Source organism: Ceratotherium simum, chromosome 33 (assembly GCF_057802395.1).
Source record: "Ceratotherium simum simum isolate JZ-2026a chromosome 33, ASM5780239v1, whole genome shotgun sequence".
Taxonomy (NCBI): Eukaryota; Metazoa; Chordata; class Mammalia; order Perissodactyla; family Rhinocerotidae; genus Ceratotherium; species Ceratotherium simum.
This window is the reverse complement of record NC_141932.1, coordinates 11,057,870-11,129,958: the sequence shown is the minus strand read 5'-3', so window position 1 is coordinate 11,129,958 and position 72,089 is coordinate 11,057,870. Positions and strand designations below refer to the sequence as shown.

The 72,089-nt window shown below is 45.5% G+C and overlaps 3 pseudogenes across 1 annotated transcript; all 3 read left to right on the top strand.

Moving 5' to 3' along the window:
* Positions 1–13,606: 13,606 nt before the first annotated feature.
* On the top strand, positions 13,607–24,456 carry LOC101408189 (sialic acid-binding Ig-like lectin 8; annotated as a pseudogene). Its single transcript, XR_015549430.1, has 6 exons — positions 13,607–14,078; positions 14,288–14,566; positions 15,637–15,825; positions 16,547–16,643; positions 16,978–17,074; positions 22,897–24,456. The product of XR_015549430.1 is annotated as a sialic acid-binding Ig-like lectin 8 (transcript).
* A 12,124-nt stretch (positions 24,457–36,580) lies between these two features.
* On the top strand, positions 36,581–43,341 carry LOC101398224 (sialic acid-binding Ig-like lectin 8; annotated as a pseudogene).
* Positions 43,342–59,702: 16,361 nt separating this feature from the next.
* Positions 59,703–67,870, top strand: LOC101408075 (sialic acid-binding Ig-like lectin 8; annotated as a pseudogene).
* The last annotated feature ends 4,219 nt before the right edge of the window (positions 67,871–72,089 follow it).

Below are 72,089 nucleotides of genomic sequence, written 5' to 3'. Positions count from 1 at the left end.
TCCCGTTTTTGGCAATTATGAATAAAGCCGCTGTGAATACATTTGTACAAGTTTTTTCCATGCACGTTTTCATTTCTTTCAAGTGTTGGGGGGCAGGGCCATGAGGGAGACAATGATGTCAGAGTCACTTGTTGGAAGCTCAGGGGTCTCTAGGACTTCCCCATGGATACCAGCATGCAGCAGACAGCTGGAGATGGTCTGGAGCTCAGGAGGAATGTAGGGACTGGAAATTGACAGTGGGAATATCAGGGGGCCCAATAATCGTGATAATGAATGCCTGCTGTTGTGGGTTGAATTATGTCCCCGAAAAAGATTTATTCAGGTTCTCACCCCTGATACCTGTGAACGTGATTTTATTTGGACACATTACCAAGTTAGTATGAGGTCAGACTTATTTCGCTGGGTGCAGAGGGTTCGAGGAGCCCTATAACCAGTGACTAGTTTCCTTATACATAGAGCGAAAGTGGACACAGAAATATGTAAGGAAGAAGGCCGTTTGACAATAGAGGCAGAGATTGGAGTTGTGATGCCACAAGGCAAGAAACGCCAAGGATTGCTGGCAACCACCAGAAGCCAGATGAGTCAAGAAAGGATACTTCCCTAGAGCCGTCCGAGGGTGTGTGGCCCTGCTGAAACCTTGATTGTGGTCTTCCAGCCTCCACAACTGTGAAAGAATAAGTTTCTGCTGTTTTAGGCCACGCAGTGTGTGTTACTTTGTCACAGTAGCTCTAGGGAACTAATCCATCTGCTTATCACCTATTGTGCATCAATTCCTCACCTATCCTGTGTTATTCAGTCCTCACAGTGACTCTGAGAGGGTCAGCATTGTCTCTGTCTCACAGAGGAGGCTTGGGTGAGCTGCTCATATCCACGACAGCCAGCAAGTGGAGGCACCAGAAAAATCCAGTTAGACAGCCTCAGTGTTACAGGGGGTCGTTATCAGTGGGCCCCAGGGATTTGCCTTGTGTCCAGGCACTGTCCTAACTGCTTTGTGAGCATTCAAACAGTCAAGTGATTCCTAAGAGCAGTGACGACCACAGCTGCTGGTTGGGCCGTCCACATTTCCACAGATTCAGCCAGGAAGGAGTCTCTCTCTCATCTCTCTCCTCTTTCTTCCACCTCTTGCTCTCCTTCTTTCCTTTCCTTTTTCCTTTTTCTTTCCTTAATTCCCTCCTCCCTCCCTCACTCCCCAGCCTGGTCCTGGAAAGGAAAGGAACAGACTTCCCAGCCTTGTCCTCTCTTTTTATCTGTCTGTGCCCACCTCTGAGACGTTGCCTGGGCAATGTTTCCTCACTGCCCATTCCCAAGGACAAGTCTATGCCTGATCTGTGATACAGGGTGAAGGAATTTTTGTCTATTTTGATCACCAAGACCAATACCTGACACATAATATGCTTTTGATAAGTATTTTAGAGATTAAAAATAAGATGCTGTTGCTTTAAAATCTGTATCCAGCCCAGGACTTTGTTCTAACCCTCGTACTTTCCTAACGGTCCTGATGTTGTCTCTAATGGCATCTTCAATGCTCCGCATCCTGCTAGATGGTGAGCCCATGGGTTTAAGGAGTGGGTCTGTTTTGGCTCCCACAGTTGTTTGGAAAATTTTGTTGATAAGTCCCAGAGAAATCCCTGAGTCAGGTCGATAGATCCCCAGGAGGCAAAGACAAGCAAATTCAGAATCTACCACTCTCAGAGCAAGCAGTAAGCGAGCCTGCTCTTTGTCCTGGAGGGAGACGTGATCTCATCCCTCAAGGTTGCTCTCTGCAAATACATCCATGAGAACTCGGCCAGGTAAGGAGCAGTCAGAGCCTCATGATTTGGGCAGAGCCAGCAAGATGTGTGAGAGTATGAGAGACTCAGGACTATCTTTCCCAACAGGTGGTTTTCCTCTTCTTTAATGATGTGGGAGATCTCAGAATATTCTCATAAAATTCTCCTTTATTAGAATAGACTAATGATTCTGTCGCTTGTGGCCAACATATTAATATAGAAGCCTGCAGCAATGTGACTGGTTCCCCATCAGAAAACTAGGAGGATGTTGTGAATAGAGAAACCCCAATACTGACATTTCACAACTCTGTTTTCTCACTTCAGGCTTTGTTTGAGAAAGTTGAAAAGGAGATGACTGGAAGGAAGTGACACTGTAGGAAAATAAAATCTCTTTTTTGGCCATAAATCCATTGCACTTTCTTCCATCCAAAGGCAGCCAGACTTTGGTTATGTCTTCAACTCCTCCAAGTACCTCAAAGGATCTGGGCTCTGGAGTGTGGGGTTCTTGTGTGAGCTTCATCAGTTTAGGACATTCCGGGGGGAAATTGGCTGAGCAACGCTGTTGTAGAGAAAATGAGTCAGTGGGATCCCAACTGTTCTAATCAGGAGCATGAGCTCTACTTATCTTCACTCTAGAAAGTTTACTCCAGTTACCTGATGAGAAGAACTGCAAAAACTGGTTATTTCCAAAAGCAGTGATGTTATACCACTTTCACTCAAGATAAATGGAAACAAATAACTGCCCAAACTAATTTGAGATGGACAAGGAAGTTGTGGTATATATACGCAATGGACCACTACTCTACAATAAGAAACGATGAAATTCCGCCATTTGTGACAACATGGATGGACCTTGAGGGTATTGTGCTAAGTGAAACAAGACAGAGGGAGAAAGTCAAATACCATAAGATATCACTCATAAGTGGAAGATAAAAACAACAGCAAACAATCACATAGAGACAGAGATTGGATTGCTGGTTACCAGAGGGAAATGGGGGAGGGAGGAGGGTGACGGGGATGATTCGGCACATGTGTGTGGTGATGGATTGTAATTAGCCTTTTAGTGGTGTACATGATGTAACATAAGCAGAAATAGAAATATAATGCTGTACACCTGAAATTTATATGTTCTATTCCAAAGTTACTGCAATAAAATGAAATAAAAATAATATGAGAGATGTATTAGGTATAGCACATCTCCTATTAAAAACAACCAGTAAAAATGAAATTTCGAAGACTAGGTAATTACTCTGCAAAATAAAATAGAACTATATAGCATCATACCTGCAAAAGGATCAAAACGAGAGAACAAAACAAATGTCCTGAAACAAAAGAAGGGAGTATACCAAGATGGTCATCAAACGTTGTTGGCTGTGGTAAGCGGGATCTGCGGTTGATGATGTTATAGACCAGACCAAGGGCGCCACGTAACCTCACCTGTGGGATGGTGCATAGCACAGAGTAGATGTTCAATCAATATTCAAGAATGAGTGAAAGTCAGCTGCTTTCTCCAGGATCTAGATCTAAATATTCGATTTAGTAGGCATAAATTATATGTAGTAAAGTCTTAAGAGAAACCTATTTTTAAAATTTTCCTGAAATATATTAGCCAGTAAACAAGGGTTATGAATACTTCTCAGTAGTATAATGATTACTTTTTGAAACTGATGGCCCCTTCCCCACGATTTTCCTGTCACTCCTATCTCTCAACCTCTCAATATAAAGCCCAATACTCTCCCGGAATCTTTCTCTCTTCAGTTCCTCATTGGTCTCTTTAATCTTAGATCCAATTGTCTTTCGTATAGTCTCACTGTTCTTAGTTCCTGTAGGCAATTAAGGACACGCAGACATGCAGAAGCATCCCCAAGAAGGAAATAGGAAACAGAGAGAGCATAAGAGAAGCCCAGCCCACTGATGAGAGGATTCATGTCCCCTAAACCTTTTCTCTTAGGCAAGCCATATCTTTTCACCACTTCAGGTTATATGGCTGCCTTCCAGGCCTGAATCTTGGATCCCATGCTTGAGGGGTTCAGATCTCTCTTAGAGCTGGGCGATTTTTGAGCTCAGAACTTGGCCCTAGTTCAGAACCACGGAGAGCATCATTCCCTTGCCTGGAGCTCTAGATCTACAAAGAGTATTGGGAGGACAGACGTCCCCTTGTGTGGTGAGCCACCTTCATTGCAGCCCAGAGAAATTAGTTCAAGGTAAGGCTGGAAGCAGGGGAGAGTTCACTACCTCATAGTATATAAGGGCTCTCGATACACACCTCATTTTTAGGTCATCACCCAACAAGCCTAGAAATTTGGCATCAACCACTTTGATGTATAATTTTTCCCGGAGTTTGTGTGATCCTACAAAATCACCCAACGCCATGTCTCCTATGAGTGTGGGGCCAGGACTCCCAGCACCCTGAGTGCAAGAGGGATTCCAAGGAGAGTTAAGGGCTTGGGGTACTCAGCGCCTGGTTCCTGGGTACTCAGTGCCTGAGGAGAGGGACAAGAGGGATTCCAGAATCCACTTATTTCTCTGTTTTAATGGCTTGAGAAGAGGGGGGACCAACACTCATTCCACCCTTCACCACTACAGAGGGAGCTATTATGCTTCTTCCCAGATACTCCATTCCCATGTACATCATTGCCGTTCAATGACATTGTAAATGAAAGAAACAATCTTTTTTCTCTGGGACTCATTGGGAGAGGGGTATCTGCCACCCCATAGAATAGCTGGAGTCCCAAGTTCACGTGATGGAAGGGATGAGGTCACACATGGTATGTCCTCATTTCCCCATAGCCAAGTTCTGCCCATAAGCCTTTCTCATCAAAGCATAATGAGATCAAGAGCTCCACTAACTTTCCCTCAAGTAACACAGGTGAAGCTTGAGGGCCACGGGACAGGAGCATCAGCCCCCAGTATTCACAGGATACAGGACAAATATTTTTATAGCTCAGACCTTCTCTGGGAAAGAGAGACTTCAAACACTGGTTCTAGTGGAGTAAATGTATCTCTAGTCAATGAATTATAAGTAATTTAATGGGAATTCTTTGCAGTAGGGAATAAATATAAGCTTTATAATAAGAGAAATTTGAATTCAATTCTGGTTTCTCCATTTGCGAAGGGGGTGAGATTAGAAATTTAGTCACTCTACTTCTCTGTACCTCAGTGTCCTGCTCTGTAATGTGGGGAGTAATAAGCCCCATCTCACAGGGTTGCTGTGACACACGTAAAGCACTTTATGCAGGTCCTGGTACTAGGTGTGTGTTCATTGTGTGCTGGTTCTTTATCCCTTGAAAATGCAAGCTCCTGCTGGCAACTTAGCCTGATGCTGTGAGTGGCGAGTCCCATCCTGTATTAAGTGAACACAGGACATTTCAGTAAATGGAGCTAAAATTTCACCAGCAAAGTACAAACCAGGAAATGAATAAAACATCAAACCGTATCCTTCTGAATGGGATCAAGTGGAAAGAATCAGAAGTCTGTAGTGTGGCACCGAAAGTTTCCCGATCCTGAATAATTACCTCTTCTCAAGAGCAGGAACATATGCGGGAAAGTAGGGTAGACAGAACTCAGAACTTTCACTGAGGTCTCCCAATTGGCACACATGCTCGCTCATATGAGTGGACTGACCTGGATAAAATCAATGAAAAGACTTCCAGAGAAGAAGCCTCACATATCATAGGGGCTGTCTCTGAGGGTTGCCAGAGCTTAGCATCTTCCCTCACACTGTTCTCAGTTTCATTTAAAGCAGAAACCTCAATGTAGGATACACCTCTAAGTTTATGGAGAGGACCCTAGAGAAGCTTGAAGTGTCAGTAGAGAGAGGGGAGTCCTGGACCTCAGAAGGGGTGTGTCCATTCCCATTTGAGTTCTACTCTCTTTCTCTCCTCGGTGATTCCCTCGACACCAGACACTGGATCTCAGACAAGGTGGTTGAAAGTAACACCTACCCCCTAATCCCTAGCTCTGAGTTAAGGAGAAAGACACACTGTCTGGAGAAACTGCCTGTGTAAAGCATGAGAATATGAAGAGTAATCACATGAACACTATAAAACATACTACAACAGAAAGGGGGGAGAAAGATACAAGGATGTGCAAGCCAAAGAACTCAGTCTGGGAGCACTTACCATGCCAGAAACAGAAGAAGATTCCTTTCAGGTGTTTCAGTACAGTAGAACTTAATAAGAAAAAACAGTGACACTTAATAGAACAGGAGAAAGGTGAATAATTCTTAAATACAGGTGACAGGTTTGTTATTCTATTCTCTCTTTGGTACTTCTTTAACGAAAAAGTTAAGTAAAGATATGATGTTGTTCCAATGACCTTACGGAAGGTTTTAGTTTCAGTTTGGGTGATTTCTATGAATTGATCTTCAAGTTACTGCTTCTTTCCTTGGTTGTTTCAAGTCTACTGAGTCCATCAAGGGCATTCTTCATGTTGTCAAATTTAAAAAATTGCTACCATTTCCATTTATCTCTTTGTATAATTTTCATCTTTCTGTTGAAATTACCCATGTGATCATGCATTTTGCCCACCTTTTCCACTAGAGCATTTAATATCATAATAGGTATGTTATACGTTCCTTTCTGATAGTTCCAACATCTGGTTCATATCCGAGACTTCTTCTGTTGATTGCGTTGACTCTTGAAAGTTGGTTGACACATCTTGCTTTTTGTGCATTTCCAAATGTTTTATTGAATGTTGGACACTGTGTGTAGAAGAGTAGAGACTGAGGTAAACAGTGTTTATGCCTGGAAGCGGGCATGCCTCTTCTGTTGGGATGTTAATGTGGGAATTTGTACCTGTCCTGTCAGAATTGAGCTGGATTTTGGTTTTGTGTTTTCTGTAGTTACCTTCAGTCACCAGAGCTTCAATTCCTCTGGCGTTACTGAGGATAATGACTAGTCTGTAGAAGGGGTTTTCAGTGTTTATTTTCCACCTTTAGCTTTGCTCTTCCCTATGACTCAGTTTCTCAGAGACGATCTCTCTCTGTGTTCTTGCCCAGTAGAAGGAATGCAGAACTAATCATTATCTAGATAGACTTATTTTGTTGGAAAGGACCTAGAAGAGGCAAAAAATCATAAAAAAGAGATAAGTTATAGTATATTCATACCACAAGGTACTAAGACCTCTTATAAAGCCAGAGTAATTAAGGTCACGTGGGGCTGTTACTAGGATAGACGAGTAGAGCAGGATAGAATGTTCAGAATCAAACCTACACATATACAATTACTTGATTTATGACAAGAGCTATGCTTCAATGCAGTGGGAGAAATATGGCCCTTTTGAGAAATAGTGCTGGATCCACTGGATATCCATATGGGTAAAAAGGAATCATAACACCTACATCGCACAAAACAGGAAAGTCCATTGCTAGTGGTTTGGATACATAAATGTAAATAGGGAAACTTTAGATTTTTTTTAGTAAACATAAAAGACAGTGTGTGTATTTGTGCCTATGCAAGCATTTCTTAAACAGGGCAAACATTTACTAACAATGTCAGAAGTGATTGATAAACTTGACTATGGTAGAATTAAGAAACTCTTGATAAAAGATGCCATGAAGAAGATATTTGTAATAAAAATCTCCAAGAGAGAACTTGTATGCAGAATATTTAAGTACCTGTGAAAATTGATAAGAAAAGGATCAACAACCAAATAGGAAAATGTGCAAATGACTTAAAGTCCTTCACAGAGGAAGATGCTCAAATCCCCATGAGAATATGAGAAGTTCCTCAGCCTCAGGAGTCGTCAAGGAAATGCAAAATAAACCCACAATTAATTCCAGTAATCTCCAGCATGATTAAAATGAAAGCAGACCCAAAACTGACGAAGGAAACAATTGGATATATCAAGTATAGTCAGGAACTGAAATTACCAGAACTCTCATATACTCGTTATTGAAATGTAAATATTATAAACACTTTCGAAACTGTTTGGCAATACTTACTAAAACTGAATATGCACATACTCTATTACCAAGAAAGGCCACTCTACAAAATACACCCATCAAAAGTGCACATACATACCTAAAGCACCACTTTTGTGGCACCAATCTTCGTCAGAGATCCAGACTGGAAACAGCCCAAACATCCATCAAAGGTAGACAGATTACAGAGTGTACAGTATATGCACACAATGGAATTGTTTCAGCATTGAGAATGAATTAATTGCTGCTGTGTAGGTAAATCTGACAGCAAAAGACAGAGCAAAGGGGTCAGACAACGATGAATGCAGTCTGGAAGTTCCCAACTATGTAAAAATTAAAAACAAATAAAACTAATCAATGATGATAGAAGTCAACAGTGATTCTTTTTTTCGGGTGGGCGTGACTAACTAGGAATGGACATTGGTGACGCTTCTTAATCTAGATGGTTATTCTGGGAATGTCACCATTAGGAAAATTGATCAAGCATGTCTTTATAATCAGAACAGCTTGCAATATGTATATTTGCTTCAATGTCTTTTACTTTAAAAACAATATATGAGGATACTTCACACAAATATATGCTGATTCATTTTAAAATTTAGATGACACCTAAAAATTATAAAAAAATGTATATTTTACTGAAACCATCTCAGGACAAAGTGAAAAACCCAAATAGCCCCGTGTCCATAAAGGAATTGATTCAGTGGGAAACATTATTTTCCAGGGAAAAAGATCAATGACAAGTTCATCCCAATGTGCAGGGCAGAAAAAGTTCCAACTTTTCATAGCACTTTAGAGTATGAAAGTCACATCAGCCCGTATCACTTTTGGAAGTCTTTTGCTTTCTCTAGACCTATATTGAGTTCTGCAGAGTAAGGAAGTGGTGATAGCTGATCTCCAAGATCTTCCGCATCTCTGGCAGCTGTGGGTCTGAACTTGCACTTATGTGCACAATTACTATCCTGTTCTCATTCACTCACTTCCTGTTGTAGTTTACTCTTATTTTTCCCAAGCCGTTCTTCCCATACTGAGGGACCCTGGTGACCAGACTGTCCCAGGGCAGTGGCTGGCATTTGTGGTTCAAGAGACACTTCTGTTGTTGGTAGTGTGGCTGTAGTCCATGCTGTAGGAAGGTGAGAGGACCAGGAGCCAGAGGGGTCCATGGTGGGGATTGAGGGTGAAGTTGATTCCATTACTCACATTTATTACATGAAAAACAGTTACAAAATGAGAAACTGTTCCTGAATGTGACAGGAAGTGTAAGTCCCAGAAAAGAAGTCTTTTCTCCATCCAAGTTAATGGGAGGCCCACAGCCCCCTGGGAGGCTCCAACACTGAGCGTCCCCCTCCAGAAAAAGACGTCAGCCCCTTTCACTTCCCTAGCCATGACCTAACCAGGTGAGATGCATTTCTCAGGAATGCTGGAATCCAGTTACTATGGAAATCTGACTTGTGAGAAGGAGACCCCACCTTGGAAATTTACTTAGGAACATTTCTCTGGAAATTTGACTTGCACTGCTTTCTCTTCTATTCAGTGCCTCAAAGGATTGGATGGTGCCCACTCCCATTTGGGAGGGAAATCTTTTTTACTGAGGTCACCACGTTAAAAGCCAATGTCATCTGGAAACAGCCTCACAGACACATGCACAAATAATATTTAACCTGGGCATTACACAGCCCAGTCAAGTTGACACATAAAATTAGCCATCATACTGGCCTCAGAGGCTAATGGTTAGCACACACACACAGAAAGACAGACAGACACACAGCTTGGCACTGGGCATTCTGAATACTGAGATGGGCCATTTCCTGCCCTTTGCCCTGGGGAAGATGGGGATCCTATGAGTAGGCAAATGGCCCAGGTTGTCAGGTCAAAGAGATCCTGGGACATGTCTTAGTGGGAAAGAAATACTAGGGATGCTCTTCTCCTGGATCCTTTGCATGTCACTGTAAAAGACTCTCTAGGCCACCTGTGTCCACCTGGGTCACCAATCCATGTACTGAGGCTTGGTGGTCCTTGTCCCCCGAAATCCAGCCAGTGGTTTTCCCCTACCCCTCCCAGCCTCCCAGCAGTTGAGCAGCTGTTACGTCACTCCAGGAGGGTGAGCCAAATATCAGTGATGATGTGCGAGGTCTTCATAGCACCTGCCCCTCCACTGACCCTCAGAGCCCGGTGGCTGCAGCTTCCACTTCTCCCTTCTCTTGTGGCCAACTTTAACCTGCAAGCAAAGAGGGAAGGGGATGCTGGGAAACGTAGTTCCGGCTTGGCAAATTCTCCAAGGGTATGTTCACTGAAGCTTTCAAATAACCGTTTAAAAGTCATCCTTTAAATACAGTAAATGGAAAAATCCATCAGATGAGTAAACTTTCAACTTAACCTTTTCCTTATTAGCTATGATTTGCGTGGCTGCTGTTTAGTTATCTCACCCTGCACATCAAATCAGCCTAAAACACAGTGGCCCAAGCAATTATTTTATTCTATTGTTTATTGTTTATTCTCATTGTTCTGTAAATTGGCCAGAGCCCAGCTGGGCAGTTTCACCCCTAGATTTGCTTTGGGCTCTTTCAGGTAGTAGCATTGGGATGGTGGCAGTGACTGAGGCTAGACATCTTACCCCTCAGCGTTCCTCTATGTAGCATCTCTCCATCAGATCCCCCACGATTGCTTACACCGATGCCCAGAAATCCATGAGGCGGGAGTGGAACCTGCCAGGCAGTCTTAATGTCTGAGCAATATGAGTCTCAGAATATCTTGTTCGCCACATTCTATTGGTCAAAGCAGTCATGGGACCAGTCTAGGTTCAAGAAGAGGAGATAATAATAACCAACTCCGTCTTGTAAGGAGAGGAGGGCCATGTTTGTATAAAGGAGGGTCTGGATTGTTTGGTATTGTCTTTGGTGACTAGTTGCTACAGCTACTCACCTGTCTGAATTTAAGCTGCCTCTTCCACTTGATGAGGGGAACATCCCTCTCTGTTAGGCACGTTGGGAAAATGAAATGGGAACAGATATGCAAAGTTGCAGGACAAAAACCTTCACCTTTTCTGCCCTTGGACCGGTGACAACAGCCTGACACTATTCATAGGACATTCCTGAGGGTGGACAGAAGGAAAAGGAGGAGAAACAGAGGAATTTCCCCCTGTCTACTCCCTCCTCCATGGTAGACCTGAGCCCTCCCCAGCACATCTGATGTCTTGACCCTCCTGACTCCAGATATAAGGTCCCTGTGCTGTGTGATCAGGACCCTCCATAGAGCTGCAGAAATCTCCAAAGTCAACACCCAGCTCTGAATCAGCACCACGGACAGCACCATTGCCCTTTCCTAAGGAATCCCCAGGAGCCAGGTAAGTCCTGGGCAGAAGGAGCGCCCCCTAGTGTGGTGGTCTCAGGTCGGCTGGGGCAAAGGTGTGGTTGGACACATTCAGAAGGCAGACCTTGGTAGCTGGCGGAAGATCTCCAGCACAGTATGGGAGTGAGTGGTATTGAGAAGATAATATCTGAGAGTCCGGCAACTCTCAGGGTACCAGCCTCACCTGCGGAATTCACATCCCTCATGACTCCCTGAGAGTCTCTACCATGTCTACTTGGCCCAGTCCTCCCTGAGACTCACCTTCCAGTCCAGAAGAGAAAGAGCTCCACCCACCCCAGGTCTGCTTCCCCATCACAGCCGCCTATCCTATGGCACTGGATTCATCAGGTAACCTGTCTCCCTACCAGATGGTGCTCTCCTCAAAGGCAAGGGCTAGACCTGTCATATTCACCCCTCTTACTAGAAACCTGAAGGCATGGTTTATATGATTGTTGAATGAATGAAAGAAAGAATGAATGAATGAAATCTACTCCCTCCCCTCTTGGGATGAGTTGAAAATTTTACCTTCAGGATTAACATAAACTTCCTGCCTTCCAACCCAAGGAAACCTGGGCTGACACAGATTGATGAAGTGGGTCCCAGTGCAGAGAATAGTGCATGAGGCACGGCACCTGTGTGATTTGGGCAATTGACTTGCTTCCTCTGTATATCACTGTCTTCTTCTGAAAATTGGAGAAATAAGGCTAGAAGCCTCCTCAGTTCTGATGGCCTGTGAGTCATACTTCCTCTTTTGCACACAGTTCGTTTCTTGTACTTCCCCATGTCTCTCCTTCCAATTCTTCTGCTTTTCTTTGCAAATTGGGAACAATGGGAACAAGATCGGCATGGCCAGGCCCTTCTAACCACAGATACTGCAGCTGCCCCTGCGGGGAGAGAATGAGTGGCCAAGACAGGGGAGCCCAGGAGGAGGATGGGGCTGCAGGATGAGATTCCAACTGAATATGCAGGAAATGGTGATGGTGTGAGAGGTTCTATGCAGGCTCCAACCCCGCACCTTCCTTGTCCATGATCATGGCACTGACACTGCTCTAGGTTTCGGGTGATAGTTCTGGGAAGGGGATAATATGGGATGGACAGATTCATGAAGTTGAATAGAAGAACACAGACTGTAATTTTTCTATGTATATTTCTATGTCTTAAGATAAAGATGTGCAAAGCCATAGTGTTAAAGGCAGCATGTTCAGATGATAAAACCACAGAGAAAAGCAAGGAAACAAATGACATTACAGTGAGGCTGGGGCTCCTTGTGGGTGTGTGGTGTGGGGATAGGGAGGGGGACCACAGGAGAGGTCCTGGGTGTTCCCAAGTTTCTACTTGTTGGAGGATGTTCATTTTTTTGGTGAATCACTGAGCTGTTATTGTGGGGGAACTTCACTGTATGTGTCTTATGTTTCCCCAAAAAATGTTTCAAGAAAACCCACATTGGTCTGATGAGGCACCACCTCACAGGATTCCCACCACTTCCTCTCAGCCCCAACCACATGGTTAAAAATAACCTTCTGTGAATTCAGGCTCATGTCTCCTCTCTTATGAAATCTTCACCATCCTTGAGGGTGGATGCCCCCCAGGCTGGCGTTACTTGCTCTGTGTCTCCCGAACACCTGCATGCTGACAGCAGAACCTGCTCAGGCAACGACTCAGAAGTCGGCAGACCTCACCATGCTCTGGAGCAATGAGGAGAAGCGTGGTCCTGTGAGACACCAGCGATGAAATAATCTGTCCTGGTGCCCAAACAGCCCCCACAAAGGGGAAAGTTTCTATCCCTTTCAAAATCTGCCCCTTCCGTCCTGCACTTTATTCCTTTCCAAACCCATGGTACAGAGAATCACAGCCTCAGTTTCCCAGGCGTCCTGTGGGCTGAGATCCCCTTGACGTATGCGGCTTGCGCTAACACACGGAATCCTGGCCTCTACCGTCTGAGTGTCCCCTCTGCCCGTCCTCCTGAGACACAACCTCCAACCTGCAGGGAGGGCGACACCCCACACTGCCTGTGTGTCCCCCATTGCAACCCCTGTCAGAGGGAGTTCCAGGTGCCCAGACACCTATTGTCTCCCCACTGGGCAGTGACTCAGGGCTGCGTCCAGGGCTGGTGTATGACCTCATGAGCAGAATGGGGATGCCCACTATGTGGATGCTGAGAGAAGGAAGTCAGTTGGTCTCCCTTATACCTTGGTTCCCTGAGTCCCACCCCTGGCTGGAATGACCTCCACAGACAGACTCAGGGGTTCTGTCCAGAAGGCACCAATTTTCACTTGGCAGAAAATGATCAGTGTGGGAAATGGGATCCACAAGGAGGCAAGAGACGGGGATCACGCCCTGGATGGAGTGTGATTTTGGGTGAGGCTCTCATCATTCTGAGCAGGGTCCCAGGAGTGGACGTGGGAGGTCGATGGTTGACTGCAAGGGCTGTCCCTGCCCCAACGGTGTCTGGATGTGAAGTTCCTCCTCTGAGCAGGGTCACTGTTCTGACCTCACTCTCATCTTCCTATTGAGCTTCCTCTAAATCTGCAACTTTTAGTTCCTGAGAAAGAATCTTAAGAAATGGACTTTCTCGGGGAACCTGGCACCGCCAAGCCCAGACATGCTGCTGCTGCTGCTTCTGGCCCTGCTCTGGTGGAGGGAGGGGGCTGAGGGCCAGAAAGAGTTGGAGAAGTATTACTGGCTGCAAGTGCAGGAGTCAATGACGGTGCAGGAGGGCCTGTGTGTGTTTGTGCCCTGCAATTTCTCCGACCACTGGATTGGTTGGACTGACCCTACCCCACCTCACGGCTACTGGTTCCGGGAAGGGGCCAAAACAGACCGAGCTGCATTAGTGGCCACAAACAACCCATATCGAGAAGTGCAGGAGGAGACTCGGGGCCGATTCCGCCTCCTTGGGGACCCCTGGAGATACAACTGCTCCTTGGACATCAGAGACGCCAGGAGGACAGATGATGGAAAATACTATTTTCGAGTGGAGAGAGGAAGTTTTGTGAAATATTCTTACACAAGTAACCAGCTCTCTGTGCATGTGACAGGTAAGACGCTGGCTCCCGGAATCGCCACAGGGAAATGACATGGGAGTCCTGGGGCAGAGCAGGGAGGCGACTCTCTATCCTGTGAGGTGGTTGAGGGTAAAACAGGTTTGCGCTCAGAGGGAGGAGCTGGGTCAAAGCCTAAGTCTTCTCTCAGGGCCGCTCCTCAGACCGTCCCTCCTGATCCCTGTGTCTCCCTCTCTCCTCACCAGCCCTGACCCACACACCAGACATCCTCATCCCGGAGACCCTGGAGTCTGGCCGCCCCAGGAACCTGACCTGCTCTGTGCCCTGGGCTTGTGAGGGGGGCACACCCCCCATCTTCTCCTGGACATCAGCTGCCCTTACCTCCCTGGGCCCCAGGACTATCCTCTCCTCAGTGCTCACCCTCACCCCACAGCCCCAGGACCACGGCACCAGCCTCACCTGTTAGGTGAAGTTCCCTGCAGCTGGTGTGACTATGGAAAGGACCATGCAGCTCAACGTCACCTGTGAGTGCTGGGCCAGGACGCCCGGGTCCCTGATGTGGTCCCGTGGGCAGTGGGGATGGGGGAGTCAGGGTCTCAGACACTGGTGGTAGATTCCAGAGTCCAGGCTGGGAGGGGATCAAGCGGTCGCCCACCTCCACTTTCCCCTTCCGATGAGGCTCCTGGGGCCAGAGGCCTATGTCCACCCAGCCCTCACCACTGATGCGGGGCCACCTTGTCTTTCTGTTCCTGACTTTCCACAGAACTTGACCGTCACTGTCTTCCAAGGAAACAGCGCAGGTAGGAAGGAGCTGTGAGCAGCTGTCCCCATCGCCCCCTCACTCCCCTCAGCCTTGTCCAACCCTCCTCTCAGCTCCACAAGGAGAACAGGGCAACATTCACACAGCAGAGCCCACCTCTTGAGGCCTCTTATCACCCATCTGCTGAGGACTCCTCCAGGTTCATCTTTTTATTTTCTCTGACAATTGCTTAAGCATTTTTGAAGAGGTAATATATTCATATGTCAAAAATTCAAAATACACAGCAGAATCTGTCCTCAGATGCCCAGTCCCCTCCCAGGAAGTGACCTGTGTCCACAGGCTGCTCTGAGCCTTGGTTTGTTCGGCTAAAGGATCTCAGGAGTCCTTTGACATCAGTAGTGTAGACAGTCCTCATCTGCTCCGTGACTGTGCAGTATTCCATGGTCTGGGTGGATCTCATTCTGTACACATCTTCCCCTAGTGGAAAACCATGGCATTCACTTTATTCTACTAACAGAAACACTGCAACAAATACTCTTGTTTCTGCTTTCACAAGTGTGCGTGCGTGTGTGTGTGTGTATGTCTGTGGGATAAGTTCCCAAAGGCAAAAAATAGCTGCTTCATATGTTCTTTCTAATTTTGAGAGATATGGACAAGTTGCTCTTCACGGAGGGTGGACAAGTTTACATTCCACCAGTGAGGGGTCAAAGTGTGCATTTTCCTGCACTTCAAATTATGTCTGCGTGTCTGTCCTTCTCATCAGTTCTGCTTCTGCATCCTTTTTCTTTCTCTTCATTTCTTTGCCTCTCTGACCCTCTGTCTCTTCTTCTCCAGCACCCACAGCCCTGAAGAACGGGTCATCTCTTTCAGTCCTGGAGGGCCAGTCCCTGCATCTGGTCTGTGTTGTCGACATCAACCCCCCAGCCAGGCTGAGCTGGGCCCATGGAAGCCAGACCCTGAGCCCCTCACAGCCCTTCAACCCTGGGGTCCTGGATTTGCCCCGAGTGGAGTCGAGGCATGAAGGTAAATTCACCTGCCAAGCTCAGCACCCTCGGGGCTCCCTGCACGTCTCCCTGAGCCTCTCTCTGCAGAGTGAGTGCACCGGTGGATGGGGGAGGGGCTGGAGGAGGAGGACAGCACCCACCCCACCCCACAGTCCAGCCAGAAGCCCACTGAGCTTCAGAGGGGAGCTCAGCTCTGATTTGTGCTGGGTTGTGAGGCCTGGAAATTCCCTGGGACACAGAGGGTCACTGTTGTCTTCCTGCCAGGCCAGGGCTGTGGGGTGGGGCGAGGGCTGGAGTGGGAGCCAGGGTAGGAAGTGGGTCTTGGAGGAGAGGGGCTGGGGCCTGGAAAGGTGTGTCTGCGGACACAAGACCCTTTCTTTGGGGGTTGGGACGAGTGTCAGTTGAGTGAGTTTCTCCTCTTCACCATAAAACTTAAGGAGAACGGAAAATCCTCAGGAATCAAGAGCAATAATATTGCAATAGAGTATTTAAAAAAGTATTTTAAAAATACAAAATAAACTCCACAAAGAACAAAATGACAACATTTTAATTAAAGACAGGCTGCAACTCAGCTCATGTACGCCTTACTCTCCTCACCCTAACCTGCACCTGCAGCCCCTGAGCCTGTTCTTGCTCATGGCAAAGTGGTCTGAACACAGACGTGTGGGGTCCTACAGGGAGTGGGAGGAGAAGAGACCGAGTTCTCAGAGGGGAATCGCTAATAACCTAATCCTCTGCAGGAAAAGCGTGGCCTTTATCAGGAGTGGTGCTGGGGGCTGTGGGGGGAGCAGGTGCTACAGCCCTGCTCTTCCTGTCCTTCTGCGTCATCGTCATCATGTGAGCAGGGACCTGGGGAGGGAGGGAGAGCCCTGGGGTGGGATGGACAGGCAGGCACGGATCCCTGAAAACAGAACTGGGGGATGGGTGGGTCCAGAGCCTGAATCAAGGGCAGGAAGGAGGTCCCAGCACCTGGGTGAGTCTGACACAAATCCTAGGCCCCACGGTCCAGGAGGGGGGAGCCTGTTCTCAACCATGGGGTGTCTGGGACAGGACCGCCCCTCTCCCACCTCAGTCACCCCTCCAGCCCCTAAGAGAGAACAGAGGAGGGGTCAGTCTGCCCACGGCACCCTGAGCTGGCCAGACTGAAAGGCTCTCTGGTCTCTTCACTCAGAGTGAGGTCCCGAAGGAAGAAAGCGGCTAGACCAGCAGAGGATGTGGGTGACGCGGGCATGGAGTGTGCAAACACTGTCATGGGGTCAGTCTCTCAGGTGAGTTACTTGGACTTCTCTCCATCCAGCATTGTGCCTGGACACCTCTCCCAGGGTGACTCCCTGGATTATCCCGCTCAGTATGGCCAAAGTTCCTCTCCTTATCTCCTCCTCATCATCCCTTCAAGTCGGATCCTCATCTTGCTGACAGCATGACAGCCCCTCCTCTTCCCTTCAGGCCAGGCATGGAGGAGTCACCTTCTCTCTATCCTCCCTTTCTTCTGCTACAGCCAAAAATTCACCACGTCTTGTCTACTTTCCTCCTAGAAACAGCTAGCACCAGTCTCCCTCTCTCCATCTTTTTTTTTTTTTTTTTTTTGTGTGTGAGGAGATCAGCCCTGTGCTAACATCTGCCAATCCTCCTCTTTTTTTTGCTGAGGAAGACGGCCCTGGGCTAACATCTGTGCCAATCTTCCTCCACTTTATATGGGACGCCGCCACAGCATGGCTTGCCAAGCAGTGCGTCGGTGCGCGCCCGGGATCCGAACCAGCGAACCCAGGGCGGCCGCAGCGGAGCGCGCGCACTTAACCGCTTGCCCCACCGGGCCGGCCCCTCCCTCTCTCCATCTTGACCCCCGTCATTGCTCAGGCTTTAGGATATCTTTCCTGGACCCCTCATCTCCCTTCCCCTCATCTCCCTTGCCCTAAACAGAGTGATCATCTAAAAGCCATCATTGTTCAGTTCATCTGAGTTTGAACATCTGTTTGCCCCAATCATCTACAGCAGAGGCCGGCAAAGTTTTTCTATCAAGGGCCAGAGAATAAAGATTTTTGGCTTTTTGGGCCATAGAATCTGTGTTGCAACCACTTAACTCGGCTTTTGCAGCATGAATGCAGCCTTAGACCATAAATAAATGAATGAGCATGACTATGTTCCCATAAAACTTTATGTACAAACACAGGCTGTGGGCTGGATTTGACACAGGGCTGTATGTAGTTTGCTGACCCCTGACCTAGAGAATGAAGATCCAACTCCTCGGCCCACAGCCCTGCGTATTCTGGCCTCTTAGCACCTACATCTCCAGAAGGCCCGGGGTTAGGGTGAGGAGAGTGAGGCACTAGTTTGAGACACAAAACTTAGAAACGTGTCCAAAATCTCAGCAATCGAGGTACTACTTTAATGCAGTAATTTTCAAAAATCAGAATTAATGAAAAAAATCCACGATGAGTGAAATATCAAAAATCTAAATAATGGTAGGATGAGTATAAGGAAGTTAGTTAATAATAATATAAGATCATAACGTGGTCAAGAGACATTGTCACACGTGGCAGCATTCTCAGTTGAAAACGAGAGAGACAGAGAAGGAGATTTTGAAAATATTCTGCCTGTGTTTGCTTCCAGTAAACGCATGAAATTAAAATTGTAATAAATTCTCATTCGGGTCCACATAAAACCTTTGAAACTTACAATAATGTTTTAATACGCATTTTCAGGTTTTCTGTAATATTTCAATCATTTTAATATTTTGAGAAAATTGACCATTAAAATACATAAAATCTCCTATATGGGGGCACACATTTTTTTCCTCTGCCTCAGGCTCCAGTTATTCCAGAAGGGTACCCTTACTAATCCTGGGTTATTTAAAGTATTGAATTTTGTTCTGCATGGGATTTTTTGCATTCATTTTGATTTAAAAAATCTTGTATTCAAATACTGTTAATCTCAATTACTGAGGATTTTGGCTCCCATTTTAATTTTTCATTTTGGGCGAGACCCTCACTTGCCTCACCCTGATCCCAGCCCCACTGTCCAGGCCACTTCATCTACTCCCCCCACCTCCCACTCACACTCCAACCACACTGAACTTTTCATCGTCATCAACCAGAACAAGGTTACTTGTGCCTCTGGGTGTCTGCATGGGCTGTTCCACCTCTAAAGCTCTTCCCTCCCCCTTTCCACTCATTCATTCCTGTTCATCCTCCATGCTCCGATGGACATGTCACACTTTTCACTTATTTATTGCATTTGGAGTGTGACTGGGGGCTTTTGGAAAGTTTTGACAGCAGGGTAACATGCATCTTTTCATTCATTAATTCCTCCAGGAAATGTTATTGAGCACCTACTGAGTGACGAGCACTGTAGGTGGCAGAGACCCATCATGAAAAATATCTAAAATCTTGGCTCAAAGAAGTTGTTTTCTAGACAGAGGGTGATAATCAAACTAGTAAAAAAAAAAAAAAAAACAAGCTGACAACAAATAAGTGAATAGAATGTGCAAGATAGACGTGTGCTTTGGGGAAAATGCAGGGTACAGAGAAGAGACAGTGTTGAGGAGATGGCTTGTGGAGTGCTCTTGGGATTTATTTATTTCTTGTAGTGAAAATTTCATAACAAATTTACCATCATAACGATTCTTAAGTGCACAGTTGTGAAACACATCTCTAGAACATTTCCATCTTGCAAAACTGAAACTCTGTACTTGTTGACTACCAACTTCCCCCACCACCCCAGCCCCTGAAACCACCCTTCTACTTTCTGTCTCCATGGGCTTGACTACTCTAGACACCCCATATTAGTGGAATTATGCAGTATTTGTCTTTCTGTGACTGGTTTATGTCACTTAGCATACTGTCCTCAAGGTTCATCTATGTTGCAGCATGTGACAGGATTTCCTTCATTTTAAATATCCCAATAGATTGAATAATATCCCAATCTATGTATACACCACATTTTCTTTATCCATCCATCCGTCACTGGATATTGGAGTTGCTTCCACTTCTTGGCTACTGTGAATAATGTTGCAGGGAACGTGAGTGTGCAAACATCTCTTGGAGGTTCTGCTTTGAGTTCATTTGGATAATACTCCTAAGTGGAATTGCTGAATCATATGGCAATTTCATTTTTAATATTTTGAGAAACCTCAGTACTGTTTTCCCTAGTGGCTGCACCATTTTACATTTCCAGCAACAGTGCACAAGGGTTCAAATTTCTCCACATCCTCACCAACACATTTTTTTTATAGTTGTCATTCTAATGAGTGTGAGGTGATATCTCATTGTAGTTTTGATTTGCACTTCTCCAATGATTAGTGATGTTGAGTATCTTTCCAAATGCTTATTGGCCATTTGTATATATTCTTTGGGGAAATGTCTAATTCAAGTTCTGCGCTCATTTTTTAACGGGTGTATTTTTGTGGTTGTTGTTGATTTGTGGGAGTTCTTTATATATTCTGGATGTTAACCCCTTATCTGTTACATGATTTGCAGATATTCTCTCCCATTCCGTAGGTTGGCTTGTGGTTTTGTTAGTGATGTTTGCACAAAGGCATTAAGGAGGATCAAGAGTTTGCAATTTGACTGTGTGATCCAAGAGCCCACCAGGCAAAGGGAACAGCAGGTGAAAACAGTCAGACACAGGAGGCTGACCAGTGAGTGAGGAGCAGGAAGGACGTCCATGTGATCAGACAGAGGGAGGCAGGGCCAACAAGAAGGAAATGAGTTTGGGGAGGTCAGCGTGTGTGTACATCACGTCTGCACACACAGGACACTGTGGGCATCTGGAGACTTTTGGGCAGAAGAGGAACCTGATCCCCTTTTCATTTTCACAGGATCCCTCTGGCTGCTGTGCACAGAGAGACTGTGTGTATCAGAGAAGTTAGAAAAGGGACTGGTGAAACATTTCAGGCAGGAGATGATGGTGGCTGCAGCCAGGATGGCATGAGAGTGCGGCTTGATAGGATTCTGGGTGAATTCTGAAGTTACGGCTACTGAGAGTTGCTAATGGATTGGGAGTGTGGTGTGAGCGACAGAAAGGGGTCAAGGATGACTCCTAGATTTCTCACTGAGCAGCCGGAAAAATGCAGGCACCAATCACTGTGGTTGAGATGATTGGAGGAAGAGATTTGGGGGAGAAAAGGAGAAGTTCAGTGTGAATATGTTGAGTTTTCTGTTTGTTTTGACAGGGAATGGGCATTTCAAGTATACCATTGGATCAAATTCTTTCCAGAGAGGAGGAGATGGGGGTACGGATTTGGGAGTCATCAACCTATTAGATGAGATGAAGCCAGTGTAGTGGATGAGATCACGAAACAAAGTTGAAGAAGGAAAGAGTCCGGGGCTGCTCTGATATTTAGGGGCAGGGAGATGGGGAGCATCCAGCAAGGGGGCTTCCAGCGACGTTAATGGACCCAGAAAGTGTGATGTCTTGTAATTAAGTCTAAAGGGGCTTTCCTTTAGGGCAGGTGTGCAGTCAGGTCACCTGCTGCTGCAAAGTCCAGAGAGGTGAGGACTGAAAGATGGATATTTGGATTTCACCAGCAGAGGTCACTGGGGTGCTTGATAACAGCAGTGTCGGGAAGTGGTTGTGTGTGTGTGTGTGTGTGTGTGTGTGTGAATCTTAATTTGAATAATGAAGAGAATGGGAGGGGCAAAAATAATAACTATTCTGGTGAAGTGTTCTCTTATCAAGAGGAGCAGCAAAGAAGGATGCTCCTCAGGCAGCACTTGTCACTCTCCTCCATGTGAGTCTGTGTTACTTTCTTGTTGCTGCTGTCATGAATCACCACAACTTCATTGGCTTCCAAAAACATCAATTTATTGTCTTACAGTTCTGGAGGTCACAAGTCCAAACTGGGTTTCACTGGACTAAAATGAAGGCATTGGCAGGCGGGGCTGAGTTCCTTCTGGAGGCTCTGGGGGAAAATGCCTTTTCTTACCTTTTACAGCCTCTAGAGGGTGCCTGCCTTCCTTGGTTCTTGGCTCCTTCCTCCATCTTCAAGGCCAGAAGCACAGTGTCTTCAAATCTCTCTCTGCCTTCTCCTTTTGCTTGTCAAAGCCCTTGTGGTTATATGGGGCTCTCTCAAATAATTCAGGAGAATCTCCACATCTCAATGTCCGTAATTTAATTCCATCTGCAAAGTCCTTTTTGCCATGTAAGGTAACACATTCAGAGTTTCCTGGGGATTAGGGCTTGGACACATTTAGAGGCTGTTATTCATCCTATCGCAGGGAAATAATTTCTTTGACTGCTTGTCCTCCCACCAAACTGTGAGCTTCCCAATGGCAGGTGTCATGCCTTCATCAAGGCCCTGTAATCCTCTCTCACTTACCCAGTTCCTGTCCATCATATTATAACTCACAATTAGATATTTATTTGCTTAACTCATATTTTGCTGCATCCCTCAATTAAAGAGTAAGCTGCAAGATGTCAGGGTCTGTGTCTGCTATGTCCACCAGAGAACATCCAGCACCCAGCTCAGGGCCTCACACAGAGGGGGCCTCGGGCTTTGAGGTCAGCAGGAACTTGATTGGATCCTCGTTTTCCTCAGGGGCCTTTTTTTTTCTAGTGAGGAAGATCAGCCCTGAGCTAACATCTGATGCCAGTCCTCCTCTTTTTGCTGAGGAAGATTGGCCCTGGGCTAACGTCCGTGCCCATCTTCCTCTACTTTATATGTGGGACGCCAGCCACGGCATGGCTTGTTAAGTGGTGCATAGGTCCGTGCCGGGGATCTGAACCTGCATACCCAGGGGTGCCAAGCAGAGTGCCTGAATTTAACTGCTATGCTACCAGGCTGGTCCCTTCCTCAGGGACTTTGAGCATGCTGCTTACCTTGATCATTGCAGTTTTCATATGTATAAAATGGAGACAATGATAATATCTTCCTTATGGGGTTGTTGTGGGAAGTTCATGAGAACAGCAAGCACCCAATAAGGTGTTCTCTAAAGATTAAATATTCAAGGAAAGCATGAATAAAGGACATGTCAAGAAAAATGCATGTGGGATAAATAGATGAAGGAATACATGGGCTTCCCTCCTGGACACTTGCTGTCTTATCCTGTCCTTATTGTTCTGCTCTGACTCCCTTCTCTCTCCCTCCACTCAGGGTCCCCTGATTGAATCCCAGAAGGGAAGCTTCCCAGATCACCCTCCCCCAGATGTGGCTGCCCCCTGCTCAGGGGAGGACGAAGAGCTCCATTATGCATCTTTCAGCTATTGTGGCATGAAGCCTCGGGACCCACAGGAACAGGAGGCCACTGGTAGTGAGTACTCAGAGATCAAGATCCACAAGTGAGAAACTGCAGAGACTCAGCCCTGGCTTGAGGGATCATGGCTCCTGTGGTTCAAATAAAAGTCCTGGGCTGATTGCTGTAGAGTTAAAAATCCCTCTAAAGAGTGTAAAGAGAACAGACTTTGGAACCAAAGAGTTTTGAGTTTGAGTCCACACTCTGCCTCTTGACTAAGTAAGTGACAGACCAACTCCTACCTCTCTGCCTCAGTTTCCTGCTCTGTGAAACCTGGATGAGAAGCCCCACCTGCAAGTTCATAGTGAGAATTCTGGGAGTCAAATTCTATCACAGCACCTGCCACAAAGTGTATGCTGAACACGTGCTGAACCCTGATGCTTTGAACAGAAAAGTCCTGCTTGGAATTTCTCCTGACTCTGGAGGGGACCAGTGTCAGATCTCAGATCTTGCACACAGGTCCCTTCTCCGGGAATGTCCTCCCACCAGGCCTTCATCTGCCTCTGTCTTTGAAAGCCGAGCTCCGGAGGTGAACTTCCGGGTTGAGATGGGAAAGCCAGGCAGCAGCTCATGGTCTCCCCTATAGAGACAGATCAAATGAGTGAGGAGGTTCCCAAATGCTCACATGACCATCTGATGAATGAAACAACATGATCCCCAAATTCTCCTACAGCACCCAGACGAAGACAGGAATAGATCACAGCAGTCACTTCATGAACTAGCTTCTATGGAAAGAAATCAAAGCATTGGATGAAGCTTTAAAAATTCCCTACAGATGGACCCCTGCCCCTTTATAACAGCAGCAAGAAACATAAGACACCAAGGAACATTTTTAAAATTGAAACAGGCAATACCTCCACACTGAAAAATACAGAATATTGCTGACAGAAATTTAAAAAGATCCACATGAATGAAGAAATATACCATGTTCATGGATGGGAAGACACAATATTGTTGAGAGGTCCATTTTCTCCATATTGATTTCAAGTTACCCAGTCAGCAGACATAAAGCTAGAGTCATCAAGAGAGTGTGGTGTGGACAGAACAGAGTCCATAAACGGACCCACACACTATAGAGAATCCACTGAACTACACCCAGTCTATTCATCTAGGAAAGGAAGGACTTAGCAATTTGGTAGAACAAGTGGATTAAGGTTTGGAAAAAATGAACCTTATCAATGATACATTTGGTTTATATAATTTGAATCATGCAGTTTGTACTCATGTGTTTTTTTTCATTCAGTATTGGTGTTTTTGAGATTCATCCATGCTGTTGTGAGTATGAGTATTTTGTTCCTTTATTGTTGAGTAAGATTCCAGTATATAACACTTGGTTTACCCCTTTTTCTGTTGATGCACATTTGGTTTGCTTCCATTTTTTGACTATTACGTATAAAGCTTCTGTGAATGTATTTGCACAAGACTGAGTCCAGGCTTGTTTTCATTTCTCTCAAGGGTTGGGGGGGGGCCCGAGATGGAGACAATGAGGTCAGAGTCTCATGTTGGGAGCTCGAGGGTCTCTGGGACTCCCCATGGAGACCAGCGTCCAGCAGGCAGCTGGAGAGATGGGTGGTCTGGAGCTCAAGAGGAAGGTAGGGACTGGAGATGGACAGTGGGAACATCAGGGGTACAATAGTGCTGATAACGTTTGCCGTCTGTTGTGGGTTGTATTGTGTCCCCCCAAAAATGATATATTGACGTTCACAAGCTTGGTACCTGTGAGTGTGATTTTATTTTGAGATGGGTCTTTGCAGATGTAATCAAGTTAATATGAGGTCAGACTGCATTGGTGGACCCTAAATCCAGTGACTGTTGTCCTTATACAAAAGGGGAAATTTGGACACAGACACATGTAAGGAAGAAGGTCATGTGACAACAGAGGCAGAGATTGGAGTTATGATGCTCCAAAGCAAGGAAGGCCAAAGTTTGCCAGCAACCACCGGAAGCAGGAAGAGGGAAGGAAGGGTTTTACCCTAGAGCCTTCTGAGGGAATGTGTCCCTGCTGAAACCTTGATTGTGGTCTTTCAGCCTCCACCACTGTGACACAATACATTTCTGCTGTTTTAAGCCACCCAGTTTGTGGTAAGTAGTCACAGCAGCACTAGGGAACTAACACATTTGCTCAGCATCTATTGTGAACCAATTCCTCAAGTGTTCTGTCTCATTCAACCCTCACAGTGACACTGAGAGTGTCAACCCTGTCCCCGTGTTACAGAGGAGGCTCGGGTGAGCTGTTGAAAGCCACACAGGCCAGCAAATTCAGGGACCAGATTGAATCCAAGGAGACGACCCAGAATCCACAATCGAGTCTCAATCAGTGTTCCCTGGGTATTTGCCTGTGTCCAGGCACTGCCCTACCTGCTTTGTGAGCATTCGAATAGTCAATCTGTTCCTAAGAGAAGTGACAACCCAGAGCTTCTAGCCTGGCTGTCCACACTTCCATAGATTTGAAAAGGGTCTCTCTCTCTTCCTCCTTCCCTCCCTCACTCCTTTTCTCCTTCTTTTTTTCCTTCTTTTTTCCCCTTGTTTCTTCCTCCCTCCATCCCCAGCTTTGCCTTGGAGGAGGGAGAAACAGATCTCTCAGCATTGCCCTCTCTTCTTTATCTGTCTGTGCCCAACTCTGAGGTCCTGCCTCGACAATGTTTCCTCACTGCCCTCTCCCAAGAACAAGTCTACACCTGATCTGTGATACTGGGTGAAGATATTTTTGTCTATTTTGTTAACCAAGAACAATACTTGATACATGGTAAGCTCCCGATAAAAATTTTAGCAATTTAAAAAAATGGTGTACTTGGAAAATCTCTTTCCCCAGCACAGGTCTTTGTTCTAACCCCAGCACTTTCCTAACTGTCCTCATGTTGTCTATAATAGCACTTCAATGCTCCAAATTCCACTACATGGTAAAGCCATCAGGGAAATTATTGTATCTGTTCTAGTTTCCACAGCAGTTCAGAAAATTTTATTCATAAGATACATCCCAGAGAAACCTCTGAGTCAGGCTGATAGTCCAAAGGAGGCAAAGACAATCAAAGCGGAGAACCTAAATAAAGCATATCCTTTCTGACAGACACACAAAACAATGAGAAAGAAATATAGAAGACTAATTAATTACCCAGGAAAACAAAATAGAACGACTTAAAATCTTCCCTCCAATAGCATCAAAGTGAGACAGTAAACAAAAGTCCAGAAAATAAGGAAGGAAGTATACAAAGCTGGTCATCAAGTGTAGTTGGCTCTGGGAAGCGGGATCTGGTGTTGACTACCTTATAGACTGCACTGTTGGCACCAGGAAACCTCATGTGTGGGATGGTGCTTGACAGAGTAGATGTTCAATCATCAATCAAGGACGAGTGAAAGCCAACTGCTTGCTCCAAGATCTAGATCTAAATATTTCGTGTAGTAGGTATAAATTATACCTAGCAAGGTCTTATGAGAAAACATTTTAAAAATTTTCCTGTAATATAATAGTCAGTAAATGAGGATTATGAGTACTTCTCACTGTTATAACAATTATTTTTGAAACAGATGGCCCCTCCCCCAAGAGTTCCCATCACTCCATTTCTCAACCTCTGTAAATAACGCCCAATACTTTCCTGGAATCTTTCTCTCTTCAGATCTCCATTGGTCTCTTCAATCTTAGGCCCAATTGTCTTTCATACAACCTAACTGTTCTTAGTTCCCTTAGGCAATTAGGGACATTCAGACATGCACAAGAGTCTCCAAGGATGAAGTAGGAAGCAGAGAGCACTTAAGAGAACCCCAACCCCCTGAAGAGAGGGTTCCAGTTCCAATGTCCTTTTCTCTTAGGCAGGGCAATTATTCTCACCACTCCAGGTTATATGGCTACCTTTAGGTTTGAGACTTGGACACCATGCTTGAAGGATTAGACTCCTTCAGACTGGGTGATTTTTGAGCACAGAAACTGGCCCTATTTCAGCACCCCGGACAGCATCATTCCACTGTTGGGAGACCACCAGGTCTACAATCTCTCTTAGGAGGACAGACAGCCGCTTGTGTGCTGAGTAACCTTCATTGCATCCCAGACCAATTAGTTCAAGACTAGGTTGAAAGGAGAGGAGAGTTCACTATGTCACAGCAAATAAAGGATTTGGACGCACATCTCATTTTTAGGTCGTCACCCCACAATCTTGGAAATTTGGCATCAACCACTCTGGTGTATGATGTTTTCTGGAGTTCGTTTGATGATAGAAAACCATTGAACTCAATGTCTCCTATGAGTGTGGGGCCAGGACTCCCAGAACTCTGAATGCAATAAGGAGTCCAAGGAGAGTTCAGGGCTTGGGATACTCACCGCCTGGTTTCTGGGGACCAGACTGAGGAGAAGGACAAGAGGGATTCCAGAACCCAGCTTAATTGCTGTTTTTGTGGCTGGAAAAGGAGGGGAGGACCAACACTCATTCCACCCTTCACCACTGAAAGGGGAACTACTACATTTCTGTCCCAGATACTCCATTCCCGTCGACACCATTGTCTTTCAAGAACATAGTACAAGTAAGAAAGAATCCTTTTTCTCTGGTACCAATTGGGAGTGGTGTTTCCGCCACCCCAAATCACAGCTGTATTCCCAAGTTCACATAATGTGAAGGATGAGGACATATATGGGTTTTCGTCATTTCCCCACAGTAAGGTTCTGCCCATAAACCCTTATGACCATAAAGAACTCAAGAGCTCCACTAATATTCCCTCACATATCACAAAATGAAGGCTTTCGGGCCAAGGGATGGGAGCATCAGAACCAAGTATTCAGAGGGTAGAGGACGGATAGGTCCTGGAGCCCAGAGTTGCTCTGCGAAAGGGAGACTTCAAACACTCGTTCTTATGGAGTAAATGTGTCTCTAGTCAATGGATTGTTAGTAATTTAATGGGAATTCTTCGACACAGGGAATAAATATGAGCTTTAGAATAGGGAAAACTTGGATTCAATCCTGGCTTCTCCACTTACTAAGGGGGTGACATTGGAAATTTAGTGACTCTACTTCTCTGTACCTCAGTGTCCTGCTCTGCAAAGTAGGGAAATAATAAGCCCCATCTCACAAGAAGGTTGTGACACATGTAAAGAACTGTATGCAGGTCCTGGTACAGGTGTGTGTTCATTGTGTGCTGGTTCATTACTCCCGGAAAATGCAAGTTTCTGCTGGCAACTTAGCCTGATGCTACTTGTGACAAGTCCTGTCACGTATTAAATGAAAACATGTCATCTCAATCAAAGGAGCTAAAATGTCACCAGCAACATCCAAACCAGGAAATGAATAAAAAAATCACACCATATACTTCTTAATGGGGTCTAATGGAAAGAGTTAGAAGTTTGTAGTGTGGCACTGAAAATTTCCTGACCCTCTATAATTACCTCTTCTCCAGAAGCAGGAATATAAGAGGAAGAGTTGGGCTGAGAGAACCGTGAGAATTTTCACGAGATCTTCCAATAGGCACATATGCTCATTCATATGAGTGAACAGACCTGAATAAAATCAATGAAAAGACTTCCAAAGAAGAAACCATTCATATCATTGGGGTTGCGTCTGAGGGTGGCCAGAGCTTCCCATCTTCCATCACACTGTTCTGAGTTGGGGTTCAAAGAGAAACCCTAATGTAGGATACACCTCTGGGCTGATGGAGATTTCCCTAGTGAAGGTGGGAATGTCATAAAAGAGAGTCAAGTCCCGCAACCCAGGAGGTCTGTGCTGAATCCCATTTTAGTTTTACCCTCTTTGTCTCCCCTTTGCTTCCGTAAACCCCAGATGCTTAGGTGTCATGAACTTGATTGAAAGCAACAACCACTCCCCAAACACTAGCTCAGAGTGGAGGGGGCAGATATAATGTTTGGCCAAACTGTTTGTGTTAAGCATCAGAATATGAAAAATAATCACATGAACACTATGTAAACATACTACACCAGAAACGGGGCAGAAACAAACAAGGCTGTGCAAGCCAAAGAACCCAGTCTGGAAACAATTATTATGCAGGTACAGAAGAAGACTCCTTTCAGGTGTTTACAATACAGAAGAACTTAATAAGACACAATAGTGACTCATAAAATCTCAAGAAAAATGTGAATAATTGTTAAGTCTAGGTGATGGGTTTATTGTTTTACTCTCCTTGGTGCTTTTGAAAAAACAGTTAAATAAAAATTTGATGTTTCCCCAGTTCCCTTACTGAAACATTTTGTTTCAGTTTGGGTAATTTCTATCGATCAATCTGAAAATTTACTGATTCTTTCCTTTGTTGTGTCAAGTCTATTGAGTCCATCAAAGGCATTCTTTGCTTCTTTTATCATATTTTAAAAATTTCCTCCGTTTCCATTTATCTCTTTCTTACAATTTTCATCTTGCTTTTGAAATTCTCCATATGATCGTGCATTTCACCCACCTTTTCACTAGAGCTTTTAACTTAATTATCCTTATGTTAAATGTTCCCATCTGATAGTTGCAACATCTGGTCATATCTGAGCTGGCTTCTGTTGATTGCTTTGCCTCTTGATAGGCGGTTGCTATTTATACTTTTGTCCACTTAATAACTTTTGATTGAATTTTGGACATCATGTGGAGAAGAGTGGAAACTGAGATGAGCAGTGTTTATACCTGGAAGTGGGCATGCCGCTTCTTCAGTTGGGATATTGATGTTGAATTCTGAATCAACCCAGTCATAATTGAGCTGGATTTTGGTTTTGTGGTTTGTGTAGTTACCTTCAGTCACCAGAGCTTCAAATTCCTCTATCTTTACTTAGGATTATATTTGGGTTTTGGAAGGGGGTTTTAATGTTTTACTTCTCCACTTTTAGCTTTGGTCTTCCCTGTGACCTTGTTTCTCAGAGAGGTTCTCTTTCCATGTTCTTGCCCAATAGATTGAATATGGTGCCAATCATTATCTAGAAAGTCTTAATTCGTTGGAAAGGACCTAAAAGAGGCAAAAAAATCATGAAAAAGTCAAAAGTTGTAGTATATTCATACTACAAGACATCAAGACCTGTTATAACTGTACATTAATTAAGCTCAAGTGGGCCTGTTACTAGGATAGACCAATAGAACAGAATAGAATATTCAGAATCAAACCTACACATATAAAATTACTTGATTTATGACAAGACCTATACTTAGGTGCAATGGGGAAAATATGTCCCTTTCAGAAACAGTGCTGGATCCATTGGATATGCATATGGGAAAAAATGAATGGTAACACCTACATTACACAATACACGGAGATCACGACTGGCTGTTGAGATATCTAAATGTAAATAGTAAAACTTCAGGTACTTTATTAGAAAATCATCTGTGTATTCTTGAGGATATGCAAAGATTACTTAAATTGGGCAAATATTTATTAATAATGAAAGAAAAGTTTGATAAACTTAACTACATTAGAATAAAGAAATTCTATTTCTATAGATGCCATGAAGAAGATATTTGCAATAAAAATATCCAAGAAATAACTTTTATGCAGAGTATTTAAGTATCTTCCAAAAGTTGATAAGAAAAAGATCAAAAACCAAAGAGAAAAATTAGAAAACAGCTTACACCCTTCACACACAAAGATGGTCAAACTTCCCATAAACATATGAGATGTTTCCCAATCTTATTAGTCATCAATGAAATGCAAATTAAACCCACAAGGAAATTCCACTTATCTTTAACATGGTTAAAATGAAAACAAAACATACCAAAAAAAGAACAAGGAAATACCAAGTATAGTCTAGAATTGAAACCGCTGGAACTCTCATATGCTCATGATTGGAATGTAAATTTTATAATTGCTTAGGAAAACTGTTTGGCAGTACCTACTGAAACTGAATATGCAAGTACCCCATTACTGAGAAATGCCACTCTAAAAATATACCCAACAAAATTACGTATTTATAGCAAAAGACATGATTATAGCAGCACTCTTCAGAATAGATCCAGTCTAGAAATAACCCAAACATCCATCAAAAGTAGATGGGTTATATGGAGTGTGGTATATGCACACTATGGAATTCCTTCAACAGTGAGAATGAATTAACTGCTGACATGTGAGTAACTCTCACAACAAAACTGTTGAGCACAGGAAGCCAGACACAAGAGAACACATAGTGGAAGATCTCAATTACTGAAAAATCAAAAACAGATAAAGCTAATCCATGATGATAGAAGTCATTACAGTGGTTAATTTTTGGGGGGATGGGGGAGGAGTAACTAGGAATGGGTTTTGGTGGGGCTTCTTGCTCAACGTGGTTGTTCCAGGAATGTCATCACCTTGAAAACTGATCTAGTGTATCTCTATAATCTGAACTGTTTTCTCTATGTATGTTTTGATTCAATCACTTGATTTACGAACAAAATAAGAGATATTTCACGCAAATATATGCTAATCCATTTCAAGTTCAGATGATATATAAAATAATAAGAAAAATATAATTTATGGAATCTGTCTCAAGAAGAAATGAAAAACCCAAATAGCCTTGGCTCCATAGAGGAATTGATTCACTGGGAAACATTTTCCAGGGAAAAAATTCACTAGGAAGTTCTGATTGTGCAAAGCAAAATAATTCCAATTTTTTGTAAACCCTTCTGAGTATGAAAGTCGCATCAGCCAGTGTGACTTTTGCTTTCTCTAGAACTATATTGAGCTCTACAGAATAGGGAAGTCGCGATGGCTGATCTCCAAGAACCTCCTCATCTCTAGCAGCTGTGGATCTGAAGTTGCACTTATGTGCACAATTACTATCCTGTTCATGTTCACTCGCTTTCTTTTTGTGGTTTACTCTTGTTTTTCTCAAACTGTTCTTCCCATAGTAAGGGACTCTGGTGACCAGACTGTCCCAGGAAAGTACCTGGCATTTATGGTTCAATAGATGCTTCTACTGCTGGTAGTGCTGCTGCAGTCCATGCTGTAGGAAGGTGAGCGGACCAGGAGCCAGAGGGGTCCAGGGTGGGGAGTGAGGGTGGAGTCTGAGTCTCCTTCTCTCCAGCAGCTTTGGCTCAGGTCCAAAATATGACCTTGAGATGCAGGAGCTGGTGACAGTGCAGGAGAGATTGTGTGTCCTTGTGACCTGCACCATTTCCTACCCAAAATTCTACTGGATGGATTCTGACCAAGCTCATGGCTACTGGTGCCAAGATGGGACCCCACTCCTTGACAGGATGCCTCAGTGGCTACAAATGACCCCAACCAAGAAGTGCAGGAGAAGACTCAGGTATGATTCCACCTCACCTCCTTGGTGATCTTCAGACCTACAACTGCTCCCTGAGCATCAGAGATGTGCATACGGGGGCCAAGACGGCTCACTTCTTTCAAGGGAAGAGAGGTATTACCTGAAATACAGTTCCAAATAATAAACTGTTCCTGAATGTGACAGGCAGGGTAAGTTCCAGAAAAGGAGACTTTTCTTCTCATACAAGGTCATTGGAAGCCTTCAAGGACCCTGGAAGGCTCCAGCAGAGGGAGTTCCCTCCCCAAACCAAGGTCAGCCCTTTTATCTTCCCTAGCCTTGACCCAAATACCTGAGATCCATGTCCCAGGGATGCTGGAATCCAGTTATCCTGGAAATCTGACCTGCGTCACTTTTTGTTCTATACAGGCCCTCAATGGATTTGATGATGTCACCTCCATTGAGGAAAGCAGTCTATTTACTGAGTTCACCAATTAATGCCAATCTTATCTGGAAGCACTGTCACAGACACACTGACAAATAACATTTTATTTGTGCATCCCATGTCCCAGTCAAGTTGACACATAAAATTGACCATCCACTGGCCTGGGAGCCCAATATTCAGGTTATGCACACAGGCAGACAGACAGACAGACAGACACACAGCTGGGCATTGGGAACTGAGTACTGAGATGTGCTGTTTCCTGCGCTTTGTTCTGAGGAAGATGGTGCTCCTATGAATAGGCAAATGGCCCTAATGGCCAGGTCAAAGAGACCTGGATAATCTCTTAGTATGCTCTTGCCTTGTATTGTGCACGCCACTGTAAATATCTCCCTGAGCCACCTATGTCCACCTGGATCACCAGTCCATATACTGCATCTTAATCCTTCTTGTCTCCTGAAGTCCAGCCGGTGGCTTCCCCCACCACCCTTCTTGCCTCCCAGCAGTTGAGCAGCTGTTGTGTCTCATCAGCAAGATGAGCCAACAGATAACAGATGATGTGTGACAGCTGAAAAAGCACCTGCCCCTGAACTGACCCTCAGAGCCTGGTGGCTGCGACTTCAACTTCTCCCCTCTCTTTGGGCTAACTTTAACCTGCAAGCAAATAGTGAAGATGATTCTGGGAAATGTAGTTCCAACCTGGCAAAGCCTCCACAGGTATCGTCACAGAAGGCTTCAGATCACACTCTTAAAGTCATCTTTTAAATACAATATGAGGAAAAATTTGTCAGGTTTACTTTTTCCATATTAGCTATGATGTTTGTGGTTACTGTTTCATTTATCTTTTTCTGAAGATCAAACCACTCTAAATCTCAGTGGCCCAAACAATCATTTTATTCTATTTCATAGAGCTATAAATTGGCCAGAGCCTGGCTGGGTAGTTTCATTCCTAGTTTTGCTTTGGGCTCTTTCAGGCAGTCCTGTTGGGATGATGGCAGTGACTGGGACTGGACGTCTGACCACTCAGGGTTCCTCTATGTATCCTCTCTTCTCATCAGAGTCCCCTGAATTGCTTACACAGATGCCCAGAGATCCAAGGGGCAGGAGTGGAAGCTGCCAGGCCTTCTAAATTCTGAACTGTATGACTCTCAGATCATCTTGTCATCCACATTCCATTGGTCATGCAGTCACGGACCCAATGTAGGTTCAAGAGGAGAAGATAATAATAACAAACTGCATCTTGTAAGGAGAGGAGCACTGTGTTTGTATAAAGGAGGGGCGGGATTGTGTGAGGTTGTCTTTGGAGATTAGTTCCTATGGCTACTCACCTGGCTGTGTGTCAGCTCCCTCTTCTGTCTGATGAAGGGATTACCCCTCTTTATCAGGGATGCTGGTAAAATGAAATGGGAACAGAGATGTAAAGGGTCAGCATAGAGCCTTCACCTTCCCTGCACTGGGACCAGTGACAATAGCCTGGCATTATTCACAGGACATTCCTGAGCATGGACAGGGCAAGGAGGGGAAGTACGGATCTTCCCTTTCCCTCAGCCCCTCCTGCCAGGTAGACCTGAGCCCTTCCCAGCACATCTGATACCTTGACCCTCCTGACTCCAAGCATAAGGTCCCTGTGCTATGTTATCAGGCCCACCTACAGAGCTGCAGACATCTCCAAAGTCAGCACGCAGCTCTGAATCAGCACCACGGACAGTACCTTGGTCTTTTCCTAGGGATCTCCAGGAGCCAGGTGAGTCCTTGACAGAGGGGGTGCCCCCTATGGGTGGAGGCCTGATCCCTACTGAGGCAGAGGTGCGGTTGATCACAAACGGAACACAGAACTTGGTAGCTGGCAGAGGATCTCCAGCACAGTGGGGGAGTGAGTGGGAATGAGAACATAATACCTGAGAGTCAAAGAATTCCCAGGGTACCAGGGTCACATGTGGAACTCACATCCCTCGTGACTGCCTGAGAGTTTTTACCATGGCTACTTGGCCCAGTCCTCCCTGAGACTCACCTTCCAGTCCAGAAGAGCAAGAGCCCCTTCACACCAGGTGGGCTCCACTCATCAGAGCCAACTATCCTGTGGCACTGGAATTGTCAGGTTACCTGTCTCTCCCAATCACTTGTTGTTCTCCTCAAAGGCAAAGGCTAGGTATGTCATTTCACCCCTTTACTGGAAAACTGAAGGCACAGTGCACATGGTTGTTTGATGAATGAGTGATTAAATAAATGAAATTTCCTCCCTCACCTCATGGGATGAGTTGACAATTCTTCCCTTTCCGATTAAGTAAGCTTCCTGTCTTCCAGCCCAATGAAACTTGGGCAGACAAAAATTGCTGAAGTGGGTTCCAGTATAATCAATGGCACATAATACATGGCAGCTGTGTGATTCAGCCGATTCATTTGCCCACTCTGGACCTCCTTGCCTTCTTCTGCAAACTGGAGAACTGGTACTAGAAGGTCCTCCAGCTCTGATGGCCTGTCGGTCATAGTTCCTCTTTTGCACACAGATTCTCTGTGGCTTCCTCATGTCTCTCCTTCTCCTTCTGCTTTTCTTTGCAACTTGGGGACCATGGGAAACAGGCAGAGCATGGGCAAGCCTTTCTGATCACAGATGCTGCAACTGTCCCAGCAGGGAGAGAGTGAGTGGCCAGGACATGGGGCCCGGTGGGAGGATGGGGCTGCAGGCTGAGATTCCAGCTGAAAATGCAGGAAATGGTGATGTTGTGGGATTGCCTATGCAGGCTGAAACTCTGCACCTTCCTTCTCCATGATCACAGCACTGACTGTACTCTTGGTTTTCAGTGATAGTTCTGGGAAGGGGATAATATAGCATGGGCAGATTCATGAAGTTGAATAGAGGAAAACAAACTGTAATTTTTTCTATGTATACAAGTCTTAAGAACAGCATGTGCAAAGCCATGGTATTAAAGGCAGTATGCTTGCATGATAAAACTATAGAGAAAATCAAGGAATAAGATAGCATTACAGTGAGGCTGGGGCTCCTTGGGTAGAGTGGGGTGTGGGGATACGGGGGGGACCAAGGCGGAGGTCCTGGGTGCTCCCAACAATATATTTCTTGAAAGGCATTCATTTTTGGTGAATTTCTGTGCTGTTCTTTTGGGGACAGTTCTCTGTATGTCTTATGTTTCCCCAAAAAATATTTCAAGAAAATCGACATGGGTCAGAGGAGGCATCACCTTCTAGGATCCCACCACTTCCTCCCCGCCCCCACCACACAGTTAAAAATAACCTTCTGTGAATTCAGGTGTGTGTCTCTTCCCTCAGGAAGTCCTCACCATCCCTGAGAGTTGACGACCCCCAGGCTAACGTTACTCACTCTGTGTTATCTCCACGTGTCTCCATGTCTTCCCATCACAGGGAGGTTCTGGTGCCGGGATACCAATTGTCTCCCCAATGGACATTGACTCTTAGGGTTGCATCCAGGGCTAGTGTGTGACCTCATGACCAAGAGAAGATGCCCATCATGTGGATGCTTAGGGAGCGATGACAATTGGCTACCTTCATCTCCTTTGTCCCTGAGTTGCACACCTGACTGGATTGAACTCCAGAAACATCTATAGGCTTGAAATAGGAGATCTGATTAGAAGAGACACATTTTTACTTTACAGAAAATGTACTCCTGCGGAGAAAGACATCAACTGGAAGGCCAGAGATGAGACCCACGCCCTGCATGAAGTGTGAATGTGGGTGGGGATCTCACCCTCTCTGGCCCGGGGTCCCCAGGAGTGGACTTGGAGGGGTGGTGGATGGTTGACTCCATGAGCTGCCCCAGCCCCAGCTCTGTCTGGGTGTGAAGTTCCTCCTCTGAGGAGGGTCACTGTTATGACCTCACCCTCATCTTCTGGTAAGAGCCTCCTCTAAATCTGCAACTTTTAGTTCCCGATAGAGAACGCTGAAAATAGAATTTCCCTGGATGAACCTGACACTGCCAACCCCAGACATGCTGCTGCTGCTGCTGCTGGCCCTGCTCTGCTGGAGGGGGGACGCCGATGGCCAGAGGGAGCCCTGGAAAAATTACAAGGGTTACAAGCTGGAAGTGCAAAAGACAGTGATGGTCCAGGAGGGTCTGTGTGTGCACGTGCCCTGCACTGTCTCCTACCCCCGGGATGGCTGGACTAACTCTACCCCAGCTCACGGCTACTGGTTCCGGGAAGGGGCCAACACAGACCAAGATGTTCCAGTGGCCACAAACAACCCAGATCGTAAAGTACAGGAGGAGACCCAGGGCCGATTCCACCTCCTTTGGGACTCCCGGACCTCCAACTGCTCCCTGGACATCAGAGATGCCAGGAGGACTGACAACGGAACATACTTTTTTTGGGTGGAGAGAGGAAGAACAAAATATAATTACACAGACAACCATGTCTCTGTGTGTGTGATGGGTAAGGAGAGGGCTCCAGGAGAGACCACAGGGGAAGCACACAGGAGTCCCAGGACACGACTGGGATAAGACTCTGCTCCTGGAAGGGGTTGGGGGTACAGCGTGTCAGAGTTTAGAGGCAGGAGCTAGACTGAAGACTGAGTCTTCTCTCATGGCTGCACTTCAGACACTCCCTACTGATTCTCATGTCTCTTTCTCTCCCACCAGCCCTGACCCAGACACCTCACATCCTCATCTCGGGGACCTTGGAGTCTGGCCACCCCAGGAACCTGACATGCTCTGTGCCGTGGGGCTGTGAGCGGGGCACACCCCCCATCTTCTCCTGGACATCAGCTGCCCTCACCTCCCTGGGCCCCAGGACCCACCTCTCCTCGGTGCTCACCCTCACCCCACGGCCCCAGGACCATGGCACCAGCCTCACCTGTCAGGTGACCTTGCCTAGGGCTGGAGTGACCAGGACGAGTACCATCCACCTCAACGTGTCCTGTGAGTGCTGGGCCAGGATGCCTCAGTCCCTGATGGGGTCCTGAGGGCAATGGGGATGAAAATGTGATGGCCTTAGACACTGGGTGTTGGGTCCCAGAATGCATGCTGGGAGCGGGTCCTGGGGATGCCTGCCTCCACCCTTCCCCCATTTATGCAGCTCGTGGGGACAAGGGCCGATGTCCACACAGCCCTCACCACTCAAGACGGTCCACCATGTCTTTCTCTCCCAGATTCTCCACAGAACTTGACTGTAACTGTCTTCCAAGGAAACAGCACAGGTAGGAAGGAGCCCCCTTCCAGGGTCCCTGCCTCATGCTGGACTCAACATGGTGATCAGAGCACCCCTTGTCGGTGATGCCAGTGGCCCCTCCCATCCTCAGCCCCCATGGCCCCCATTGACCCCTCACTCTCCTCAGACTTCTCGATCCCCCTCAGCTCCATAAAGAGAACAGGGCAACATTCCTACAGCACAGCTCGCGTCTCGAGGCCCCTTATCATTTGTCTCTTGATGACTCTCCCAGCTTTATCTTTTAATTTTCCCTTCCAGTTGCTTATTTAGGTAATTTTGAACAGGTAACATATTCACATGCTGAAACACATAAAATTCACAGCAGAGTCTGTGCTGAGATGCCCAGCCCCCTCCTGGGAGTGACCAGTGTCCATAGGCTGCTCTGAGCCTTGGTTTGTTCACCTAAAGGATCTTAGGGGTCATTTGACATCAGTAGTACAGACTGTCTCCATTCTTCTCCGTCACTGTCAGTATTCCACGGGCCGGCTGGATTCTGATTTATATGTGTCTTCTGTTAATGGAAAATCATGGCATTCATTTTATTCTATTAACAGAAATGCTGCAATGAACAATCTTGTGTCTCCTTTCACAAGTGTGCGTGCAAGTCTGTGGGAAAAGTTCCAAAAAGCAAAATATAGCTGTTTCAAATGTTCTTTCCAATATTGAGAGATGTGGCCAAGTTGTTCTGCAAGGAAGATGGACAAGTTTACAGTCCCACAAGGGCGGGGTGAAAGTGAGCATTTTCCTGCACCTCAGCTTATATCTCTGTGTCTGTCCTCATCCTGCCTCCTTCTGCATCCTTCCTCTTTTGATCTCTTTTTCACTCTGACCTTCTGTCTCTTATTCTCCAGCACCCACAATCTTGAAGAATGGCTCATCTCTTTCAGTCCTGGAGGGCCAGTCCTTGCGCCTGGTCTGTGTTGTCGACAGCAACCCCCCAGCCAGGCTGAGCTGGACCCGTGGAAGCCAGACCCTGAGCCCCTCACAGCCCTCAAACCCTGGGGTCCTGGAGCTGCCCCACGTGAAGTCAAGTCATGAAGGCGAATTCACCTGCCAAGCTCAGCACCCTTGGGGCTCCCTGCATGTCTCCCTGAGCCTCTCTCTGCAGAGTGAGTGTGCCGGTGGATGGGGCAGGGGATGGAGGAGGAGGACAGCACCCGCCCCACCCCACAGTCCACCCAGCAGCCCCCTGAGCTTCAGAGGGGAGCTCAGCTCTGCTCTGTGCTCGTTTGTGAGACCTGGAAATTCCCTGGGACTCAGAGTGTCACTGTCGTCTTCCTGCCAGGCCAGGGTTGTGGGGTGGGGCGAGGGCTGGAGGGGGAGCCAGGGAAGGAGGTGGGTCTTGTAGGAGAGGGGCTGGGTCCTGGACAGGTGTGTCTGGGGACACAAGGTCCCAGCTTTGCGGGACTGGGGTGAGGGTCAGGCGAGTGAGGCACTTACAGTAGGTCAAAAGTTTAAAGAGAAGACCAAAAAAACATAGCAATAAAAAATATTATGATGCAATATTTTTTATTTAAAAATGAATTCAAAATAAATGCCACAATGAACAAAATGTCAACATTTTAAATAAAGACAGGCTGCAACCCAGCTCTTGTATGCCTCACTCTCCTCATCCAACCCCTGCCCCTGCCCCAACCCATGTCCCTGTTTCTGTATCTGGCAAAGGGGCCTGAACACAGACGTGTGGGGTCCTGCAGGGAGTGGGAGGAGAAGAGACCGAGTTCTCAGAGGGGAATCACTAATAATCCAATCCTCTGCAGGAAATGCGTGGCCTTTATCAGGAGTGGTGCTGGGGGCCGTGGGGGGAGCAGGTGCTACAGCCCTGCTGTTCCTGTCCTTCTGCGTCATCGTCATCATGTGAGCAGGGACCTGGGGAGGGAGGGAGACCCCTGGGGTGGGAGGGCAGGCAGCCACGGATCCCTGAAGCCAGAGCTGGGGGACTGGGTGGGTCCTGAGCCTGAATCAAAGGCAGGAAGGAGGTCCAGGCACCCGGGTGAGTCTGTCACAATCCCGAGCCCCACTGTCCAGGAGGGGGGAGTGTGTGCTCTCAACCTGGGGTCTCTGGGATGGGACCACCCCTCTCCCACCTCAGTCACTCCTCCAGCCCCTTAACAGAGAACAGTGGAGGGGTCAGTCTGCCCACTGAACCCTGAGCTGTTCCGACTGAGAGTCTCTCTGGTCTCTTCACACAGAGTGAGGTCCTGCAGGAGAAAAGCAGCAAGACCAGCAGCGAGCGTGGGGGACATGGGCGTGGAGCGTGCAGATGCTCTCATGAGCTCATTCTCCCAGGTGAGTGACCTGGACATCTCCCAATCTGGCATCCTGCCTGGACACCTCCTCTAGAATGGCCCCCTGGATTGACCCACCCAGCATGGCCCATGTTGCTCTCCTCATCTCCTCTGCCTCCTCCCCCCACGCTGGATACCTCAACTTGCTGACAGCATGACAGCCCCCACTTCTTTCCTTCAGTCCATGCACAGATGTGTCACTCTCTCTCTATCCCTTTCTTCAGCTACAGCCAAAAATTCACCACGTCTTGTTCATTTTTCCAGTTAAGAACAGGTAGCATCAGTCTCCCTCTCTCCAACTTGACCCCCGTCATTGCTGAGGCTTCAAGATCTCTTTCCTGGACCCCTCATCTCTCTGCCTCTCGCCTCCCATCCCTCACACACAGCGATCATCTAAAAGCCATCATTGTCCAATTCCTCTGCTTTTGAACATCTGTTTGCCCCCATCATCTAGAACAGAGGCCAGCAAAGTTTTCCTTTCAAGGGACAGATAGTAAATACTTTTGGCTTTGTGGGCGGATAGAGTGTCTGTTGCGGCCACTCAACTCTGCTACTGCAGCATGAATGCAGCCTCAGACCATATTTAAAGGAATGAGCGTGGCTGTGTTCCAATAAAGCTTTATTTACAAACACAAGTATGGGGCCAGATTTGACTCATGGGCTGTAGTTTGCCGCCCTCTGACCTAGAGAATGAAGCTCACACTCCTCAGCCCGCAGCCCTTCATATTCTGGCCTCTCAGCACCTACCTCTCCAGAAGGGCCAGGGTTAGGGTGAGGAGAGTGAGGCACTCGCCTCAGAGGCAGATCTTAAGGGGATGCAAGAAATCTCAGTAACCGAGACAAATAATATCTTAATACACTATTTTTAAAAAACAAAATTAATGATGAGCAAATTATCAAAAATGTAAATAATGGCAGAATCAGTCGACTGAAGTTAGTTATTAATTCCCTAAGATCATAACTTGATCAAGAGAAATTGTCACACGTGGCAGTATTCTCAGTTGAAAAGGAGAGAAGCAGAGAAGGAGAATTTGAAGTTATTCTCTCTGCGTTTGTTTCCAGTAAAGTCAGGAAAGCAACATTATAACAAATTCTGATTTGAGTACACAGAAACCTTTAGACTTAATAACGTTTTAATACACAGCAATTTTCAAGTGTTTAATAATATTTGAATGTTATAGAAAAAATGAACGTTAAAATTACACAAAAACATACACACGGGGCACATATTTTTTCTTCTGCCTCAGACTCCAATTGGTTCTGAAGGGCACTCTTACTAATGCTGGGTTATTTACATTTTTGATTTTTATTCTCCACGTTGTTTTTGTTGTTTTTTGCATTCTTTTTTGATTTACAAATCTCGCATTCAAACATTTTTTATCTGAATTACTGAGGTTTTTGGCAACTCTTTTAATTTTGCATTTTGGCGAGTGCCTGGCTTGCCTTACCCTGATCCCAGCCCCACTGTGCCGTCCACTTCCTCCACTCCCCCCACCTCCCGCTCTACTCCATCCGCCTTGGACTTTTCATCGTCATCTACCAGAACAAGGTTACTTGTGCTTCTGGGTCTGTGAATGGGCTGGTCCTCCCTCCTCTAATGCTCTTCGTTCTCCATTTGGTTGGAGAGCAGCCAGCAACGGGGCTCCCAGTGAGGTCCGTGGACCTGGGAAAGTGTGATATCTTGTAGTCAAGGAAAGAAGGGCTTTCATCTAGGGACGCCATGCTCCTGGATGACCTGCTGCTGCCAAGTCCAGAGAGGTGAGGACTGAAATGTGACCATTTGGATTCACCAGCAGAGGTCACTGGTGTGCTTGATACCAGCAGTGTCGGGAAGCGGTTGTGTGTGTGTAAGAATCTTAATTTGAACAATCAGGAGAGAATAGGAGGAGCACAAACATTAACAATTCTGGTGAACAGTTCTGTTGCCGAGAGGAGCAGCAAAGAAGGACGCTCCTCAGGCAGCGCCTGTCAATCGCTCTGTGTGAGTCTGTGTTACTTTCTTGTTGCTGCTGTCATGAATCACCACAAATTCAGTGACTTCCAGCAACATAAATTTATTACCTCACAGTTCTGGAAGTCACAAGTCCAAAACGGGTTTCACTGGGCTAACATGAAGGCATTGGCAGGCAGGGCTACGTTCCTTCTGGAGGCTCCAGGGGGAAATGCATTTTCTTGCCTTTTCCAGCCTCTAGAGGGCGCCTGCGTTCCTTGTTTCACGGCTCCTTCCTCTGTCTTCAAGGACAGAAGCACAGAATCTTCAAATCTCTCTCTGCCTCCTTCTTGCACTTGTCAAGACCCTTGTGATTACATCGGGCCCGGCCACATAACCCAGGAGGATCTCCCCACCTCAATAGGCTTGACGTAACCAGATCTGCAAAGTCCCTTTTGCCATGTAATGTAGCGCATTCACAGGTTCCAGGGGATTAGGATGCGGACATCTTTGGGGGGCTGCTATTCTGCCTACCACAGGGACATAATTTCTTTGCCTGTCTTGGCCTCACATGAAACTGTGGCTTTCCCAAGGACAGGTGTCATGCCTGATTCAAGGACCTGTAATTCTCACTTACCCAGTTACTTTCTATCACATAATAACTTATAATTAGATATTTATTAGTTTAACTCACATGTTTTGCTGCCTCCCTCAATAAAAGAGTAAGCTGCATGAGGTCATGGCCTGTGTCTGCCCCGTTCCTCACAGGATATCCAGCACCGAGATGAGGGCCTCACACAGGGGGCCTCAAGCTTTGCGGTCAGAAAGAACAGGATGGGATCCTGGTTTCACTAAGGGCTTTGAGAATGCTACTTACTTGGTTCAACCTCAGTTTTCATATCTATAAAATGGAGACAATAATAGTATGTTTCTTATGAGGCTGTTGTGAGAAGTTAATGAAATTAGTAAGAAACAAATAGGATGCTCATTAAGTATTAAATATTCAAGGAAAGCATGAGTCAAGGAGATCTCAACAAAAATGTGTGTGGGATGAATGGAAGGAGGAAATCATGGGCTTTCCTGCCTTTTCCTGTCTCTGCTGTTCCACTCTCATTCTCTTCTCTCTCCCTCCACTCAGGGTCCCCTGATTGAATCCCAGGCAGACAGCCCCCTAGACCACTCTCCCCCAGATGTGGCTGCCCCCTGCTCAGGGGAGGACGAAGAGCTCCATTATGCATCCCTCAGCTTTCATGGGATGAAGCCTTAGGACCCACGGGAACAGGAGGCCACCGGTAGTGAGTAGTCAGAGATCAAGATCCACAGGTGAGAAACTGCAGAGACTTGGCCCTGGCTTGAGGGATCACGGCCCCTGCAGGGTAAAGAAAAGTCGGGGCTGATTCCTGTAGAGTTCAAAATCCCTCTAAATACTGGAAAGAACGCAGGATTTAGAACCAAAGAATTCCAAGTTCGAGTCTACACTCTGCGCCTTTACTAAGTGACAGTACAAATGCTCCCTTTCTGTGACTCAGTCTCCTGTTCTGTGAAACACAAATGAGAGACAATATCTGCAAGGTTGTGATGACAAATTCCGAGAGCAAAATCCTGTCAGAGCCTCTGGCACAAAATGCATGCTGAAAACTTGCTGGATCCCTGCGCTTTGAACAGAAATGTCCTACCGGGAGTTTCTCCTGACTCTGGAGGGGACCAGCATCAGACCTCTGACCTTGCACGCTGAGGTCCTTCCTCCTGGAATGCCCTCCCACTGGACCTTCCTCTGCCTCTCTCTTTGAAAGCTGAGCTCAAGAGTGGACTTCTGGGTTGAGAACTGGAAAGTCAAGCAGCAGCTCATGGTCTCCCCTATAGAGACAAACCAAACAAATGAGGAAGGTTCCCAAATGGTCACACGACCACCTGATGAATGAACAGGATCCGAAATTTACCTTCTGCACCCAAACGAAGACAGGAAGATATCACAGCAGTCACTTCTTAAAGTAGCCTTGGTGGAAAGAAATCAAAGGTTTGAATGTGGCATTAAAAATCCTACAAATGTATTGTTTGCAAATATCTTCTCCCAATTGTTAGGTTGTCTTTTCGTTTTGTTGGTGGTTTCCTTTGTTGTGCAGAAGCTTTTTAGTTTTATGTAGTCCCATTTGTTTATTTTTTCTATTGTTTCTCTTGCCTGGTCAGACATGGTGCTTGCAAATATGTTGCTAAGACCGATGTCGAAGAGCGTACTGCCTATGTTTTCTTCTAGAAGTTTCATAGTTTCAGGTCTTACAACACTGATGGACATTGAGGGTATTATGCAAAGTGAAATAAGTCAGAGGGAGAAGGTCAAATAACATATGATTTCCTTCAGTAAGTAGTAGATAACAACAACAATAAACAAACACATAGAGACAGAGACTGGATTGGTGGTTACCAGAGGGGAAGGGGGGAGGGAGGAGGGTGAAAGGGATAATTCGGCACATATGTGTGGTGATGGGTTGCAATTAGTATTAGGGCGGTGAACATGATGTAATCTATGAGGAAATAGAGGTATAATGATGTACACCTGAAATTTATATAATGTTATAAACCAATGTTACTGCAATAACCAAAAAATAAAAAAAAAATAATCCTACAAATGGAACCAAGCCCATTTTAACAGCACCAAAAACCGTAAAGTACCAAGGATCAATTTTTTGATTTAAACATGCAGTACTTCCACCCTGAAAAATACAGAGTATTGCTGAGTGAAGTTAAAGAAGATCCAAATGAATGAAGCAATACACCATGTTCTTGGATTGGAAGACACAATATTGTTAAGATGTCAGTTTTCTTCATGTTGATTTAAAGTGATCCCAGTCAACAGACGTATATATATGAATGTATGGATGTTTAAGTATATATATGTATAAGTTTAACACATAAGTATATATAATTTTATATATATATATATATATATATAAATTGACCAACTGATTCTAAAATTTATTTGGAAATGTAAAGGACCCAGAATAACAAAATAATCTTGAAAAAGAAGAACACCATTGCAGAAAAACAGACTCTACTATAAAGTAGAGTAATCACGAGAGTGTGGTGTGGACAGAACAGAGCCCATAAATAGACGCGCATGTTGTACACAGTCCACTGAACAGCACTCAGTCTATTCAATTAGGAAAGGAAGGTCTTCTTGACAAATGTGGTAGAACAAGTGGATCAAGGTTGGAAAACATGAACCTCATAAATTTTATCATTAGTTTATATAATTGGAATCATGCAGTGTGTACTCTTGTGGTTTTTTCACTCAGTATTGTGTTTTTTGAGATTCATCCGTGTTGTGTGAGTATCAATATTTTGTTCCTTTATTGCTGAGTAGGAATCCAGTGTATCACACCTCATTTTACCCATTTTTCTGTTGATGCACATTGGGGTTCTTTCCAGTATTTAGTGCTTATGAATAAAGCTGTAGTGAACATATTTGTACAAGACTGTGTCCAGGTGTGTTTTCATTTCTCTCAAGTGTTGGGGGTCATGGTCAAGATGGAAACGATGAGGTCAGAGTCACATGTTGGGAGCTCGAGGGACTCTGGGACTCCCCATGGAGACCAGCCTCCAGTGGACAGCTAGAGAGATGGATGGTCCAGAGCTCAGGAGGAAGGTAGGGACTGGAGATGGACAGTGGGAACATCAGGGGGTCCCATAATCCTCATAATGAATGCCTGCTGTTTTGGGTTGAATTGTGTTTCCCAAAAAGGTATATTCAAGTTATCTACGCTGGTCCTGGGAATGTGGTTTTATTTAGAGGTAAGTCTTCAAAAACGTAACTGAGTTAATGTGATGTCAGACTGCATTGGAGGGCTCTAAGTCCAATGACGGTGTTCTTATACAAAGAGGGAAATTTGGACACAGACACAAGCAGGGAGGAAGGCCACATGACAGTGGAGGCAGAGATTGAAGTTATGATGCTGGCAACCACCAGAAGGAGAACGAGGTAGGAAGGATTCCTAGAGCCTTCTGAGGGACTGTGACCCTGCTGAAACCTTGATTTTGCTCTTCTAGGTTCCGTAACTGTGCAAGAATAAATTTCACTGTTTTAAGCCACCCAGTTTGTGGTAATATGTCACAGCAGCCCTAGGGAACTGACTCATTGCTTGGAACCTACTGTGCATCAATTCCTTACCTGTCCTGTCTCATTCGATCCTGACAGTGACTGTGAGAGTGTCAGCCCTGTCCCCATGTCACAGGCGAGGCTTGGGCTCCTGCTCAATCCACATAGGCCAGCAAGTGCAGGGACCAGGTTCAATCCAGGTAGATGACCCCAGTGGCATTAGCGGGTCTTAATCAGAGGGTCCTATGGGTTTTCCTTGTGTCCAGGCACTCTCCTGACTGCTTTGTGAACATTCAGACAGTCAAACAGTTCCTAAGAGCAGTGATGACCAAAGCTGCTAGCCTGGCCATCCATATTTTCACAGATTTGGACAGGAAAGAGTCTCTCTCTCTTTCCATCTCTCACTTGTCTTTCTTCCTCCCTCCCCCATTTATTCCTTCCATTTTTTTTTCTTTTTCTCCTTTCTTCTACCGGCCTCCCTTTCCAGACTTCCCTGGAAAAGAGAGAAACACACTTCCCAGCCTCATCCTCTCATTTTCTGGAACATTTTTGGAACATTTTTAAAATTTAAACAGGCAATACCTCCATACTGAAAAATACAGAATGTTGCTTACATAAATTAAAGATGATCCACATGAATGAAGAAATATACCATGTTCATGGATGGGAAGACACAGTATTGTTAAGATGTCAGTTCTCCCATACTGATTTCAAGTAATCCCAGTCAACAGAAATAAAGGTAGACTCATCAAGAGAGTGTGGTGTGGACAGAACAGAGTCCATAAACGGACCCACACACTGTACACAATCCATTGCACTACACCCAGTCTATTCATTTAGGAAAGGAAGGACTTAACAAATTGGTAGAACAAGTGGCTTAAGGTTTGGAAAAAAGTGAACCATATAAATGATACATTTGGTTTATATAATTTGAATCATGCAGTTTGGACTCATGTGGTGTTTGCATTCAGTATTGGTGTTTTTGAGATTCATCCATGCTGTTGTGAGTATGAGTATTTTGTTTCTTTATTGCTGAGTAAGATTCCAGTGTATTACAGTTTGTTTACCCTTTTTTCTGCTGATGCACATTTGGTTTGCTTTCATTTTTTGACAATTATGTATAAAGCTTCTGTTAATGTATTTGCACAAGACTGAGTCCAGGTGTGTTTTCATTTCTCTCAAGTGTTGGGGCGGGCTCGAGATGGAGACAATGAGGTCAGAGTCACATGTTGGGAGCTCGAGAGTCTCTGGGACTCCCCATTGAGACCAGCGTCCAGCAGGCAGCTGGAGAGATGGGTGGTCTGGTGCTCAAGGGGAAGGTAGGGAAAGGAGATGGACAGTGGGAACATCAGGGGGTCCAATAGTCCTGATAATGTTTGCCGTCTGTTGTGGGTTGAATTGTGTCCCCCCCAAAAAGATATATTCACTTTCATACCCTTGGTACCTGTGAGTGTGATTTTATTTTGAGATGGTTAGTTGCAGATGTAATCAAGTTAATATGAGGTCAGACTGCATTGGTGGACCCTAAATCCAGTGACTGGTGTCCTTATACAAAGGGGGAAATTTGGACACAGACACATGTAAGGAAGAAGGGCATGTGACAACAGAGGCAATGATTGGAGTTATGATGCTCCAAAGCAAGGAAGGCCAAAGATTGCCAGCAACCACCAGAAGCAGGAAGAGGGAAGGAAGGGTTTTGCCCTAGAGCCTTCTGAGGGAATGTGTCCCTGCTGAAACCTTGATTGTGGTCTTTCAGCCTCCACCACTGTGACACAATGCAATTCTGCTGTTATAAGTCACCCAGTTTGTGGTAAGTAGTCACAGCAGCCCTAGGGAACTAACATATTTGCTCAGCATCTATTGTGAACCAATTCCTCAAGTCTTCTGTCTCATTCAATCCTCACAGTGACACTGAGCGTGTCAACCCTGTCCCCGTGTTACAGATGAGGCTCGGATGAGCTGCTCAAAGACACAGGCCAGCAAGTGGAGGGACCAGATTCAATCCAAGTAGACGACCCAGAATCCAAAATCGAGTCTTAATCAGTGTTCCCTGGGTATTTGCCTGTGTCCAGGCACTGCTCTAACTGCTTTGTGAGCATTCAAACAGTCAATCTGTTCCTAAGAGAAGTGACAACCCAGAGCTGCTAGCCTGGCTGTCCACACTTCCATAGATTGGAAAAGGGTCTCTCTCTCTTTCTCCTCCCATCCCTCGCTCCTTTTCTCCTTCTTTTTTTCCTTCTTTTTTTCCCTTGTTTCTTCCTCCCTCCATCCCCAGCTTTGTCCTGGAGGAGGGAGAAACAGATCTTTCAGCATTGCCCTCTCTTCTTTATCTGTCTGTGCCCAACTCTGAGGTCCTCCCTGGACAATGTTTCCTCACTGCCCTCTTCCAAGAGCTAGTCTATGCCTGATCTGTGATACTGGGTGAAGATAGTTTTGTCTATTTTGTTCCCCAAGAACAATACTTGATACATAGTAAGCTCCCGATAAAAATTTTAGCAATTAAAAAAAAAATGGTGTACTTGGAAAATCTCTTTCTCCAGCCCAGGTCTTTGCTTTAACCCCAGCATTTTCCTAACTGTCCTCATGTTGTCTATAATAGCACCTCAATGCTCCACATTCCACTACATGGTAAATCCATCAGGGCAAGGACTGTGTCTGTTCTAGTTTCCACAGCAGTTCAGAAAATTTTATTCATAAGCTACATCGCAGAGAAACCTGTGAGTCAGGCTGATAGTCCAAAGGAGGCAAAAACAATCAAAGCGGAGAACCTAAATAAAGCATATCCTTTCTGACACACACACAAAACAGCGAGAAAGAAATATAGAAGACTAATTAATTACCTAGAAAAACAAAATGGAACGACATAAAATCTTCCCTCCAATAGCATCAAAGTGAGACAGTAAACAAATGCCCAGGAAATAAGGAAGGAAGTATACAAAGATGGTCATCAAATGTAGTTGGCTCTGGGAAGTGGGACCTCGTGTTAACTACGTTATAGACTGCACTGCAGGCACCAAGAAATCTCACGTGTGGGATGGTGCTTGACAGAGTAGATGTTCAATTAACAATCAAGGATGAGTGAAAACCAACTCTTTTCTCCAAGATCTAGATCCAAATATTTCGTTTAGTAGGTATAAATTATACCTAGCAAGGTCTTATGAGAAAACATTTTAAAAATTTTCCTGTAATATAATAGTCAGTAAATGAGGATTATGAGTACTTCTCACTATTATAATAATTATTTTTTGAAACAGATGGCCCCTCCCCAAGAGTTCCTGTCACTCCATTTCTCAACCTCTGTAAATAAGGCCCAATACTCTCCTGGAATCTCTCTCTCTTCAAGTCTCCATTGGTCTCTTCAATCTTTGGCCCAATTGTCTGTCTGTCTTTATTATTATTATTATTTTTTTTTGTGAGAAAGATCAGCCCTGAGCTAACATCCATGTTAATCCTACTATTTTCGCTGAGGAAGACTGGCTCTGAGCTAATATCTATTGCCAATCCTCTTCCCTTTTTTTTCCCCAAAGACCCAGCAGATAATTGCATGTCATAGTTGCAGATCCTTCTAGTTGCTGTATGTGGGACGCGGCCTCAGTATGGCCTGAGAAGTGGTATGTCGGGGCATGCCCGGGATCCGTACACGGGCCGCCAGTAGGGGAGCAGGCACTTAACCGCTAAGCCACGGGGACGTCCCCCAATTTTCTTTAATACAGCCTAACTGTTCTTAGTTCCCTTAGGCAATTAGGGACATTCAGACATGCACAAGAGTCTCCAAGGATCAACTAGGAAGCAGAGAGCACATAAGAGAACCCCAACCCCTGGAAGAGAGGGTTCCAGTTCCCAAGTCCTTTTCTCTTAGGCAGGGCAATTATTTTCACCACTCCATGTTATATGGCTACCATTAGTTTGAGTCTTGGACCCCACGCTTGAGGGGTTAGACTCCTTCAGACTGGGTGATTTTTGAGCACAGAAACTGGCCCTATTTCAGCGCTATGGACAGCATCATTCCACTGTTGGGAGACAACCAGGTCTACAATCTCTCTTAGGAGGACAGAGAACCGCTTGTGTGCTGAGCCACCTTCACTGCACCCCAGACCAATTAGTTCAAGGTTAGACTGGAAGAAGAGGAGAGTTCACTATGTCATAGGAAATAAAGGATCTGGACGCACACGTCATTTTCGGGTCATCACCCCACAATCTTGGAAATTTGGCATTAACGACTCTGGTGTATGATGTTTTCTGGAGTTCGTTTGATGATAGAACACCATCCAACTCAATGTCTCCTATGAGTGTGGGGCCAGGACTCCCAGAACTCTGAATGCAATACAGACTCCAAGGAGAGTTCAGGGCTTGGGATACTCACCACCTGGGTCTGGGGACCAGACTGAGGAGAAGGACAAGACGGATTCCAGAACCCAGCTTAATTGCTGTTTTTGTGGCTGGAAAGGGAGGGGAGGACCAACATTCATTCCACCCTTCACCACTGAAAGGGGAACTACTACATGTCTGTCCCAGATACTCCATTCTCGTGGACAACATTGTCTTTCAAGAACGTAGTACAGGTAAGAAAGAATCCTTTTTCTCTGGCACCAATTGGGAGTGGGGGCTCTGCCACCCCAAAGCACAGCTGTATACCCAAGTTCACATAATGTGAAGGATGAGGTCATACATGGGTTTTCGTCATTTCCCCACAGTCAGGTTCTGCCCATAAACCCTTCTGACCATAAAGAACTCAAGAGCTCCACTAATATTCCCTCACATATCACAAAATGAAGGCTTTTGGGCCAAGGGAAGGGAGCATCAGACCCAAGTATTCAGAGGATAGAGGACAGATTGGTCCTGGAGCCCAGAGATTCTCGGCGAAAGGGAGACTTCCAGCACTCGTTCTTATGGAGTAAATGTGTCTCTAGTCAATGGATTGTTAGTAATTTAATGGGAATTCTTCGACATAGGGAATAAATACGAGCTTTAGAATAGGGAAAACTTGGATTCAATCCTGGCTTCTCCACTTACTAAGTGGGTGACGTTCGAAATTTAGTCACTCTACTTCTCTGTTACTCAGCGTCCTGCTCTGCAAAGTGTGGAAATAATAAGCCCCATCTCACAAGAATGTTGTGATACACGTAAAGCACTGTATGCAGGTCCTGGTACAGGTGTGTGTTCATTGTGTGCTGGTTCCTTACTCCTTGAAAATGCAAGTTTCTGCTCGCAACTTAGCCTGATGCTACTTGTGAGAAGTCCTGTCATGTATTAAATGAACACAGGACATCTCTATCAAAGGAGCTTAAATGTCACCAGCAACATCCAAACAAGGAAACGAATAAAAAAATCACACCATATACTTCTTAAAGGGGTCAAACGGAAAGAGTCAGAAGTTTGTAGTGTGGCACTGAAAATTTCCTGACCCTCTATAATTACCTCTTTCCCAGAAGCAGGAATATAAGGGGAAAAGTTGGGCTGAGAGAACTCTGAGAATTTTCACGAGATCTTCCAATAGGCACATATGCTCATTCATATGAGTGATCAGACCTGAATAAAATCAATGAAAAGACTTCCAAAGAAGAAACCATTCATATCATTGGGGGTGCATCTGATGGTGGCCATAGCTTGCCATCTTAGATCACACTGTTCTGAGTTGGGGTTCAAAGAGAAACCCCAATGTAGGATACACATCTGGGCTGATGGAGAGTTCCCTAGTGAAGCTTGGAGTGTCATAAAGTAGAGTCAAGTCCTGCAGCCCAGGAGGGCTGTGCTGAATCCCATTTTAGTTTTACCCTCTTTGTCTCCCCTTTGCTTCCGTCGACTCCAGATGCTTAGGTGCCATGAGGTTGATTGAAAGCAACACCCACTCCCCAAACACAAGCTCAGAATGGAGGGGGTAGATACAATGTTTGGCCAAACTGTTTATGTTAAGTATCAGAATATGAAAAATAATCACATGAACACTATGTAAACATACTACACCAGAAACGGGGCAGAAACAAACAAGGCTGTGCAAGCCAAAGAACCCAGTCTGGAAGAAATTATAATGCAGGTACAGAAGAAGATTCCTTTCAGCTGTTTACAATACAGAAGAACTTAATAAGACACAATATTGATTCACAAAATCTCAAGAAAAATGTGAATAATTGTTAAGTCTAGGTGATGGATTTATTGTTTTACTCTCTTAGGTACTTTTGAAAAAATAGTTAAATAAAAATTCGATGTTTTCCCAGTTCCCTTACTGAAACATTTTGTTTCAGTTTGGGTAATTTCTATCGATCAATCTGAAAATTTACTGATTCTTTCCTTGGTTGTGTCAAGTCTATTGAGTCCATCAAAGCCATTCTTTTCTTCTTTTATCATGTTTTAAAAATTTCCTCCGTTTCCATTTATCTTTCTTACAATTTTCATCTTGCTTTTGAAAATCTCCATATGATCGTGCATTTCACCCACCTTTTCACTAGAGCTTTTAACTTAATTATCCTTGTGTTAAATGTTCCCATCTGATAGTTGCAACATCTGGTCGTATCTGAGCTGGCTTCTGTTGATTGCTTTTCCTCTTGCTAGGCGGTTGCTATTTATACTCTTGTCCACTTAATAACTTTTTATTGAATTTTGGACATCACGTGGAGAAGAGTAGAGACTGATGTGAACAGTGTTTATACCTGGAAGTGGGCATGCCACTTCTTCAGTTGGGCTATTGATGTTGAATTCTGAATCAACCCAGTCATAATTGAGCTGGATTTTGGTTTTGTGGTTTGTGTAGTTACCTTCAGTCACCAGAGCTTCAAATTCCTCTATCATTACTTAGGATTATATTTGGGTTTTGGAAGGGGTTTTTAATGTTTTATTTCCCCACTTTTATCTTTGGTCTTCCCTGTGACCTTGTTTCTCAGAGAGGCTCTCCTTCCGTGTTCTTGCCCAATAGATTGAATATGGTGCCAATCATTATCTAAAAAGTCTTAATTCGTTGGAAAGGACGTAGAAGAGGCAAAAAAATTATGAAAAAGTAAAATGTTGTAGTATATTCGTACTACAAGACATCAAGACCCGTTATAACCATACATTAATTAAGGTCATGTGGGCCTGTTACTAGGATAGACCAAGAGAACAGAATAGAATATTCAGAATCAAACCTACACATATAAAATTACTTGATTTATGACAAGAGCTATACTTAGGTGCAGTGGAGAAAATATGTCCCTTTCAGAAACAGTGCTGGATCCATTGGATATGCATATGGGATAAAATGAATGGTAACACCTACATTACACAAAACATGGAAATCAATACTAACTTTTGAGATATCTAAATGTAAACAGTAAAACTTCAGGTATTTTATTAGAAAATCACCTGTGTATTCTTGAGGATATGCAAAGATTACTTAAATAGGGCAAATATTTATTAATAATGAAAGAAAAGATTGATAAACTTCACTACATTAGAATTAAGAAATTCTATTTCTAAAGATGCCATGAAGAAGATATTTGCAATAAAAATATCCAAGAAATAACTTTTATGCAGAGTATTTAAGTATCTTCCAAAAGTTTATAAGAAAAAGATAAAAAACTAAAGAGAAAAATTAGAAAACAGCTTAAACCCTTCACAGAGGAAGATGTTCAAATTCCCCATAAAGATATGAGAAGATTCCCAATCTTATTAGTCATCAGTGAAATGCAAATTAAACCCACAAGGAAATTCCACTTATCTTTAACATGGTTAAAATGAAAACAAAAAAACCAAAAAAAAGAACAAGGAAATACCAAGTATTGTCTAGAATTGAAACCGCTGGAACTCTCATATGCTCATGATTGGAATGTAAATTTTATAATTGCTTTGGAAAACTGTTTGGCAGTACCTACTGAAACTGAATATGCACGTACCCTATTACTGGAAATGCCACTCTAAAAATATACCCAACAAAATTGCGTATTTATTTGAAAAGACATGATTATAGCAGTACTCTTCAGAATAGATCCAGTCTAGAAATAACCCAAACATCCATCAAAAGTAAATGGATTATATGGAGTGTGCTATAGGCACACAATGGAATTCCTTCAAGAGTGAAAATGAATTAACTGCTGACATGTGAGTAACTCTCACAACAAAACTGTTGAGCACAGGAAGCCAGACACAAAAGAACACATAATGGAAGATCTCAATTACTGAAAAATCAAAAGCAGATAAAGCTAATCCATGATGATAGAAGTCATCACATTGGTTACTTTTTTGGGGGGATTGGGGAGGAGTAACTAGGAATGGGTTTTGGTGGGGCTTCTTGCTCAAGGTGGTTGTTCCAGGAATGTCATCATTTTGAAAACTGATCAAGTGTATATCTATAATCTGAACTGTGTTCTCTATGTATGTTTTGCTTCAATCATTTGATTTAAGAACAAAATAAGAGATACTTCACGCAAATATATGCTAATCCATTTCAAGTCCAGATGATATATAAAATAATAAGCAAAATATAATTTATGGAATCTGTCTCAAGAAGAAATGAAAAACCCAAATAGCCTTGGATCCATAGAGGAATTGATTCACTGGGAAACATTTTCCAGGGAAAAATTTCACTAGGAAGTTCTGAATGTGCAAAGCAGATATAATTCCAATTCTTCGTAAACCTTCTGAGTGTGAAAGTCGCATCAGCCAGTGTGACTTTTGCTTTCTCTAGACCTATATTGAGCTCTACAGAATAGGGAAGTGGTGATGGCTGATCTCCAAGAATCTCCTCATCTCTAGCAGCTGTGGGTCTGAAGTTGCACTTATGTGCACAATTACTATCCTGTTCATGTTCACTGGCTTCCTGTTGTGGTTTACTCTTGTTTTTCCCAAACTGTTCTTCCCATAGTAAGGGACTCTGGTGACCAGACTGTCCCAGGGAAGTACCTGGCATTTATGGTTCAATAGATGCTTCTACTGCTGGTAGTGCTGCCGCAGTCCATGTCGTAGGAAGGTGAGTGGACCAGGAGCCAGAGGGGTATAGGGTAGGAAATGAGGGTGGAGTCTGAGTCTCGTTGTCTCCAGCATCTTTGGCTCAGGTCCAAAATATGACCTTGAGATGCAGGAGCTGGTGACAGTGCAGGAGAGATTGTGTGTCCTTGTGACCTGCACCATTTCCTACCCAAAATTCTACTGGATGGATTCTGACCCAGCTCATGGCTACTGGTGCCGAGATGGGGCCCCAGTCCTTGACAGGATGCCTCAATGGCTACAAATGACCCCAACCAAGAAGTGCCGGAGAAGACTCGGGAATGATTCCACCTCACCTGCTTGGTGATCTTCAGACCTACAACTGCTCCCTGAGCATCAGAGATGTACATAATGGAGACAACAGGGCACACTTCTTTCAAGGGAAGAGAGATTATTACCTGAAATACAGTTACAAAATAACAAGCTGTTCCTGAATGTGACAGGCAGGGTAAGTTCAAGAAAAGAAGACTTTTCTTCTCATCCAAGGTCATTGGAAGCCTTCAAGGACCCTGGGATGCTCCAGTAGAGGGAGTTCCCTCCCCAAATCAAGGTCAGCGCTTTTATCTTCCCTAGCCTTGACCCAAATACCTGAGATCCATGTCCCAGGGATGCTGGAATCCAGTTACCCTTGGAAATCTGACCTGCATCACTTTTTGTTCTATACATGCCCTCAATGGATTTGATGATGTCACCTCCATTGAGGAGAGCAATCTATTTACTGAGTTCACCAATTTTAATGCCAATTTTATCTGGAAGCACCATCACAGACACACCCACAAATAACACTTAATTTGCACATCCCATGTCCCAGTCAAGTTGACACATAAAATTGACCATCACACTGGCCTGGGAGCACAATACTCAGGATATGCACACAGGCAGACAGACAGACAGACACACACACAGCTGGGCATTGGGAACTGAGTACTGAGATGTGCTGTTTCCTGTGCTTTGTTCGGAGGAAGATGGTGCTCCTATGAATAGGCAAATGGTCCTAGTTGTCAGGTCAAAGAGACCTGGGATAATGTCTTAGTATGCTCTTGTCCTGTATTTTGCACGCCACTGTAAACATCTCTCTGGGCCACCTATGTCCACCTGGATCACCAATCCATGGGCTGAGGCTTGATGGTTCTTGTCCCCTGAAGTCCAGCCAGTGGCTTCCCCCACCACCTTCCTTGCCTCCCAGCAGTTGAGCAGCTATTGTGTCTCGCCAGCAAGATGAGCCAACAGATCAGGGATGATGTGTGACAGCTGCAAAAGCACCTGCCCCTCCACTGACCCTCAGAGCCTGGTGGCTGCGGCTTCAACTTCTCCCTTCTCTGTGGGCTAAATTTAAACAAATGGGAAGAAGATTCAGGGAAATGTAGTCCAGCCTGGCAAAGACTCCATAGGTATCTTCACAGAAGGCTTCAGATAACCCTCTTAAAGTCATTTTTTAAATACAGTATGAGGAAACATTTGTCAGGTTTACTTTTTCCATATAAGCTATGATTTTTGTGGTTTCTGTCTCATTCATCTTTTTCTGAAGATCAAACCACTCTAAATCTCAGTGGCCCAAACAATCATTTTATTCTCTTTCATAGAGCTATAAATTGGCCAGAGCCTGGCTGGGTAGATTCATTCCTAGTTTTGCTTTGGGCTCTCTCAGGTAGTCCTGTTGGGATGGTGGCAGTGACTGGGACTGGACGTCTGACCCCTCAGGGTTCCTCTATGTAGCCTCTCTTTCCATCAGAGTCCCCTGGATTGCTTACACAGATGCCCAGAGATCCACGGGGCAGGAGTGGAAGCTGCCAGGCCTTCTTAATGTCTGAGCTGTATGACTCTCAGAGCATCTTGTCATCCACATTCCATTGGTTATGCAGTCACGGACCCAATGTAGGTTCAAGAGGAGAAGATAATAATAACAAACTGCATCTTGTAAGGAGAGGAGCACTGTGTTTGTATAAAGGAGGGCGGGATTGTGTGGGGTCGTCTTTGGAGATTAGCTGTTATGTACTCACGTGGCTGAGTGTCAGCTCCCTCCTCTGTCTGATGAAGGGATTACCCCTCTCTATCAGGGATGCTGGGAAAATGAAATGGGAACAGAGATGTAAAGGGTCAGCATAGAGCCTTCACCTTCCCTGCACTGGGACCAGTGACAATAGCCTGGCATTATTCACAGGACATTCCTAAGGGTGGACAGTGCAAGGAGGGGAAGTACAGATCTTCCCTTTCCCTCAGCCCCTCCTGCCAGGTAGACCCGAGCCCTTCCCAGCACATCTGATACCTTGACCCTCCTGACTCCAAACATAAGGTTCCGGTGCTATGTTATCAGGCCCCCCTACAGAGCTGCAACATCTCCAAAGTCAGCACTTAGCTCTGATTCAGCACCATGGACAGCACATTGGTGTTTTCCCAGGGATCCCCAGGAGCCAGGTAAGTCCTCGACAGACAGAGGGGGCGCCCCCTATGGGTGGTGGCCTGACCCCTGCTGAGGCAGAGGTGGGGTTGATCACAAACAGAGCACAGAACTTGGTAGCTGGCAGAGGATCTCCAGCACAGTGGGGGAGTGAGTGGGATTGAGAACATAATACCTGAGAGTCAAAGAATTCCCAGGGTACCAGGGTCACATGTGGAATTCACATCCCTCGTGACTGCCTGAGAGTTTTTACCATGTCTACGTGGCCCAGTCCTCCCTGAGACTCACCTTCCAGTCCAGAAGAGCAAGAGCCGCTCCCACACCAGGTAGGCTTCACTCCTCAGAGCCATCTATCCTATGGCACTGGTATTGTCAGGTTACCTGTCTGTCCCAACCACTTGTTGTTCTCCTCAAAGGCAAGGGCTAGGTCTGTCATTTCACCCCTTTACTGGAAAATTGAAGGCACAGTGCACATCGTTGTTTGATGAAAGAATGATTAAATGAATGAAATTTCCTCCCTCACCTCATGGGATGAGTTAACAATTCTTCTCTTTCCGATTAAGTAAGCTTCCTGTCTTCCAGCCCAATGAAACTTGGGCAGACAAAAATTGCTGAAGTGGGTTCCAGTATAATCAATGGCACATAATACATGGCAGCTGTGTGATTCAGCCAATTCATTTGCCCATTCTGGACCTCCTTGCCTTTTTCTGCGAACTGGAGAAATGGGACTAGAAGGTCCTCCAGCTCTGATGGTCTGTCGGTCATAGTTCTTCTTTTGCACACAGATTCTCTGTGGCTTCCTCATTTCTCTCCTTCCCCTTCTGCTTTTCTTTGCAAATTGGGGACCATGGGAAACAGGCAGAGCATGGGCAAGCCTTCCTGATCACAGATGCTGCAACTGTCCCGGCAGGGAGAGAGTGAGTGACCAGGACAAGGGGGCCCAGCGGGGGGATGGGGCTGCAGGCTGAGATTCCAGCTGAAAATGCAGGAAATTGTGATGGTGTGGGAGTGCCTATGCAGGCTGAAACCCTGCACCTTCCTTCTCTATGATCACAGCACTGACTGTACTCTTGGTTTTCGGTGATAGTTCTGGGAAGGGGATAATATGGGATGGGCAGTTTCATGAAGTTGAATAGAAGAAAACAAACTGTAATTTTTTCTATGTATACAAAGTCTTAAGACCAGCGTGTGCAAAGCCATGGTATTAACGGCAGCATACTTGCATGATAAAACTATAGAGAAAATCAAGGAATAATATAGCATTACATTGAGGCTGGGGCTCCTTGGGTAGAGTGGGGTGTGGGGATACAGAGGGGTACCAAGCGGAGGTCCTGGGTGCTCCCAACATTATATTTCTCGAAAGGCATTCATTTTTGATGAATCACCAAGCTGTTCTTTTGGGGACACTTCTTTGTATGTCTTATGATTTGCCCAAAAATATTTCAAGAAAATCGACATGGGTCTGAGGAGGCATCACCTTCCAGGATCCCACCACTTCCTCCCCGCCCCCACCACACAGTTAAAAATAACCTTCTGTGAATTCAGGTGTGTGAGTCTTCCCTCAGGAAGTCCTCACCATCCCTGAGAGTTGACGACCTCCAGGCTAACGTTACTCACTGTGTCTCTTCTACATGTGTCTCCACGTCTTCCCATCACAGGGAGGTTCTGGTGCCGGGATACCAATTGTCTCCCCAGTGGACAGTGACTCTCAGGGCAGCATCCAGGGGTGGTGTGTGACCTCATGAGCAATAGAAGATGCCCATCACGTAGATGCTGAGGGAGGGATGACAATTGGCTACCTTCATCTCCTTTGTCCCTGAATTGCACACCTGACTGGATTGAACTCCAGAAATATCTATAGGCTTGAAAGAGGAGATCTGATTAGAAGAGACACATTTTTACTTTACAGAAAATGTATTCCTGAGGAGAAAGACATCAACTGAAAGGCCAGAGATGAGACTCACGCCCCGCCTGAGGTGTGAATGTGGGTGGGGATCTCACCCTCTCTGGCGCAGGGTCCCCAGGAGTCAACTTGGAGGGGTGGTGGATGGTTGACTCCATGAGCTGTCCCAGCCCCAGCTCTGTCTGACTGTGAAGTTCCTCCTCTGAGGAGGGTCACTGTTCTGACCTCACCCTCATCTTCTTGTAAGAGCCTCCTCTAAATCTGCAACTTTTAGTTCCCGATAGAGAACGCTGAGAAACAGACTTTCCCTGGAGGAACTTGAGACTGCCAACCCCACATATGCTGCTGCTGCTGCTGCTGCTGGCTCTGCTCTGGTGGAGGGAGGGGGCTGAGGGCCAGAGGGAACCCTCAAAAAATTTCAAGGGCTACAAGCCGCCAGTGAAAGAGTCAGTGATGGTGCAGGAGGGTCTGTGTGTGCGGGTGCCCTGCACTGTCTCCTACCCTCGGGGTGGCTGGACTACTTCTACCCCAGCTCATGGCTACTGGTTCCGGGAAGGGGCCAACACAGACAAAGACGTTCCAGTGGCCACAAACAACCCAGATCGTAAATTACAGGAGGAGACCCAGGGCCGATTCCACCTCCTTTGGGACTCCCGGACCTCCAACTGCTCCCTGGACATCAGAGACGCCAGGAGAAGTGACAACAGAACATACTTTTTTTGGGTGGAGAGAGGAAGAACAAAATATAATTACAAAGACAAGCATGTCTTTGTGCATGTGATGGGTAAGGAGGGGACTCCAGGAGAGACCAGAGGGGAAGCACACAGGAGTCCCAGGACACGACTGGGATAAGCCTCTGCTCCTGGTTGGGGTTGGGGGTACAGTGGGTCAGAGTTTAGAGGCAGGAGCTAGACTGAAGACTGAGTCTTCTCTCATGGCTGCACCTCAGATCCTCCCTACTGATTCTCATGTCTCTTCCTCTCCCACCAGCCCTCACCCAGACACCTGACATCCTCATCTCAGGGACCCTGGAGTCTGGCCACCCCAGGAACCTGACCTGCTCTGTGCCGTGGGGCTATGAGCGGGGCACACCCCCCACCTTCTCCTGGACATCAGCTGCCCTCACCTTCCTTGGCCCCAGGACCCACCTCTCCTCGGTGCTCACCCTCACCCCACGGCCCCAGGACCATGGCACCAGCCTCACCTGTCAGGTGACCTTGCCTAGGGCTGGAGTGACCAGGACGAGTACCATCCACCTCAACGTGTCCTGTGAGTGCTGGGCCAGGATGCCCCAGTCCCTGATGGGGTCCCGAGGGCAAAGGGGATGCAAATGAGATGGCCTTAGACACTGGGTGTTGGGTCCCAGAATCCAGGCTAGGAGGGGGTCCTGAGGATGCCTGCCTCCACCCTTCCCCCATTTATGCAGCTCCTGGGGACAAGGGCCGATGCCCACTGCCCTCACCACTTACGACGGTCCACCATGTCTTTCTGTCCTAGATTCTCCACAGAACTTGACTGTAACTGTCTTCCAAGGGAACAGCACAGGTAGGAAGGAGCCCCCTCCCAGGGTCCCTGCCTCACGCTGGACTCAACGTGGTGACCAGAGCACCCCTTGTGGGTGATGCCAGTGGCCCCTCCCATCCTCAGCCCCCATGGCCCCCATTGACCCCTCACTCTCCTCAGACTTCTCCATCTCCCTCAGCTCCACAAGGAGAACAGGGCAACATTCCTACAGCAGAGCTCGCGTCTCGAGGCCCCTTATCATTTGTCTCTTGATGACTCTCCCAGCTTTATCTTTTAATGTTCCCTTCCAGTTGCTTATTTAAGTACTTTTGAACAGGTAACATATTCACATGCTCAAAAACTCAAAATTCCCAGCAGAGTCTGTCCTCAGATGCCCAGTCCCCGCCTGGGAGTGACCAGTGCCCATAGGCTGCTCTGAGCCTTGGTTTGTTCACCTAAAGGATCTTATGGGTCCTTGACATCAGTAGTACAGACTCTCCTCATTCTTCTCCGTGACTGTCAGTATTCCATGGGCCGACTGGATTCTGATTTATATGCATCTTCTGTTAATGGAAAATCATGGCGTTCATTTTATTCTATTAACAGAAATGTTGCAATGAACAATCTTGTGTCTCCTTTCACAAGTGTGTGTGCAAGTCTGTGGGAAAAGTTCCAAAAAGCAAAATATAGCTGTTTCAAATGTTCTTCCCAATTTTGAGAGATGTGGCCAAGTTGTTCTGCAAGGAAGATGGACAAGTTTACAGTCCCACAAAGGCGGGGTGAAAGTGAGCATTTTCCTGCCCCTCAGCTTATATCACTGTGTCTGTCCTCATCCTGCCTCCTTCTGCACCCTTCCTCTTTTGATCTCTTTTTCACTCTGACCTTCTGTCTCTTCTTCTCCAGCACCCACAATCCTGAAGAATGGCTCATCTCTTGCAGTCCTGGAGGGCCAGTCCTTACGCCTGGTCTGTGTTGTCGACAGCAACCCCCAGCCAGGCTGAGCTGGGCCCGTGGAAGCCAGACCCTGAGCCCCTCACAGCCCTCAAACCCTGGGGTCCTGGAGCTGCCCCGGGTGGAGTCAGGGCATGAGGGTGAATTCACCTGCCTAACTCAGCACCCTCGGGTCTCCCTGCACGTCTCCCTGAGCCTCTCTCTGCAGAGTGAGTGCACTGGTGGAAGGGGGGGGCTGGAGGAGGAGGACAGCACCCACCCCACCCCACAGTCCACCCAGGAGCCCCCTCAGCTTCAGAGGGGAGCTCAGCTCTGCTCTGTGCTGGGTTGTGAGGCCTGGAAATTCCCTAGGACTCAGAAGGTCACTGTCGTCCTCCTGCCAGGCCAGGGCTGTGGGGTGGGGTGAGGGCTGGAGCGGGAACCAGGGAAGGAGGTGGGTGTTAAATGACATGGGCTAGGGCTTGGACAGGTGTGTCTGGGGACATAAGGTCCTTGCTTTTTGCAGCTGGGAAGAGGGTCAGGCGAGTGTAGGACTTACCATGGCCAGAAAATTTAAGATAAGCCAAAAAAATCTTAGTAATCAAAAGAAATAATACTGAAATGCCATATTTTTAAAAAAAAATAAACATAAATGCCATGAAGAACAAAATATCAATATCTTAAATAAAGACAGGCTGCAACTCAGCACTTGTATGCCTCACTCTCCTCACCCTAACCACTCCGCCTCCCATACCCCATCCCCATGTCCCTGTTTCTCTATCTGGTAAAGTGGACTGCACACAGAAGTGTGGGGTCCTACAGGGAGCGGGAGGAGAAGAAATTGATCTCTCGGAGGAGAACCACCAATAATCCAATCCTCTGCAGAAAAAATGTGTCCTTTATCAGGAGGGGCGCTGGGTGCAGTCTGGGGAGCTGGTGCTAAGACTCTGCTCTTTCTGTCCTTCTGCATCATCGTCATCATGTGAGCAGGGACCTGGGGAGGGAGGGAGAGCCCGGGGGTGGGAAAGGCAGGCAGCCAGGGATCCTTGAAGCCAGACCTGTGGGACTGGGTGGGTCCAGAGCCTGAAGCAAGGGCAGGAAGGAGACCTCTGGCACCCAGGTGAGTCTGTCACAAACCCCGGGCCCACTGTCCAGGAAGGGGGAGCCTGTTCTCAACTCTGGGGTCTCTGGGACGCGACCACCCCTCTCCTATCTCAGTTTCCCGTCCAGCCCCTTAAGAGAGAGCAGAGGAGGGGTCAGTGTGCCCACTGCACCCTGAGCTGGCCGGACTGAAAGGCTCTCTGGTCTCTTCACTCAGAGTGAGGTCCCGCAGGAAGAAAGCAGCAAGGCCAGCCGTGGGCATGGAGGACACAAGCTTGGAGGGTGCAAATGCAGTCACAAGGTAAGTCTCTCAGTGAGTGATCTGTGTATCTCGCCATCTAGCATCTTGCCTGGACGCCTCCCCCAGGATGGCTCCCTGAATTGCTCTGCTCAGCATGGCCAAAGTTGTTCTCCTCATCTCCTCCTCCTCCCCCAGGGTCAGATCCCCATCTCACTGACAGCGGGACAGCCCCCTCGTCTTTCCTTCAGGCCAGGACCAGAGGATTCACCATCTGTCTGTCCTTCCTTCTTCTGCTACGGCCAAAAACTCACCGTGTCTTTTCCGTGTTTCCTCTTAAGAACAGGTAGCCTCAGTCTCCCTCCCTCCTTTTTGACCCCTGTCATTGCTGAGGCTTCAGGATCTCTTTCCTGGACCCCTCATCTCCCTGCCCCTCATCTCCCTTGCTCTACACAGAGTGATCATCTAAAAATCATCATTGTCCAATTCCTCTGTATTTGAACTTCTGTTTGCCCCCATCACCTCGAGCAGAGACCGGCAGAGTTTTTCTTTCAAGGGCCAGAGAGTAAATGTTTTTGGCTTTGTGGGCCATACAGTCTGTGTTGCAGCCACAAAACTTTGCTCTTGCAGCGTGACAGCAGCCTCAGACCATATGTGAATGAATGAGCGTGGCTGTGTTCCAGTAAAACTTTATTAGAAACACCGGTACGGGGCCAGATTTGACTCATGGGCTGTAGTTTGCTGACCCCTGACCTAGAGAATGAAGCTCACACCCCTCAGCCTGCAGCCCTGCATATTCTGGCCTCTCAGCACCTACCTCTCCAGAAGGGCCAGGGTTAGGGTGAGGAGGGTGAGGCACTCGCTTCAAGTGCAAAACTTAGAAAGGTGCCAAAAATCTCAGCAATCGAGATAATACTTTAATGCACTGTATAAAAAATCAAAATTAGTGAAAAAATTCCATGAGGACCCAAATATAAAAAATCTGAACAATGGTAGGATCAGTAGACTGAAGTTAGTTAATAATAATTTAAGATCATAACTCGGTCAAGAGAAGTTGTCACAACACGGCAGTATTCTCAGCTGAAAACGAGAGAGCAGAGAAGGAGATTTTGAAAATATTCTCTCTGTATTTGTTTCCAGTAAGGCCAGGAAACCAAAATTATAACAAATTTTGATTTGGGTAGCCATAAAACCTTTAAACTTAATGTTCAAATACACTGTGCATTTCAGGTTTTCAATAACGTTTCAATTATTTTAATTTTCTGGAAAAAATTGACCACTAAAATCCTTAAAAATATATATAGAGAGGGACACATTTTTCCTCTGTCTCAGGCTCTAGTAGGTTCAGAAAGGCATTCTTACTAATCCTGGCTTATTTAAATTTTTGATTTTCCTTTCTCCAAGTTTTCTTTTGCATTTAATTGATTTAAAAAATCTTGCACGAGAATATTATTTATCTCAATTACAGAGGTTTTCAGCTCCCCTTTTAAATTTGCGTTTTGGGCAAATGCCTCACTTGCCTCACCCTGACCCCAGCCCCACTCTCCAGTCCACTTCCTCCACTCCCCCACCCCTCACTCTTACTCCATTCAACCTGGACTTTTCATCAGCATCAGTCAGAACAAGGTTACTTGTGCCTCTCTGTCTCCGCATGGGCTGTTCCTCCTGTAATGCTCTTCACTCCCCATTTCCACTCATTCATTCCTGTTCATCCTCCATGCTCTGATGGATATGTCACACTTTTCACTTATTTATTGCATTCAGAATATGACTGGACATCTTTGGAAGGTTGTGATAGTGGATAACGTGCATCTTTTCATTCATCAATTCCTCCAGGAAATGTTGTTGAGCACCTACTGAGTGACGAGGACTGTAGGTGACAGAGACTCATCATGAAAAATATCTAAAATCTTGGCTCAATGAAGTTGTTTTCTATACAGAGGATGATAATCAAACTAGTGAAAAAAAAAAAAACAACCAAGTGTTCTCTTGTCAAGAGGAGCAGCAGAGAAGGATGCTCCTCAGGCAGCACCTGTCACTGTCCTCCATGAGTCTGTGTTACCTTCTTGTTGCTGCTGTGATGAATCACCACAAATTCAGTGGCTTCCAACAACATAAATTTATTATCTTACAGTTCTGGAGGTCACAAGTCCAAAATGGGTTTCACTGGGCTAAAAGGAAGGCGTTGGCAGGCAGGGCTGAGTCCTGTCTGGATGCTCCAGGGGAAAATGCATTTTCTTGCCTTTTCCAGCCTCTAGAGGGCGCCTTCTTTCCTTGGTTCGTGGCCCCTTCCTCCATCTTCAAGGCCAGAAGCACAGTGTCTTCAAATCTCTCTCTGCCTCCTTTCACATGTAAAGACCCTTTTGAATACATTAGGCCCTCTCAAATAATCCAGGAGAATGTCCCCATCTCAATATCCTTCACTTAATTCCATCTGCAAAGTCCCTATTCATTATGTAATCTAACACATTCACAGGTTCTTAGGGATTAGGGCTTGGACATTGCCTTGGACAGCCACCTTTGGGGGGCTGTTATTCTGCCTACCGCAGGCACATAATTTCTTTGACTGACTTGTCCTCCCACCAAACTGCGAGCTTCCCAAGGTAAGGTGCCATGCCTGAATCAAGGCCCTATAATGCTCTCTCGCTTACCAAGTTCCTGTCCAACATATAATAATTCACTATTAGATATTTATTTGCTTAACTCATATTTTGCTGCCTCCTTCAATTAAAGAGTAAGCTGCAAGATGTCAGGGTCTGTGTCTGCTGTGTCCACCAGAGAACATCCGGCACCCAGCTCAGGGCCTCACACACAGGGGTCCTCAGGCTTTGTGGTCAGAAAGAACTAGATTGGATCCTGGTTTCATCAGGGATGTTTTTTTCATGAGGAAGGTTAGCCCTGAGCTAACATCTGATGCCAAGTCTCCTCTTTTTGCTGAGAAAAATTTGCCCTGGGCTAACGTCCATGCCCATATTCCTCTACTTTATATGTGGGATGCCAGACACAGCATGGCTTGATAAGCAGTGTTTAGGTCCATGCCGGGGATCTGAACCTGCGAACCCAGGGCTGCCAAGCAGAGTGCACGGATTTAACTGCTATGCTACCAGGCTGGCCCCTTCCTCAGGGACTTTGAGCATGCTGCTTACTTTGATCATTGCCGTTTTCATATGTATAAAATGAAGACAATGATAATATCTTCCGTATGGGGTTGTTGTGGGAAGCTCATGAGATTAGCAAGCACCAAATAATGTGTTCTCTAAATATCAAATATTCAAGGAAAACATAAAGAAAGGAGATGTCAAGAAAAATGTATGTGGGCTGAATGGAAGAAGGAATACGTGGGGTTCCCTCCTGGACACTCGCTGTCTTATCCTGTCCTTACTGTTCTGCTCTGACTCCCTTCTCTCTCCCTCCACTCAGGGTCCCCTGATTGAATCCCAGGAGGGCAGCTTCCCAGACCACACTCCCCCAGATGTGGCTGTCCCCTGCTCAGGGGAGGAAGAACAGCTCCACTATGCATCCCTCAGCTTTCATGGGATGAAGCTTCAGGATCCACAGGAATGGGAGGCCGCTGCTAGTGAGAACTCAGAGATCAAGGTCCACAAGTTAGAAACTGCAGAGACTCAACCCTGGCTTGAGAGATCACACTCTCTGTGTGGCAAAGAAAAAGTCAGGGGCTGATTGCCTCTGACTTAGAGTTAAATATCCCTGTAATAGTGTAAAGAACACACACTTTGGAACCAAAGAGTTTGAGTTTGTATCCATGCTCTTTACAAAGTAAGTGACAGACTGACTCCTACCTCTCTGTGCCTCAATTTCCTACTCTGTGAAACAAGGGTGGGAAGCCCTACCTGCAAGTTCATAATGAGAATTCTGGGTGTTAAATCCTATCATTGCACCTGCTACAAATTGTGTTCTGAACAAATACTGGGTCACCGTGCTTTGGACAGTAAGGTACTGCTGGGAATTTCTCCTAACTCTGGAGGGGACAAGCATCAGACCTCAGACCTTGCACACTGAGATCCCTCCTCCTGGAATGAGGACACACCGGGCCATCATCTTCCTGTGTCTTTGAAAGCTGAGCCCAAGACGTGGACATTTGCATGGTGATGGGACAGTCAAGCAGCAGCTCATGATCGCCCCCTATAGAGAAAAACTCAGTGAATGAGAAAGGTTCTCAAACGATCACATTACCTTCTGATGAATGAAGCAAATCATCCCCAAATTGCCCTTCAGCACCCACACGAAGACAGGACTATATCTCAGCAATCACTTCATAAAGTAGTCGTTGTGGAAAGAAATCAAAGATTGGGTGAGGCACGAAAAATTTCCCACAAAAGGACCCCAACAACTTTATAATAGCACCGAAAAAGCATACAGGACCAAGGAACAATTTTTTACTTAAACATGAAATACTTTTGCACTGAAAAATACAGAACATTGCTGAGGGAAGTTAAAGAAGATCCAAATGAATGAAGAGATATACCATCCTCATGGACGAAGACAAACCCCGTGAATGAGACAGAATCTTTACAATATTGTTAAGATGTCACTTTTCTCCATATTGATTTATGTGTGTGTGTGTGTGTGTGTGTGTGTGTGTGAGAAGTGGATTCTAAAATATATATGGAAATGTAAATACCTGGAAAAGTAAAACAGTCTAAAAAAGGAAGACCACAGTGGGAGACATCAGACTTTACTATGAAGTAGAGTCATCAAGAGAGTGTGGTGAGGACAGAACAGAGTCCATAAATAGACCCAGACATTATACACGGTCCACTGAACAGCATCTAGTCTATTCATTTTGGAAAGGAAGGACATTTCAACAAAGGTGGTGAAACCAGTGGATCAATGTTTGGTAAAAATGAACTTTTTAAATATTATAATTGATTTATATAATTAGGATCATGCAGTATGTACTGAAGTGGCTTTTTCACTCTGTAATGAGTTTTTTGAGATTCGTCCATTGTGTGTGTGTATCAATACTTCGTTCCTTCATTGCTGAGTAGGTTTCCAGTGTATCACAGTTTGTTTATTCCTGTTTTTGTTGATGAACATTGGATTTGTTTGCCGGTTTTGGCAATTATGAATAAAGCTGCTGTGAATATATTTGTACAAGTTTTCTCACTGTATGTTTTCATTTCTCTCAAGTGTTGTGGGCAGGGCCATGATGGAGACAATGATGTCAGAGTCACATGTTGGCAGCTCAGGGGTCTCTGGGACTCCCCATGGAGACCAGCATGCAGCAGACAGCTGGAGATGGTCGGGAGCTCAGGAGGAAGGTAGGGACTGGAGATGGACAGTGGGAACTTCAGGGGGTCCAATAATGCTGATAATGAATACCTGCTGCTGTGGGTTGAATTATGTCCCCCCAAAATATTTATTCAGGTTCTCACCCCTGATACCTGTGAATGTGATTTTATTTGGAGACATGACCAAGTTAGTATGAGCTCAGACTTATTTTGCCAGGTGGAGGGTGGGGCGAGGAGCCCTGAAACCAGTTACTGGTGCCCTTATACATAGAGCAAAATTTGGACACAGAAACATGTAAGGAAGAAGGCCGTGTCACAATGGAGGCAGAGATTGGAGTTGTGATGCCACAAGGCAAGAAACGCCAAGGATTGCTGACAACCACCAGAAGCCAGACGAGTCAAGAAAGAATACTTCCCTATAGCTGTCCGAGGGTTCGTGGCCCTGCTGAAACCTTGACTGTGGTCTTCCAGCCTCCACAACTGTGAAGGAATAAGTTTCTGCTGTTTTAGGCCACGCAGTGTGTGTTACTTTGTCACAGTATCTCTAGAGAACTAATTCCTCTGTTTATCACCTATTGTGCACCAATTGCTGAGCAACGCAGTTGTAGAGAAAATGAGTCGGTGAGCTCCCAACTGTTCTAATCAGGAGCATGAGCTCTATTTATCTTTGTTCTAGAAAGTTTACTCCAGTTACCCAATGAGAAGAGTTGGAAAAACTCATAATTTACAAAAGCAGTGATGTTATGCTACTTTCACTCAATATATAGAAACAAATAAATGCCCAACCTAATTTGAGATGGATAAAGATGTGGTATATATACGCAATGGAACACTACTCGACCATAAGAAACGATGAAATCCAGCCATTTGTGACAACATGGATGGACCTTGAGGGTATTGTGCTAAGTGAAACAAGACAGAGGGAGAAAGTCAAATACCATAAGATCTCACTCATAAGTAGAAGATAAAAACAACAACAAACAATCACATAGAGACAGAGATTGGATTGGTGGTTACCAGAGGGGAAGGGGAGAGGGAAGAGGGTGACAGGATGATTAGGCACATGTGTGTGGTGATGGACTGTAATTAGTCTTTCGGTGTTGAACGTGATGTAACCAAACAGACATGGAAATATAATGATATACACCTAAAATTTATATAATGTTATATTCCAAAGTTACTGCAATAAAATAAAATAAAAATAATTTGAGAGATTTATTAAATATAGCACATCTCCTATTAAAAACAACCACTAAAAATGAGATTTAGAAGACTAGGTAATTACTCTGCAAAATAAAATAGAACGATATAGCATCACCTGCAATAGGATCAAAATGAGAGAAAAAAAACAAATGTCCTGAAAAAAAAGAAGGGAGTATACCAAGATGGTCATCAAATGTTGTTGGCTCTGGGAAGAGGGACCTGGGGTTGATGATGTTATAGACCAGACCACGGGCGCCACGTAACCTGTGAGTGAGATGGTGCTTAGCACAGAGTAATGTTCAATCACTATTCAAGAATGAGTGAAAGTCAGCTGCTGTCTCCAGGATCTAGATCTAAATATTCTATTTAGTGGGTGTAAATTATACGTAGTAAGGTCTTATGAGAAAACCTATTTTTAAAATTTTCCTGAAATATATTAGTCAGTAAACAAAGGTTATGAATACTTCTCAGTAGTATACTGATTACTTTTTGAAACTGATGGCCCCTCCCCCACAAGTTCCTGTCACTCCGATCTCACAACCTCTCAACATAAAGCCCAATACTTTCCAAGATTCTTTCTCTCTTCAGGTCCCCATTGGCCTCTTTAATCTTAGGTCCAATTGTCTTTCATATAGTCTCACTGTTCTTAGTTCCTGTAGGCAATTAGGGACACCAAGACATGCAGAAGCATCCCCAGGGATGAACTAGGAAGCAGAGAGAGCCTAAGAGAACCCCAGCCCACTGATGAGAGGATTCATGTCCCCTAAACCTTTTCTCTCAGGCAAGCCATATCTTTTCACCACTTCAGGTTATATGGCTGCCTTCCTGGCCTGAATCTTGGATCCCATGCTGGAGAGATTCAAACACCTCTTAGAGCTGGGCGATTTTTGAGCTCAGAACTTGGCCTTAGTTCAGCACCATGGACAGCATCACGCCCTTGCCTGGAGCTCACCAGGTCTACAAAGAGTACTGGTAGGACAGACATCCCCTTGTGTGGTGAGCAACCCTCATTGCTGCCCAGAGAAATTAGTTCAAGATAAGGCTGTAAGCAGGGGAGAGATCACTAAATCATAGCACATAAGAGATCTCGATACACACCTTATTTTTAGGTCATCACCCAACAAACCTGGGAATTTGGCATCAACCACTCTGATGTACAATGTTTCTTGGAGTTTGTGTGACCACAGAAAACCACCCAACTCCATGTCTCCTATGAGTGTGGGGCCAGGATTCCCAGAACCCTGAGTGCAAGAGGGAGTCCAAGGAGAGATCAAGGCTTGGGATACTCAGTGCCTGGATCCTGGGTACTCAGCGACTGAGGAGAGGGACAAGAGGGATTCCAGAATCCACCTACTTTGCTGATTATGTAACTTGAGAAGAGGAGAGGACCAACACTCATTCCACCCTTCACCACTACAGAGGGATCTATTATGTTTCTTCCCAGATACTCCATTCCCATGGACATCATTGTCTTTCAGTAACATAGTACAGGTAAGAAGCAATCTTTTTTCTCTGCGACTAATGGGAGTGGGGTATCTACCATGCCATAGCACAGCTGGAGTCCCAAGTTCTCGCAACTTGAAGGATGAGGTCATACATGGTATGTCCTCATTCTCCCATAGTCAAGTTCTGCCCATAGACCTTTCTCATCAATCCATAGTGGGCTCAAGAGCTCCACTAAAATACCTCAGGTATGACAACTGAAGCTTGAGGGCCAAGGGATAGGAGCATCAGCCCACAGTATTCAGAGGATAGAACACAAATAGATTCTAGAGCTCAGAACTTCTCCGGGAAAGAGAGACTTCAATACTGGTTCTAATGCAGTAAATATATCTGTAATCAATGGTTTATAAATAATTTAATGGGAATACTTTGCTGTAGGGAATAAATATAAGCTTTACAATAAGAGAAATTTGAATTCAATTCTGGTTTCTGCATTTGCTAAGGGGGTGATATGAGAAAGTTAGTCACTCTACTTCTCTGTACCTCAGTGTCCTGCTCTGTAATGTGGGGAAGTAATGAGCCCCATCTCACAAGGATGCTGTGACACACGTAAAGCACTGTATGCAGGTCCTGGTACAGGTGTGTGTTCGTTGTGTGCGGGTTCCTTATCCCTTGAAAAAGGAAGTTCCTGCTGGCAACTTAGCCTGATGCTGTGAGTGGCAAGTCCCATTCCGTATTAAGTGAACACAGGACATTTCAGTAAATGGAGCTAAAATTTCACCAGGAAATTCCAAACCAGGAAATGAACAAAACTTTCACACTATATACTTTTCAATGGGGTCAACTGGAAAGAATCAGAAGTCTGTAGTGTGGCATCGAAAGTTTCCCTAGCCTGAATAATTTCCTCTTCTCAAGAAGCAGGAATGTATGCGGGAAAGTAGGGTTTACGGAACTCTGAGAACTTTCACCGAGATGTCCCAATTGGCACACACGCTCACTCATATGAGTGGACTGACCTGGATAAAATCAATGAAAAGATTTCCAGAGAAGAAGCCT